The following is a 72,089-nucleotide window of genomic DNA, read 5'->3' as shown; positions in this document are numbered from 1 at the left end:
TTCTCGGAATTTATTATAGAAATTTCGGATTCCGCGTTCAAAAGGGCGGGAAATTCGCGCATGCCGATCCTGATGATAATATATGATCGCGGTGTATAATTCATGATGGCGAATTTTCCGACCGAGTGTGTTGGAGACAGCCCCGGCCAGTGTGGCGTTTCCCGGACGGGAGTGGCAATCTTTAGTAAGCACCCCGTCTTTCCCGCATTATGAATAAAATTTTCGGGGGGGTCTCTTGCACGAAAAACGATAGTGGCCTCGCTTGTACCTCCAACATGTATGCTCGCGATTGTAAGAAACGGGTTGAGGAATAGCGACATTTATACGACACCGTTCCTCCTTATTTTCTGTTTCACGGGTCCTCTGGATTTCCTTATATTCTGCCGCTTGATCGATAAGATCGTGCAATGTTGTTCTTTCTTGATCGATAAGATCATGCAGTGTTGTTCTTTCGTTTATTCAGACGAATATTTTGTACTCGGTTCGAATATTTTCATAGAATTGATCTATTTTTTTCCGGCGTCGAATAATTACCCGCGCAGCGCATTAATGTGAGCATGTGAGTCACGTACTGGGAAAACGGTTCGTCGGGACGTTGTCTCCAATCGCGAATCTCTTGTGCTAATTTTATTTGGTAACGACGTGGTAGAAAATGACAGAGAAAATCGATTAAAAAGTCCTCCCAGCCTGACCATTTGCTCTCGTTGTTGCGATACCACGATAGGGCGTTGCATTTGAGTAATTCGGGCAACCCTTCCAAAATTATTTCGTTGGAATATCAGTATTGTTTTTGTAATTCGGTGGTTCTCTCTAAGAAGGAGAGAATCGCGATCGTTGAAGTGACACCCCCATTTTCTTTTGATCTTGGTATGTGTTGGGATGTGTTTGGAGGAAGGTAAGGCAAATATGCGGGAACAGCAGATTGATCTAATTTGGAGTCCATAGACATTCCGGCTTTCAGGATCGGCATGACGTTCGGGTGATTATTCGCGTATGTTCGTAGTCGGCGTAAGTCGTCAAGGACTACGGTCATATTGATACCGAACGATTGTGCTGCATGAAGGGCGAGAGATTTTGTACCCAAGCTGACATCTGCAATTCTTTTTAAAACGATTCGAGCCATGTAATGGTACGTCCCTGCACGGTCGGAATGAGCAGTGCAGAAGCGAGGACGTGGATCGAGAGCTCGGAAATACTCGTCGGATGCCGGATTTGAAAAAAGAATCTCAGGTTTAATTAGTAAAAATAACTAAATGAATTTATTTAAAAATATTCGAAGCTAACTTATACAAAGATGTTTGCCTTCGAAGCGTAACGTTGTTCATATATGTTTCGTTATAATTTATGAGACTTGCGCGGTCAGATATCGAATGCGTACGCGTATACTCGCGGAATAGAGCGTGAGTCGGATACGCAGCGTGTTGTTAGGTAACTGGGCTCGCGTGTTGCCAAGCACTCAAAGGCACGAGTTGCTAGGCAACCACAGACGCTTTCGTGACACGTGTTTTCGCTTGACACGCGTATGTCAAGGGAAAAGTCCGAGAACACTCCGACTTTTCGTATGTAAGGAAACGAGAATACTGATAATGCTCGGTATTCCGCAGAAGAAAAGTCCACACTCCAACATTTCGGACAGGAAGAAAACGAGAATATTGAGAACGCTCGATATTCCATAGGAGAAAAAGTCCGAGGATACTCCAACTTTTTGGATAGGAAAAGAACGAGGATACTGAGAATACTCGGTATTCAGAACAAGAAAATTCTCGTGTCGTTCTGATCGGTATATCGGAAACGCACGGGTCGGATGATCGGACAGAACTGATTGTTCTTCGCCGAATTCGCCGGGTCCGATATCCGATCTTTGATTCTTGTCAAAACGCGATTTGTTAAACTGTTCTGCAAAATAGCCGATCTGTCACGCCGTCGGCGCGTGACAGATCATCAGCGCGCGATCGTGTTCGGGGATGTTCGGATGGTGTGGGCATAGCGCGCGTTTAGTAACGGAGCGTTACATATGCTCCGTTACTGTAAACTTACGTGTTTCTCCATCTTCTTATTTGTCGGTCATATCGGGAGAATCTCCTTTCCTTCGAAGACGTAGACGATACTGACGTCGATACTGTAGACGTTGATGAAAATATCGTTGAGATATTCAAACTTTTTAATTTGATTCAACGTCAGTGGAAATGTAATATCATGGAGATTCAAGATGTATAATGTGAGTACGAAGATTCGTATTTCTTTCGACCGGATGCAAGGCCGCGACTATCGACCACGCGAAATACGCATTGTTCGTTGATTGCATGTTAATCATCGCTCTCTTCAACATAATTTCCCACGGCACTTTGAAATAATATCCTGCGTGTAGAAGATTATATTTGTTCACGTTTACTATAAAATTGAGAATTCTCGACAGCGCTCATCCACTGTCGCGTTCCTGGAGCTCTTCGAGCGATATCAACATAGATTCGATGACGTACCATTCGTGCATATTTGACATTCGATAGAGTTCACTATTTTTGTGTTTATGCTTTTATTGGCGCGTTTATCACCGGTCACAAACTCGCCGTTGAATGCGGTTTTCACTTTCACACTATCGTGTTTTTCTACAGCGTCTCGCACTTACTCGAGCACTACACCACCAGCGTCTTCCAAAAATTATCGCGACTCGATATAGTCCACGTTAATCATCGCACCGGTCGTGGGGATTTGGAGTCAATATACGGCTTTCAAACGCCGTATTGCCTAACGAGAAATCCATTGTTTCTGCTAGTGCTCGCGTACTTCCCACCAATGTGCATGAAACGTCTTTCAAATTTTAATGAGCGTTTCTCTATTGAAACCCTAGGCGAATACAGCGGTCCGTATTTAAAAACTGATGTCTTGTTATTGGCAGGTTTTCGAAAATTTCCGCGAAAGTTGTAGTCGAAAGTTACAGTCTCGATCCCGCGCTTATTACACATTGCCGGGTATTTCACATGGGAGGCCACACTGAAACATACGTGCATAAAATTGAGTTGCTCACCGACATCAATACGGTTGTATTTATCAGGCGCGATATACGCGGTGACCTCAGTCAATGTTCTAGCAGATATATGCAGGCCAATAACAAGCGTTCGTACAACCCGTCGAAACCGTCGTCATATTTGATGTCCTATGACGTTAGCAATCTCTACGGATAGGTGATGTGTCAATCGCTGCTCTATGCCGAATTTCGGTGGATTAAAGACATTGCGATCTTTGACACGAGCGCGATTGCTCCGGATTCACCTATGAGTTATGTTCTCGAGGTCGATCTCAAATATCCGTATCATCTGCACGACCGACACACTGATCTACCTTTCTGTCCGACGCGCGATAAACCGCTCGATACGTGGCAGGATAAACTTCCCGCGACGCTATATGATAAGAAGCTGTACGTCATTTATCCACTATCACAACTTGCAGCAATGTATGCGTCACGGTTTTCGTATTGCAAAGACACCGCGTATTACAATTTGCTCAATCCGCTTGGCTTCGTGATTACATCGAATTCAATACACAGTTTAGAACGAGCGCGAAAAATAATTTCGAGAAAAATTTGTATAATAATGAACAATGCGATATTCAGTAAAACAATGGAAAATGTTCGGAATCACGTAAATATAAAACTAGTAACGAAATGGGATGGACGGTACGGCGCAGAAGCAATGATCGCGAAACCAAATTTCTAGAGTCGCAGCGTCTTTGCGGGAAACTTAATCGCCGTCTGCATAAATTGGAGGTGAAATTCAACAAGCCGATTTACATGAGTATGTATATATTCGACATATCGAAAATCTGTTTGTACGAATTTCACCACGAGTACATGTCATTGCTATATCGCAATAAATGCAAGATCATACACCGACACGGACAGTCTCATATTCTGTCATTATCGCATCGTTATTTTCATCCTTCATTAGGCCGAATACTTTTTTATTCACAAGAGGCATCCCGTATGCGTGGTCCATTGGATAATCGCTCATGCTCGAATCTAACGACACCGCGTTTCATCGTCTCGCACACATCGAGTGCGATGATGTTACCGGCCTAATAAAGAACGAAAATAACGGTGCGATAATGACAGAATTCGTTGGACTCAGAGCAAAGATGTACGTGGTGAAAGTAGACGGTAAAAAGGACATTAAAAAGGCGAAAAATAACATCATAGTGTGTAATTGTCAAACAATAACGTTCGACAATTACACGCAATGCTTGAATGAAGAGATTGAAATTATTCATCGTTAATCGTGTATAAAATCCAAGCTATACCGAGTATATACAACGACATCGTACCAGATTCGACAGAGACGTGGGGACACCTTTATAATATACATGTATATATAATGTACATATATTTTTATATTTTTTTATATGTAGTTTATATGTATGTATGTATGTATGTACGTATGTATGTATGTATTAGGTGTACAAAAAAGTTCTGAGCTTTTTTTTGTAAAATTCAATCTTTATTCAAAAACAAACAAAAAAAATATTAATCAGCGAAATATTCCCCGTTTGCATCAACGACCTTTTGCCATCTTTCGGGTAGCTTGCAAATTCCTTGACGATAGAAGCTCACCGGCTTCGAAGCGATAAAGTCATCAATGCATTTTCGTATCTCTTCAAATCCCACGAAATATGTATCAGCCAAATGATGCTGCAGGCCGAAATAGGTAGTAATCGGAAGGCGCCATGTTTGGGCTATACGCCGCGTGCAGGAGAAGTTCCCAGCCTAACGCAAAGATATGGTCCTGAGTCGCTTTCGCAACATGTGGTCGAGCATTGTCATGAAGCAAGATCACTTTACGACATCCTTGCCAGTAAATGGCCTCTTTTCTTCTAATGCATCGCTCAAATTGATCAATTGTTGTTGGTAGCGGTCTGCCGTGATTGTTTCACCCGGTTGTAACAACTCGTAATACAACACACCTTGTCAATCCCACCAGATACAGAGCAAAATCTTCTTGGCATGGATATTGGGCTTTGGCGTCGATGTCGAAGGTTGACCAGGATCAACCCATGATTTTCTACGTTTAGGGTTATCATAAAGAATCCACTTTTCATCGCCTGTAATGATTTTGTGCAGAAAATCTTTTTTCCGGAACTTTGAAAGCAAAGTGAGTGCAGTGTCACGCCGACGATTTTTGTTGTCTTCGGACAATTTATGCGGAACCCATCTGCCTTCCTTCTGAACCTTTCCCATCGCATGTAAACGTACCAAAATGGTTTGCTGCGTAACGCCAAGTTGTTCTGCAAGTTCCTTTTCAGTTTGCGCAGAGTTTATATTCAGCAATGCTTGCAATTCGTCCGTTTCCAATCTTTTGAGGGTGTCCAGCACGCGGTTCATCTTCAAGACTGAAATCTCCTTGGCGAAATTTTTGATATCATCTTTTATGTAGTATGACTTACAGCGTTCTCTCCATATGCAGCACAAATCATTGCAATGGCTTCAGCAGCATTTTTCTTTAGATGAAACACGAAGTGGATGGAAAATCGAATATGCTCTTTTGTTATTGCCATCGTGAACATTGCTGATTTTTGAGATTATGTGCATCAAACGCCAAACCATATGTATGGCATTTTAGAAGGCCAAATGTCAACGCTTTAAAACCATAAAAGGGCGGGAAGATATATAAAATTTAAATTGTTATTTCGGTTGTATGAAATCTAAAGCTCAGAACTTTTTTGTACACCTAATAATAATACTGGCTTCACGAAGTTCTTCGATGATCGACAGCATCTCGTTGTTGTGACCAACTCGGTGCGAAGCGTCTAGCAATCGGAGTCAATCCAACTCGTTGAAATTGTCCCAGTGTACGTAATCGATCTTGTTTAACTTTATGGTGGTAGTATATTGCCAACACCTGCACCCTTTTTACCGCTTTTTTATATGTAGATACGAGCGAAGCGATGATGTTAATGTACTTGTATACCTTGTTGCCCATGATGGGATTATAGGCGCTGTGGCTACGTCTATGAGCATTCGTTGTTAAGTATACTTTTATACGTTTGTCATCTTTAATGAATATAGTCTTATCAGGAAGTCTCTTGAAAATCAATTCGTATAATCCTGGTGTACCATTATATCTCACATTGTCTATGATTATGGAGTTATTTCAACGTCAAACTTTTTGTCACTGATCATCGTATCATCATCGTTGTTGCAACAGAAGCCGTACACATTATCGATCGCTTTATCTGTGTCGTCACCGAAAAGAAGACCCACGTACTTTTGTCCTAATGATCCTAGTTGTCCATGGTCCTAGTTGACCATGAAGCATCTCACGGCTTTCTGCGATTGCAGAGTCTGTTTGATACCTGTTTTTGATTCACTGACGTCTTTTGTCTCATAAACGTTTTTGTTTCGCACAACCGACAGTATTTTCGGTGGTCCTTTAGATAATTCTTTCGGCGATGTCGGCTCTTTCGATACTTCTTTCGGTGTAGATTCGAACGCGAATGAATCTGACATGGCGTTCAATTGTTTTGTACGTCGCTTTTTAGGCGTTCATTTCAACCATCCAACATCCGTCCAATACGAATCCCTGTTAGTAGTAGTATTATTATCGTCGTCATCATTGTCTTCACGCTTCTTTTTTTTAATACCGATATCTTTTGTAATATTGGCTACTTTTTTAATCGGCTGCGATTCCTCGATGTTTTCAACAATCTGTTTTAGTGGTTCGACGATGGGCTTGAAGCGTCTCTCCAATGCTATATCTTTAGCTTAGCTATTTTACCAGTTTTCAAAGCGCGATATTTTTTTGCGAATCGAATCGCTCGTTTTCGCAATCTGTTTCGTTTTCGATTTTCTCGCGATCTTTGATGTTATTCATGTTGTCTACTTGACGTATCGACATCGACTAATCGCGTTATAATACCGCGAATGTGTTAAATTGCTTTCTGTATCGTCCATTGATAAGCGGACTGTTCTTATTTATCACTAGGAATCCGTACTCGCGTTGCTAATAATCGCGGCTTAACGCACAGAATTCATCGTACGACGTCAGTATTCACGTGATCGTTGTAAACAAGATTCAACCAAATTGGTACCATGCTATTTGAATAGAATCAACAGGTTCGCATTGTCGCGTATGTCAGATGTTCAGGTATCCTCGCGTATGTCTGACAAAGATAGAAGCAGACGACGTTCGAGTAGCGGCTCAAGAAGTATTTTCTCACAGCATTTTGTTTATCGCATACAACGTCGTCGAAAACAAAGAATTGGGATGTGCCTCGCTCGGTGAAATGACGTCACTGTTGGCAAACGTAAAGTAGCCAATTTTGTCGATCGATGTCAATAAAGTTTCGAGATATCGATATTTTGGTTGCTGTAACGACTTCGAATGTACGTACACATTCTGGAAATGTACACCGTGCGGATCTCGAACAAGCTTATGACAATGTTAGTTTTATCACAATTTGATGGATGGACGCAAATAGATGATAGCGCGTATAGTATTCGGTAGCATTTCATCATGCTTGCACTCCATCGTGATGTCTCCCATCATTCGCGCTTTCTCATCGCAGTTCACGATGCGTCAGTTCATGATCGTCAGAGGCTGACGCACGAATTTCATGTTCGCACTGCGTTATCTAGGTTCGAGTGAACGCCTATTTATAGGCACGCGAAACTGCGAATCGCTCACTTGCAAAAATGTATTTCGCGCCATCGCATTCCTCCGATATTCGAGATTGGGAGCGTTAAGCAGTTGCATTACCGAAGATCGTACTGTTACGTGTGTGTGATGACTATATCGACGTGTGGAGCAAGCTTCCAGAGTATATAACGGATTTGAAGGTTCGAATCTATCGTCGCTACAAGCATTATAACTAATCGTGGCAACGCACGCACATCAACGGTCTCGCATCAAAGATAAAGAATTGTAGCGTAACAGCAGCAATGTCAAACGAAGACTACGTTGGAGGCCTGCTCAATCGAGCGATAAACGCGTTTTCTTTCGAGTTACATATTCCCAGCTATCAGTTTTGCGACCCGAGTACTCGGCTGGAGAAGCGATCAGAGGTGAAACGGGCATAAATCCATTGGGCGCGGCGTGCTGTGAACACAACATTGCGTATTCTCGGAGTAACGATCTCGCCGACAGACACGCGGCGGACAAGATACTCGCCGATAAAGCCCTAGGACGCGTCAACTCGAGAGATTCGACTCTGAGTGAGAAAGCTGCAGCTGCCGTTTGAGCAGCGATGAAAGCTAAAATCAAGATCGGCATGGGTATGAAAGTGAAGAAAAAAGCCAACAAAGAAAAAGAAACGAATACTTCCAACGGCGAAAGGGAGGTGGCGCGTTATCAATTCTGTCAATTTTGAGCGCGCTCGGGTCCTTGACAGTGATGCTAGATTCAAGACGAGAGTCACGAGAGAGTCAGGGAGTGGGGATGCCGCACACAAGGAGAAAGCATGTCCGTGAGAGTTCGGAAGTTCGGCTACCGTCGGGTAGACGAGGCTAACAAATCTAGTCCTGACTCTTTCACTCTTTATTCTCACAACTAGTCTGCTCGTTCGGCGACTCTGATTTCTGACCATCGAAACGATCGCGCTTTACGACATAGGCTACGTTCGCTTTAGCGCTTACAGTTGTAAGCATTATATTAATAACATTGACATACAATGTTCGTTATATTAAAAAAAAAATGGAAATTATATCTGTTTAAAACGGTCTCGCTTTCCCGCGCGGAGAGCGGTCAGTCGGTTGCCAGGAGGGGAAGCGAGGACGTTGGAGACAGAAAATTGTTATTAAATTGTTAGGCGATAATTCGTGGCCGTGAACGGGCGAGACGGCGATCAGCGCGCGGATAGCGCGTGAATATAAAATAAGATATCGCTCGGGCGGTCGGCGCGATACTAATCGCGGCGCGCAGTTCGGTAGCGCGGGGCGCGCGCGGCGGCGGCGGTGTCGCACGTGTTCGTCGCGGGCCTTTAAATCGGCGTGGAACAGCGACAAATGCTACGAGCTACCGAACATAGGGGGAAAATCACCGCGAAAGCCGCACGGCTGCAACCGCATATAACCCTTGCGATCACTGTTGGTGATGCCGACAACGCAGGCATATAAGCTTCGAATGCCGGCGACCACCTGTTCGATTCTGCTCTCAATGTGGAAAAGAGGGGATATTCACCCGCGATTGCCACCCGCCGGGAAATGCAACAGGATCGAGAATATCGCGGCCGCGTCTCGATCCCAATAAGTTACACTCCGCGGCCGCACCTGACCGTACACGTGCACAATCAACCGATCGAGGCGATGATCGACACCGGATCAGAGCTATCGTTTATCGATCAAAAGACCGCGCGTTCTCTAGAACAACTCCGCTTCATGCCGACCGCCGAACACGGTCAGGTGCGACTCGCGGACGGGACGCAGGTCAGCACCACAGGCACTATTCGCGTACCCTTAAACCTATCCCATCGCGTCACATGGCATACCTTCCGCATCCTGCCGCAACTCGACAACCATGATTATCGGAATGGACGTATGGGTTGGATCGGGAATTATCTTGCGACCACCGCCGCCGTACTCACTTACGTACGAAACAACGCCGACCAAGCAGAGCTGTCTGATCTCCGAGGACGAACAACTCCGAGTGTTCCTCGAGGAGGAAGTAGGGAAATTTGACCACGTCCGTGGACCAACCGAATTAACCGAGCACCGCATTAAGCTCATCGATCCCGCGCCGATCAAACAGAGATACCGACCGCGGAATTCGGCAATGCAGGCGATCATTGACGCGGAGGTCGACCAAATGCTGCAGGACGGCATAATTGAGCCATCAACAAGCGCGTGGAGCTCTCCGATCGTTGTGGTCCGAAAAAAAGACGGAAAAAACCGATTCTGTATCGATTTTCGCAAAGTAAATGCCGTTACCGAGCGTGACGCCTATCCGTTGCCACAAATTTCCGCCACGCTGGATAAACTGCGCGGAGCGAGACCTGTCTACCATCGACCTGAAGAACTCTTATTGGCAGGTATCTCTCGCTCCCAGCAGCAGACCGATCACCGCATTTACCGTACCAGGTCGAGGGCTAATGCACTTTCGGGTCATGCCTTTCGGCTTGCATTCAGCACCGGCAACGTTCCAGCGATTGCTCGACCGCGTAATCGAGCCCGAATTAGAGTCCCACGCGTTCGCTTATCTGGACGACATCATCGTTGCCAGCCGGACATTTGCCGAACACCTGCAGCATCTGCGCTGTAGATGTCGTCCAGATAAGCGAAGTCTTCCGCCGACTACGCGCAGCCCGACTCCGCATAAATCGCGATAAGTGCCGATTCTGCGTACCGAAGTTACGTTATCTCGGACATATCGTGAATCGCGACGGAATAAAAACCGACCCCGAGAAAACTACCGCGATCGCCGACTGGCCTACTCCACAGACCATGAAACACATCCGGCAATTTCTTGGGGTGTCGTTCTGGTACCGACGGTTCATCCAGAATTTTGCCACCGTCGCCGCACCACTAACTGCGCTGACACGGAAAAACACGCGATGGAACTGGGGGGAGGAGGAACAAGGCGCCTTTGACGCGCTGAAAAATAATTTAACGACCGCCCCAGTGCTGGCCTGCCCCGATTTCGAGCGGCCGTTTACTCTGCAAACCGATGCAAGTACCATCGGCCTCGGGGTTGTACTCACGCAGTATTTTCCAGAGGGGGAACGCGTCATCGCATACGCGAGTCGGACGCTGAACGGCGCCGAAAAAAATTACAGCGCGACCGAACTAGAGTGCCTCGCCGTCGTCTGGGGAATTCGGAAAATGCGCGGGTATCTTGAAGGCTACCGCTTCACGATAATCACCGACCATCAAGCGTTGAAATGGTTGCAGCAGCTCGAATCACCGCGTTCACGCTCGGTGGTACGGTGCGTGGCGCGGTGCGGAGTGCGTTCGCGCTTGTTGGCGCGACGCTTGGTGCAGTGCGGGGAAATACCACGAAAACATACATGTCTTCGTGGTATTCTCCGACGCTTCGGAGTTCGCGTATTGTTGGATTAAAAAGGAGGCATTACTGCCTCTTTGCGGCCACTGCCGCACTCTGCCTGGTGTTCGGCGGTCCCCGACGGATGGTCGATCGGGGGAAATTCGGAGGAGGAATGGAGCGGAGGGATGCGCTCCGTTACATGTTATTAGAAAGAGTTATATCTGTAATTAGAAAATAATAAAGAATAGATATAGAAGAAGATAGAAGATAGAAAAATTAGAAAAATAAAAAATTTTATACTTTTTTGTATTTTTGTATTTTTTATATTTTTTAATTTTATTTTTTATTATATTTTTTACATATTTATCTTTGTAACAAGTGTAATATGTGCACATTAAAACAAGAAGAAAAGTCTTGTGCAGATGCGATGTTTTTTTATAGATATTATTTATTTAAACTTATATTATTATATACGTATATTATTTATTTAAACTTATTGCTATTATTATTATTTATTATTATTATTAGTATTTATTTAATTTAATGCTTTAATGCATTTGATGAAACACAAGTAATTATCCTTTTTATTGTTGCATATTAGATGAAGATGGACCAGCAATATCGTCTGCAGCATGTAGGTAAAAACTTTTCTTTTGCTTTACCGAAGAGATAACATATAATTTATCTGCCGACATAAAAGATAAATGCTTTTCATCGAGCTTCATGTTTAAAGCAGTTTCGATTCTTGCTTTTAATGCTAACTTCAATACACAAATGGCATTTACAGTAGTCGACGATAATCTGTTTCGTTTTTTTGTTTTAACATCTGTTAAGAGGGAAAATATTCTTTCCGGAGCTGCATTTGAATTTGGGAGTGCTCTAATAGAATTGAAGAGGGCTCTTAAATTGGGATATTTGGTTTCATTATTTAAATATTGTCTTTGTAAAATCTCCTTCCACATATTATCAAAATTTAATTATAACAAATCTTGTTTCTCTGTTACTGAAAAATTTGAACTTAAGGCAAACCATTCTTTTTTTAAATCATTTTTAAAATCACTCATTCTTGCAGCAATAAAAAAAAGATGAAATGATGTTTCCCTATCAGTACTCAATAAAGCTATATGTGATAAAAGAATTTGTAATTTTGATAAAAATGTATCACTTACTGGTAATCTTTTGAAAATTTCTTCGACTGCAGTTATGTAAAATCGCAAACAGTTTTCTCGAACAGTTGCAACCATGTTTGCATATCCATCTTCTATCAATTGATGAAGATATTCTTCGCACTCCGATTCTAAAAAAATATCATTTAATGATTTTCTGTCTTACAAAATGTTATATTTGGCAAATGTTTCAAAATTTCTGGTTTTATAAAATTTGTACAAATTTCTTTTAAAAAATCAATTGATTTTGACTGTAACAGATGTATCCTCGTTTCCTCAGCTTGGAAAAATGCATTAAATACATTTAAAAAAATGTAATGTATATTTTAAGAATAACAAATATGCTTTTGTATCTACATTCTGCATGACACGTAACAAATTTTCTGCAAATGTACCTTTCTCGCTCACGATCATTTCATTCAAAAAATGTTGTATCGTTGTATAAGATTGAAGAAGTCTGTCGATACACGCGTGGTGAGAAAACCCTCGTGTATTACATAACTTTACAATTTTGTGAGTCCTTTCTTCAAACCATTCACTTAATTCGGTGAAAATAGACCATCGCTTGGGGCTACAAGTTATATAGCTTGTAATTCTTTTCAAGAATTCCTTACAAGTTTGAGGTATCTTAGCACATGCGACATGCGAAGCTAATGAAGCAGAATGGCATGGACATAATAATGTCAATACATTATTGCACATCTCTTTCAATTTTTTCTTGAAAGATAAATGTTTTCCGACCATAACGGACGCATTGTCGCATGACAGGGCAACAATGTTTGAAAAAGATATTTGTAGTTTCCACATTTCATATTTAAATGCATTAAACAATTTTTTCGCGCTGCAATCTGTTGCATCAATATCAATTAATTTTACTAGTTGCGAATGAATTTCTAATGTTTTAATATGAACGTATCGAACGTGAAATGTCATCCATTTTTCACTAGAAATATCTGTTGATCTATAAAAATAGAAAATTTTATATTTTGAATATTTTCTATCACATGATCCGTCTCAACTGGATATAAAAAGTTCGTAATTATATTCGTACATTTTTGTCGACTCATAGTCATGCTTTTCGTTACTTTATCATGATTTATTATATTATATTTATTATATTATTAAATATGCTCGCAAACAAAAATATATTTTATGCAACAGGCTTTTCACATATATTTACTTTTATTTATTATATTTGTGACAAGTCAATCTTACATTCAATCAATAGTCACAGTATTCATTAATATGGAGTAATTCACTCTCCTCTTCCCCCCCCATCAGGTAATCACTCCCATAAACCATCTCATGATGGATTATTTAAATATCGAATGAATATAATCGAATGAAGATTGTAACATAGAAATTAGCGAACTGTTTTCATCTTTTGAGGAGTGGAAAAAATTCGCGGAGGTTCAATATGCTGCTTTAATCGTTGAAAAAAATATTTCAAACGAAAATGCAAAAATAATACTCGATTTTTTTAAAGATGTAGGCAAAGATCCTAATGTTTTGAAAAGCATGACTATGCAGCGCGGAAAAATTGTTTAATGCATTTAAATAAGAAATGTGAAAACTACAAATACCTTTTTCAAATATTGTTGCCCTGTCATGCGACAATGCGTCTGTTATGATCGGAAAACATTTATCTTTCAAGAAAAAATTGAAAGAGATGTGCAATAATGTATTGACATTATTATGTCCATGCCATTCTGCTTCATTAGCTTCGCATGCCGCGTGTGCTAAGATACCTCAAACTTGTGAGAAATTCTTGAAAAGAATTACAAGCTATATAACTTGTAGTCCCAAGCGATCGTCTATTTTCACCGAATTAAGTGAATGTTTTGAAGAAAGGACTCACAAAATTGTAAAGTTATGTAATACACGAGGACTTTCTCACCACGCGTGTATCGATAGACTTCTTCAATCTTGGAATACGATACAACATTTTTTGAATGAAATGATCGTGAGCGAGAAAGGTACATTTGCAGAAAATTTGTTACGTGTCATGCAGAATAGATACAAAAGCATATTTGTTATTCTTAAAATATACATTACATTTTTTAAATGTATTTAATGCATTTTTCCAAGCTGAGAAAACGAGGATATATTTGTTACAGTCAAAATCAATTGATTTTTTTAAAAGAAATTTGTACAAATTTTATAAAACCAGAAATTTTGAAACATTTGCCAAATATAACACTTTGTAAGACAGAAAATCATAAATCTTTAAATAATATTTTTTTAGAATCGGAATGCGAAAAATATCTTTATCAATTGATAGAAGATGGATATGCAAACATGGTTGCAACTGTTCGAGAGAACTGTTTGCGATTTTACGTAACTGCAGTCGAAGAAATTTTCAAAAGATTACCAGTAAGTGATACATTTTTATCAAAATTACAAATTCTTTTACCACATATAGCTTTATTGAGTACTGATAGGGAAACATCATTTCTTTTTTTTATTGCTGCAAGAATGGATGATTTTGAAAACGATTTAAAGAAAGAATGGTTTGCCTTAAATTCAGATTTTTCAGTAACAGAAAAACAAGATTTGTTATAATTAAATTTTGATAATATGTGGAAGGAGATTTTACAAAGACAATATTTAAATAATGAAATCAAATATCCCAATTTAAGAGCCCTCTTCAATTCTATTAGAGCACTCCCAAATTCAAATGCAGCTCCGGAAAGAATATTTTCCCTCTTAACAGATGTTAAAACAAAAAAACGAAACAGATTATCATCGACTACTGTAAATGTCATTTGTGTATTGAAGTCAGCATTAAAAGCAAGAAACGAAACTGCTTTAAACATGAAGCTCGATGAAAAGCATTTATCTTTTATGTCGGCAGATAAATTATATCTTACCTCTTCGGTAAAGCAAAAGAAAAGTTTTCACCTACATGCTGCAGACGATATTGCTGGTCCATCTTCATCTAATATGCAACAATAAAAAGGATAATTACTTGTGTTTCATCAAATGCATTAAAGCATTAAGTTAAATAAATAATAATAATAATAGTAAATAATAATAATAGCAATAAATTTAAATAAATAATATACAATATCTACAAAAAACATCGCATCTGCACAAGACTTTATCTTGTTTTAATGTGCACATATTACACTTGTTACAAAGATAAATATGTAAAAAATATAATAAAAAATAAAATTAAAAAATATAAAAAATACAAAAATACAAAAAATATAAAATTTTTTATTTTTCTAATTTTTCTATCTTCTATCTTCTTATATCTATTCTTTATTATTTTCTAATTACAGATATAACTCTTTCTAATAACAGATATAATTTCCATTTTTTTTTAATATAACGAACATTGTATGTCCATGTTATTAATATAATGCTTACAACTGTAAACGCTAAAGCGGACGTAGCCTATATCGTAAAGCGCGATCGTTTCGATGGTCAGAAATCAGAATCGCCGAACGAGCAGGTTAGTTGTGAGAATAAAGAGTGAAAAAGTCAAGATTAAATTTGCTAGCCTCGTCTATTACCCGACGGCGGCCGAACTTCTGAACTCTCACGGACATGCTTTTTCCTTGTGCGCGGCATCCCCACTCCCTGACTCTCTCGTGACTCTCGTCTTGAATCTAGCATCACTGGTCCTTGATCGACGGAGCGGCCAGTGTGGCGAAAGCGGTAAACGACAGGAAAACTGCGCGACATCAATTCGAGGAACTGCAACGTCACGATCGCGCGATGGAAATACGCAGACAGGGACTGTATCTCGCTCCGTACAAATATAGAGGACAAATACGGACAAGAACTATATCTCGTTCCATACAAACGCAGACGAGGTGTAACAGCAAAAATAGGAAGAAAAGAAAAAAACTCCAAAGAGACAAAAGTATCTATGGGCGTAACCACTGTTGCGAGGCAACCTAAATAAAGCAATCCGACATCATGACATCGCCGACTAGTCAGAATTCCAAGGATTCTAACCCGAAAATTATGTAATTAAAATATGAAATAAAAAATAATAAAGAATAATGTGCGAACGCGCCGATTGCAACCGATGTGCAACTCGGCAAGGACGCTGACTCCAACACATGTCGAAACGCTGACGCATCAAACAACGTTTCGACACGAGGACGCGCCGAGGCCGCATAACAGCGGACTGATAAAAGAGGGACGAGAGTATCAGGCGCGGGCTTAGAGTCAAGTCGCGGACGTACAAGTACCGATGCGTAGAACTGTTAAGGAAATATGATAGTTCGCGGGTGATTCGATAATAACAAATACCGAGTGTAAAATAAAAGGTGTTTATTCAAAAACTGGTGACTATTTCCCCTCCTTTCGCCACTTTCCCCTTCGTTGCGCCCGGAGCGGCACAACACTAATATACAATTGGATTAACTGGCGAGGCATATGCGCGTATCGTACTTTAGAGGTTAGGTTTTTTCATGCGTAACGCGTTACCGATTATCGGCGCGCGTCGAAAGGAGAGCAATATCGTAAATCTGAACGACATGATGAGCCCCGATACTCATCGAGTAGCGTGCGCAAAGAGGAAATACACGATCGCGTCGTGTATTTTGACAGTTTCGGTAATCTTCGATCGCCCGACGAACTGATTCGGAGACAGTGTTATGACAATAGAGTACAATCGAACATCCTACCTAACATACGATCAGAGCATCTGCGGAGAGCTGATTTCTTCAACGGTTGACGTGCGATAATTTAAAAAGTTCAACAAAATGCCGCGACGTCTCAGTATTCGTTGAACGCTTTTTCCATCATGTCGCTGACACTTACGCTGAGCGGGAGGAGCAGCGTTCTCGCAGCAAACTATTTTCCAGCTACAGATTGAGCGAATATGAACTTAATCTAACAATTTTGGAGACTTATTACAACATACCGAATATAAAACACTTCAAACAATACATTTTATTTTGCACAAAATGAGAGAAATTACGATTCCCAAAGGGTCTGTAGGCCATAAATAAATTTTGAGACGTGAGATTTTACAGAAATGTCCGTGACGCGACGCGCCCAATGGTAACGTCTGTGACACCGCGCGCAGCGATAACGAGATTGGGGAATACCCGATAGTGTTCCGCGCAAATTACAACACGATGAGGTGTAAGATTATGCGTCTATAGAATAAACATTAACAAGCCCAACAACATTGGATCGCTGCTTGGTTTCTCGAAGCGTATACTGCAACCGCGAAGATAGCACGAATTGGACGTATCGATCAACATAAATATGAACGTAAACATTATCCGTGTAGAGCAATGTGATCACGGGCGCGTACAGCAATGACAAAAGTGTGCACACGATACATGAGTTTTCATCGATCGTGTCGCTAGGATATAAGATATCAGAAAGGCCGATGCAGCTCATTTACTTGCCAGTTATCGTACGGAGCATTACGGAGCTAACGATACGCATTGTTGACCAGATTGGACGATTGCTCGATTTTAGAGGAGAAGAGATCACAGTCAGATTGCACGTACGACGGCGACAGCGATAACGCGAGTCTGACATTTGAGATGCTCGTGTTGAACAAAACGAAGCACGCAGAGAGATAATGCATCTTTTATAAAGAAAATACCGATCGACAATACTCATTCGGCTGCGTCAATAAGAGGAAAAAACTCAACGCGTCGAATGTGAAATTTTTGAAATCACTGAGATTCATCGTATGAGCTATCTGAGATGCACGATATCTTGAACATTGAATGTCAACCGTTCTTTGATGATCGTATTGTCAAGATAGAAACTCACACATACAATCCATATATTAATACGACATTTGGACATAACGATGAAATAAGAATATTTATACAACAACAAGATTTGTACGCGTTGCCCTCCAAAAGTTTTCTCTACGTTGAAGGAAGATTGACGAAGAACAGACAGATTGACTGATCTGATGTAGTATTGGGAAATAATTGCGTCGCGTTCATGTTTAATGAAATTCGATATGAACTCAATGATGTAGAGATTGATCGCAATAGAAACATTGGAGTGACCAATCTTCTAAAGGGCTATCCATCGTTGTCAAGTGACAACTTTATAGCTCTGTGGAATTGTCATAAGTGACTAACGCGAAAACTCTAACGATAACTGATGGATACTTTAATTTTTGTATACCGCTCAACATATTGTTTGGCTTTTGCGAAGATTACAAAAATGTGATAATTAATGCTCGTCACGAATTGATTTTGATACGAGCGCAATGATAACAATTGCCTTGTGGGAGATCCTGCGATGGAACCGACATTGAATTATTCAAAGTACAGGCGAATACCTCACGTTATGTTGAACGAAGTCAATAAACCAATCCATGCTGCGGATCTTAGAAAGTGGACGATATCTGAGTATGAGTTTCCGTTTATGGGATCTATATGAATACCCTTTATTGCCGAACACGACGAAACATTCCTGGGCTATGAAGACTGCCACTCAGCTCGACAAGCCGTGATATGTCATCTTTGTTCTACAGACTGATAGAAAAAATAACATGAATGCACATAAATTTGCCTTCAACAATTGTAAATTGATCAACATAAAACTTTATCTAAACTCAGAATTTTATCCGTAATGATTTGAATCTAGATTTTAACAAATATAGATATGCTGCCTTATATGACATGTATTTGCGCTTCCGTATATCTTATTATCAAATTGATAAAATATCATACCGCAAATTGTTACACAACTGTATCACTTTTGCGAATTTTTGTTGTGCAACCATTGACAGTTCGCAGCAAAATGAATCTATCAAGAGTGCCATAGATGTACGATTAGAATTTGAGTTCAAAGAGAATGTACCAGCGAATACTATCATTTTCTGTCTCATCATATATGACCGCGTGATTGAATATAGTCCACCAATGTAGTGCGCAAGATGACATAAATTGCAGAGCTGGTATATGAGATACATTGAAATCGACCGCAGTCTTCTTCTCGACAACAGTCATGTCTGTGCCAACGTTCGTAGATCTGCAAGGTTTTCTCATTGGAGGACAATTTGTCGTAAAGGAATTTGTTGCTTTCAAAGAATGGACTGTTCTCTCTCGCTATATTTTCGCAAGCTGTATACCGTGGCATTTCCTCGCAAGTGCTGACAAGTCTTGCGCACGCTGGGTGATACGTCATCAGCACTGTGATGGGACGACAGAACGATTCTGTACAGCGAAGCTGAGTTTGATTACGAAAGCTGTGCACGATACGAAAAAAGACGACGACCACGACGACGACGACGACGATGCTATCGTATATGTCAATGGACACGAAAAACGAAAATGGCTGTGGAATTTACTTCTGGACGATGAGCGAGAGCGCGTGTACGTCGAGATGCGGATTACGAAGATGTAGATTCTTTTCTGGATGCGGATTACGAAGATGTAGATTCTTTGAACAATCTAGACGCTGAATAATATAATTATAAAGATAATAAAATGGAGGCTTTGCTTTATGCTTATAAAATATTAATATTGTTTAATGAATAAAATAATTTTGAAAATGTCAAAATTATGTAAGTAATGTTACAAATATTTTAAATATTTTATTATTGCTTTAAAATTTAAAAATTTTTAAATAACTCATAATTATTTTGAAAGTATAAAAAGTGTTTTTGACTAATTAATTAAATTAAATACAAAGCAGAGTAATGAGAAACGCTCTGACACGATGCAAGAGTCTGAAGTGCCGCACACCGTTGTGCCGATCCTGATCGCGCGAATTCCGCATACGCCCATTCGTTAACTTCAATAGCTCACAGTTCACATTCTACTCATCGGATTGCTTTTTGACAAAGAACTTTTCATCTTAGAATTTCACGGAGAATTTGTTGATAACGGGCGATACGCCAGTTCTGGGACACCCTGTATATGTATCGTTGTAGCCCGAATTACTCCTTATATTATTTTTGCAATATTATATTTTATTTTCACGATTATTCTCGAATCTCGGAATAGCCGCTGCTACGCCGGCCGGAAATGCAAGCATGCAAAAGCAAGTCCACAAATTCCAAAGCAGAACGCGAACGAGGAATTTGCGAGAGCGCGCCGTTTTGACCATATATGGTCCGATTTAGAATTATAAGACGATACTACTAGAATACTATAAAAACAGTCGCTAAATCACCGAGAGCGAGCAGTTACAATACGTAACAGGGCAGTTGTACTTTGTCCGGCTAGTTGTTATCAGTAATAGCGAGATTCACACGAAACATTGTCAAGAAGCCGTACCAATAAATCAGCTACTTAACGAAAATGAGTAATAATATTTGGTCAGAAAAACCTTCCACCTACGATCCTGCTCAGAGTTCTAACTTCTAAGACTTGGCGAACCCGATTTTCCTTAATTACAATCTTGTAATCCAATCCGAGCAACAGTATATATCCATGTATATATCCATTATATATGTACACACACACACACACACACACACACACACACACACACACACACACACACACACACACACACACGAATAATACGTGTGTGTGCGCGCGCGCGCGCGTGTGTGTGTGTGTGTGTATATATACATATTTACTTCATATTCTCAAATATCATACTTTAAATATACATAAATAAATAAATAAATAAATATATATATATATATATATATCTTTATATGAGGGTCGTTCGATAAGTCAGGTAAATTTTTGCGAGATAGCGCCATAATGAACTGTGTAGTATATGGCCAGGAAATAACACTATTCAAACTACCTCATACCAAGCCAAAAGCGACGCTTACTTTACATGTGGCAGACGTTGGAAGTGAGCATGGCAGCAGTTGTCGTAAAAATGGAAAAAGACGAATTCCGTGCAGTGATTAAACATTTTTATTTAAAGAAGTGGACGGCTACGCAGATTAAAGCCGAATTTTACGAAATTCATGGGGACTCTGCACCAGCGTTGAAGACTGTTTATTTTTGGATTAATGAATTCAAAAGAGGCCGGACATTAATCAAAGATGAAACGCGTCCCGGACGTCCAGTTGAAGTCACTACGCCAGAAATGATTGAAAAAATCTATCGTATCGTCATGGAAGATCGCCGAATGAAGGTGCGTGACATAGCTGAGATTGTAGGCATCTCAGTAGATAGGGTGCATAATATCCTGCATAAAGAATTAGAAATGAAAAAGCTTTGTGCACGATGGGTGCCGCGATTGCTGACGATCGATCAAAAACGCATGCGAAAAGACATTTCACAGCAGTGTTTGTCGATGCGCAATCCACAAGACTTTTGGCGTCGATTCGTGACGAGACTTGGATCCATCACTATACATCCGAGTCGAAACAGCAATCAAAGCAGTGGACAGCGCCTGGTGAATGTGCGTCGAAGAAGGCGAAGACTGTTTTGTCGGCCGGGAAGATAATGGCCACTGTTTTTTGGGATTCCCAAGGAATCATCTTCATTGATCACTTACAGAAGATCAAACAATCACAGGAGCATATTATTCTATACTTCTGAATCTGAATATACGAGGGTAGTCTGAAAAGTTTTGAGCCTAATATAGAAACAAGTATTTTTTCGGTCAAATATAGTTTTATTTTTCAACATAATCTCCTTTTAAGTCAATACACTTTTCCCATCGATACTCTAACCTCTTTAACCCCTCCAAATAGTAGTTGACGTCTTGCTCCGTAAAATAGGCGTTTTTTTGCAATTTCTGCTTTCAGCTTATCAAGTAATGATGCGTAATACGCTCCCGTTATTGTTTTACCTTTTTCAAGATAGTCGATACACACAATTCCGTGACTATCCCAAAAATCAGTCGCCATTACCTTCCTAGCTGTTGGAACCGTCTTCATCTTTTTCGGAGCAGATTCACCCTTTGCAGTCCACTGTTTTGACTGTTCTTTTGTCTCTGGAGTGTAGTGGTGGATCCAAGTCTCATTTACAATTATGAATCGACGCAAAAAATCTGACTCGTTTCGCTTGAACCGCTCCAGGGCCTTGGAAATGTTCATTCGAATTCGTTTTTAGTCCAAAGTGAGCAAGCGCGGCACCCAATGCGCGGATAGCTTGCGCATATCCAATTCTTCAGTATATGACAAACGCGTTCTTTCGATATGCCCATAACCTCTGCTATCTTTCTAATCTTCGACGGTCGTCCAGTACCATTTGATGAACATTTTCGATGTTATCAATGGTGGTCGCAGTTTTTGGCCGTCCCGAACGCTCATCATCAGCCAAGCTGGTACGACCACGTTTAAATTCAGCTGCCCATCTTTTTATGGCAAATGATGAGGCAGAGTCCCCGTAAACAGTGTCCAACTCGATTTTAATTTGCGCAGGAGTATTGCCTTTCAAATGTAAGAATTTAATCACGGCACGATATTCAATTTTTTCCATTTTTACAAAAACACTGACATCGACTGACACAAACGACTGTCAAACAACAACTGAACGTCCAAAATGGCTGAAATTTTCACAAAAGTCTTTCAAAGCATATACTATTGTAGTACTAGAATGGTTTTGACGAATAATGTCATCTTCGTGTTAAGACTCAACACTTTTCAAACTATCCTCGTATATATTATTCTATACTTCTGAATCATTTGTACTTGTAAAGAGCTGCAAACGAAACGGCCGAGATTGGCGCGCAAAAAAGTCATCTTTCATCATGACAATGCTCCGGTTCACACCTCCACAGTCGCAATGGCAAAATTGCATGAATCAGATTCGAATTGCTGCCCTATCCGCCCTATTTTCCTGATTTGACCTCTTGTGACTTCTTTCTATTCCCAAACCTCAAGATCTGGCTCGGAAGAAAGAAATTTTCGTCCGATGAGGAAGTCATCGTTGTTGTGAATGCATATTTTGGCCTCAAGATTTCCTACTTTTCTGAAGGGATCAAAAAATTGAAACACCACTGGACTAAGTGTGTAGAGTTCTAAGGAGACTACGTCGAAAAGTGAAAAAAATTTTCCAGAAAATAGGTTTTATTGCTTTTTTATCTGACTCGAACGATCCTCATACACGAATATCTTTTTCTTAGTATATGAAGTTGAAATTTTTATGTATGTAGGAATTAACAGTAAAAGTAAAAAATGGATGATAATAATATGGAAAGAGCATATATAAGAAGGAAATATCACAGGAGATATCATAGTCGAATGGATACATAAAATGGATACATAAAATGTATGACCGAAAGTACGAAGAATTTGTATCTCTAAAGACCAGTTTCACCAATGCCAGTCGTTGTGCTCACCAAAAATGCGATTAGTCCATCCCAATGGAATACTAGCAGATTAAGCTAACCGATGTTGGTGAAACTGCCCCTAAGTCTTAAGAATAAATTATAGTAGAAAATAATGTTAAATATTATTATTAAATATTATTTGATCGATAGCATATTTAATAGATTTATATTTATCAATTATTGAGCTATTTCGACAAATATTCATAAATATATGTAAAAATGATTTATTTTACAGGAGGATTAAAATTTAAATTGCCTCACAAAGATATTGACTTTAATTGTGATATACGCTGTACAATTAATAATAGAAACATATTTATACAGTTGCATGATAATATGTGTTATGAAGAATCAATATCAATAAAAACAAAACAAAAAAAAATTATGTAGCAACAGATATCAGATATATCTGATGAGATGAAATTGGAAGGATACAATGTGTTCACACTGCAAGTTGAAAATAAGTATAAATCTTTGAAACGGTCCTACAAAAATATAAAAAATCATAACAAAACTAGGAAAAAGATTATTCCTGTCCTTACGAAACGTATGTGTATTTTTTAAATTTACAAAGAATATATATTTTGTTTATTTGTGTGTGTGTGTGTGTGTGTGTGTGTGTGTGTGTGTGTGTGTGTGTGTGTGTGTGTGTGTGTGTAAAGAATTTACACATCTACACAATACACACACACACAGACACCATGTGTTTAATTATATAAATTTAATTATAGAGAATTAATTGAAATATTAGTGGAAAATATAATATAGAATTATTATTATCTGGAAACAAAGGCATAACTTGTCAAAATATGGAAAAGACAAGCACATCTTTGTAAGTTTTATTTTATGCTATATAAATAAATAGTCTTATTAGAAATATTTGCATATGTAATTGATAGTATTAATAGTATTAACGCGAATAAAGAATAATCTTGACGCGAATAAAAAGCTATATAAATTATTGTTAACGAATATTCATGAAATAACTTATTATACAGCAAAGCTATTGTAATCGTCTATTAAATATGTTACAGATCTATATTGCAGGTCAGTGCAGACAAGGAAAATAATGTCATAAATATCAATGAAAACACAGTAAACAAGCAATATGTAAGAAATGAAACAGGAACATTGTATGGATAGGAAATATCTGATGAAACTGCGATTGATAATAGCACAAGTTGCAAAGAGGTTAGTACAAAATTATATAAATTGGAGATAATAAAGTCTGTTTATAGAGCATAAAGAAGATTATTTCTGCTATTTTTATTAAAATGTTGCATATTTAAAATACAGACATCCTCAAATAAGGGCTACACAAGAAAAGCTACACAAATAAGAACTGCACAACAGCACGTGTATTGGACATATTGAAAAGTAATTTAGGGAAATTATCCAATGAGATGCATGAAGAAAGTGAAAATCGCTGCGCAATGATGAGTGTCAGAAGAACAAAAAAATAAGAATTTATATGAAGAATTAATGGAAAAAAAGTTTGAGCAATTCATTAAAGCCAATAAATTACGAGAGGAGCGCAATAACATTTTGCAAGAATTGATACAAATATCAAAAAGAAATCATTAAAATATAATAAGTAATATAATTGCAGTATTTTGGAAAAGTACAAAATAGTATAATTATTTTTGGTCAATTTGATATTATTGAATATTATGTAGTTCACTAAGTAGTTTGGTCTCAATATTAATAATAAGTAATACGAATATAATTGCGGAATATTCTGGAAAAATACAAGATAGTTACTTTTGGTCAATTCAATATTATTGAATATTATGTAGCTTACAAAGTAGTTTAGTTTCAATGATAAAACTCACAATTTAATTTTATTTAATTCCTAAAATTTTTTAAGTTTTTGTTTCTCGAAAAAATGTGGACTAGAGTAAGAATAAAAATTACTTTTCATTTGTGATAGTCAAATCATTCTTGTACCTGTATACATATAATATGATTTAGTGCAATTTATATATACTTTGAAAGAAATATTGTGAGATGTATATATATATATATATATATATATATATATATATATACATCTCACAATATTTCTGCATATATATATATATATATATATATATATATATATGCAGAAATATTGTGATATATGTTAATAACAATTTTTTTATAATTACTCAATTATTGTCGAATAAATGTAACAATAAATATATTTTAAGTGATACATATTTAACATTTTATGATATACATATTCATAATGCTATATGAAATGCTTGTAAGGTATATAAAAAATAATGTAACACTATACATATGTCATAAACTACATTTCCATATATAAAATAAAAATACATTTAAAAAACGTTTGTGAAAACTTCTCTATTTTATATTTTTTAATAAGTTATTTCATTACATACGTCATTTTGTTTGTTTATGCCTGTTTCGTTATCCCTTAATGTTTCAGTATGACATATATTACATAGATTTTGTGCTTGTCCATCTGATCGCTCGTTTATGGGTGCTTGAAACAAATATTTTATATTAGTTATATTGTGTAAAATGCAACGAGCGGATATAACACGCACCATACATGGATTATCTCTTAATTTAAAATGATATAGTTGGCGAAACCGCTGCTTTAAAATGCCAAATGCCAAATTTTCAATAATAATTCTGCACGAATTTAATTTTTGATTAAAAATTTTTTGTTTTCGTCTCAAGTATTCATCTTGTTGTACCCCGGATGGGCTACAACGTTAATTTTTAGAGATAGTCGGGTCCGTTAAGCCTAAGGAGTTGGGACTCCGAGCAGGATCAAGCGAATGGAAGGGAATCTTGAAATCACTAACACACTTTCTTTATGATACTTGATTTATTTAACAACTGCACAATTTCTTGGTTTTAATTATTGCTTATATTATTTCTTTCACTCACGGTTAAACGTCGGCGGGCGCGTATCGCGTTACTCTGGCGGCCGTCGACCGAGTATGTCACCTGAGACGTTGATAGTACGGCTCGCGTGAACTTCGCTGTGCTCGTGTAATATCTTGCGCGATAATTATAGTAACGATTCCGAACGACACGTAATGTTTGATTGATTCCCGACTCTGACTATTCCGCCTTGTGTAGCCGGTTATATAGTCTGATCGATGCCTGGTCAGCATTCTGATCGTTTGCGTCGATCGGTTGCGTGATATTGATCAATCAATATCACGCTCGATTTGATCATCAAATTTAGGAATTTGCTGATCAGCTTTTTCGCAATGTTCTCGCGATGCATTTCTTCGGTCTTTCGAAAGACTGGTCGCGATTTCGGCGATCACACATTTGTATAATCTTTCGAAAGACTTTTTCGAGGTTCGTGCAACCTAATTTTGTTGCCATGCGGACTACTTTTATTATTGGTTGTAGGCCTGGCTACAACATCCCCCCCCTGTTATTAAAAGAAAACGGAGGTACGAAGTTTTCGCTTTTTACATAATTTTTGTTTTTCCCCGATACATTTTTTGGTATAATCGTTTACTTAGAATCACATGCTTTCGCTTATTCTAACGGCGCGATTTACATTGCGTGAATTATTGTTTCGTTTTGTTTTTTCTTCCTTACAATTATTATTGTTGCGATAACAATGATTATTATTAATGAGCTGCTAATTGATACTGGATATATAAAGTGTTTTTGTTGGAAAAAAGGTGTCTCGTTATTGTTTATTTCGTTTTTCATGTCATTTAATTTCTTTGTTAATTCTGTCAGGTCTGTTGCGTCTTGTATGACTTTTAATTTTAATTTCTCTGTCTTATTTGCCTTGAAAGTTTCGCTTAGTAGTGTAATATTATATTTTGGTAGATATGTTTTTATTTCTTTTTTTAATTTTCCACGAACGGTTTAATTCGGTTCGCGTGCACGTTTATCGTTCGGCGGCCCATTTTTATTTTATAATTTAAATCGCTTAATTTTTCTAGAATTGTGTAGGGTCCGATCCATAACGCGTCTAGCTTTTTTGATCTCCCTCGCCGAACTGTTTCGTCGTGTAGTAGGACTTTATCTCCTATTTCGAACGTGCGTATTTTTGTTTTTCTATCGTATGTTTCCTTCGCTTTTTGTTTTTCTTCTTTTATATTTTCCTTCGCTATTTGATTCGCGGCTCGTATTCTTTCACGGAGTTCTTGCGCATAGTCATCGTATGTATACGATGATTTCGGTGAGCTAGTTAGGGCCGTAGGTAGTGGTGCCTGGTGCCCGTATACCAGTTCGAACGGCGTGAATCCCGTAGCGGTGTGCGGTGTCGTATTATATGCGAACATCGCATACGGTATCCATTCGTCCCAGTCTGTCTGATCATTATTAATATAATGTCGTAAATATTCGGTTAATGTCCGATGTGATCTTTCGAGTGCTCCGTTTGTTTCTGGATGATAGGCCGTCGTTTGTAATTTGTGTATTTTTAGTAATTTGCACGTATTCTTAAATAATTCGCTTGTAAAATTTGTTCCTTGGTCGGTTAATATTTTGTCTGGAATTCCATATTCTAATATAATTTTTGTGACAAATTCTTTCGCTACTGTTGTCGCCTCTTGATTTTGTATTGGTATTCCTTTGCTAAATTTTGTTAAACTGTCCTGGAATGTCAATACATATTTGTTTTCCATCGTTGTTATAGGCAAAGGTCCTACAATATCTAACGCGCATTTCTCAAATGGTTTTGTTGGCGTATCTGTTATCATTAATGGCGCTTTAGCGCGTCGTTGCAATTTATTTTTCTGGCAATATTCGCATTTTGAGATGTATTGTTCAACGTCTCTTTTTAATCCTGGCCAGTTGTGGTGTAATCGTATTCTATTTATTGTTCGTTCAACGCCCTGGTGTCCTCCTATAGGTGCGTTGTGATATTCATATAATATTTGTTTCTTTTCTTCTTCTTTATATTGTTTTTCTGACGCGACGTCGTCAGTTTGCTGCCCTTCTGTTATTGCTGCTACGTTACGGCTCAATGCGTCGGCGTTGGCGTTTGCTTTCCCAGCTTTATGTATTATTTCATAATCGAATTCTTCCAATTTTAATCTCCATCTGACTAAACGTGATCCGGGATCTGTTACGTTAAATAACAATATTAACGGTTTATGATCGGTAATTATTTTAAATTTTGTCCCGTATAAATAAGGTCTGAAATGTTTTACTGCCCATACTATTGCGAGTAATTCCTTTTCAGTCGTATTATAATTCTGTTCTGCTCGCGATAGTACACGGCTGGCGTACGCGACGGGTTGGTCTTGACCTACCTCGCCTTGCGATAAGACGGCTCCTATTGCATAATCCGATGCATCCGTTGTTAGGAGGAATTCTTTCGTAAAGTCTGGATATTTTAATATCGGTGCCGTCGTTAATTTATTTTTTAATGTATCAAATGCGTTTTGCTGTTTTTCGGTCCATTCGAATTTCTCTCCCTTTTTTGTGAGTTTTGTTAGAGGTTTTGCTATTCGTGAGAAATCTTCGATAAGTTTTCGGTAATATCCGGCTAATCCGATAAATGATTGCACATCTTTTACTTTTTTGGGCATAGGAAAATTTTTTACGGCGTGCAGTTTTGATGGATCTGGCGAAATTCCATTTTCCGTAATTATGTGTCCTAAATAAATCACTTCTTTTCTTAAAAATTCGCACTTGTCCGGTTGGAGCTTTAGATTGTTCTCTCTTAGTCTTTGGAGAACTAATTTTAATCTTTTGTTATGCTCTATTAAGCTAGGGCCGTATATTACAATATCGTCCAGATACACTAGACATTTAATTCCTTGCAACCCTGTTAAAATTGAATTCATTAATCGTTGGAAGGTTGCAGGTGCGTTTTTCAGACCAAATGGCATTCTGTTAAATTCATAATGACCGTGTGGTGTAGAGAATGCTGTTTTATTTTTATCTCGCTCCGTCATTGATATCTGATGGTAACCTGATGCGAGATCCAGTGTCGTGAAGTATTTTGCGTTGCCCAGCTGATCAAGTATATCCGTTATATTGGGCAACGGAAATGAATCTCCGATTGTGAGATCGTTTAATTTTCTGAAGTCTATTACAATTCGTAATTTTGTTTTTCCTGACGCATCTGTCTTTTTGGGCACGACTAATAGTGGTGCGTTCCATTGGCTAACGCTCGGTCTGATAATTTCTTGTTTCAACATTTCTTGAATCTGTTTATTTACTTCGTCTTTGTGTTTTTCCGGTAAACGATAAGGTCGTACGTTTACTGGTGACGAATCTGTTCGTACTGCTATTTCATGCTTAATCTTTGTTGTGCATGATAATGTATCCCCTTCTAGGTGGAACACGTCATTGTATTCGTGACATAATTTTAATATAGATTTTCGTTCTTCTTCATTTAAATGTTCTGTGCGCAAGGAATTGTTTATTTGCTCTTCTCGAGCTATTGATTTTGTCTCTTTATTTTTTGTCTGTATTGCGTTCACAGATTCTTGTGTTATTTTTTCTTGTGTATTTATTTCTTCTATTATTACTTGTGGTACTTGCACAATTTTTTCTTCTTCTGTAATGTTTATTATACTTATTGGGCATGTATAATTTCGTGGTTCAACTAGGCAACATCCAATAAAAATTCCAGGTATCATTTCCTCTGGTTTCGTCAATCCAATTATATTTTGGTTAGTCGTGACTTGCACGATTGTTTCGCTGCGCGGCCCTAAGGTTACGCGCCTGTATGGGTACAGTCTGAATTTCGTATTTTGAAATTGTACTAAATTTATTCTTGGATTGAACGCAGTCATGTATTTCCAAATAAAATCTGCTCCTAGGATTGCATTGTATCATATTCCATTGGCGCATTATCTCGCACTATGTATACGGGGTGTCGTATCTTTTCTCGCGACAGTTGCACCGTAATATGTGTTTTGCCCAATGTTATTATTTCATGTCCTGTTATGCCTGTTAGCTTAGTTTTTTCTTCATAGATTAGGACGTGGTCTAAAACATGTTTCAGTTTTATTATTGTTGCTGATGCTCCTGTATCAAACAAGAAATTTATTTTTCTACCTTTGGCTTCTGCAATCGGTAATGTGATTGCATTTAACCCAGTGTTAACGAGCGGTGTCCCCTTAACGTGTGCCACGCGATACTCTGACGCGGGACGCGGGACGGTCGATTTATCTTCGCCAGTTTCGCTCTTTTTATTTTTAAAATTCTTCGCGGAATTTTCTCTTCGCGAATTCGAAAAAATTTTTCCGGAATTTTTGCTGTTTTCCGGTTTTCCATTTAATGTCCAACATTCGTGCCGTAAATGTCCTATCTTTTTGCAATAGCTACACTGTTTCTCAACTGTATTTATTCGTGGTTGCCTTTCTGGCTTAGGCAGAGTATATCTATTTGAAAAACGGCTAGTCCTACAATCGTATCCGTAATGACCGATTTTTCCGCATTTTTCACAACGCGGACTAGGTATATGCGTTTTAAATACTGGCCGGTTTCGATAGGTTAGCGTTCGCATGCTAGGTCCTCGCGTTTTTTCTTCCGCGGTTGCTCCTGCGATTGCTTCCTGTATTGTTTGATATCGCTGCGATCGTACAATTAATTTAATTTCTTCATGTAAACCATTCTGGTAATTGTGGAGCGCCTGCTCTTTTATATTTTCTAAGATCGCGCGTTGCTGTTCCGTATGATTTTTTCCTTCTTCCATGGATTCGTATAATTCCATGGCTATATTTTCGGTTCGTCTGCCGAATTCTTGTGCATTCTCGTTTGCTTCTTGTTTGAGCGAGTTGAATTCGAGTTGCAAATGTGCGGTGCTTCGTTTGCTCAAATATTCTTTTTCTAATTCTCGTTTCAATTGTTCAAAGTTTATTATATCTCGCGTACGGAAATCCATCATGGCCTTGCCTTTGAATTTAGTGCAAAGAATGGCTTCTAATAGAGAATGTTCATCCGCGGGATGTATATTTTTTATCGCGTACGTACTTGCGTTTAGAAATTCGTACACGCGTCCTCGTGACGTGCCGTCGATCTCTGGGATCATGTTACGCGCGTCTTTCAGTGTGAGGAATGCCAGTGCATTTCCCGGCTGGTTTCGTATATCTTGATACGAACGTCCGTAAGTTAGATCTAACGGGTGTGATAGAAAATCCTGAGATATTCTCGTTCGTTCGCCCATAGGCAATTGTGTTTGTTGTCTTAATTCGTTGACTTGCACACGGAGATCGCGTATTTCGTCCATTAATTCTCGAATGAGACTGTTATCGGGCGGTGCGTCGATTGTGACGCGGCGGTTCGTTCGACTTTCTTGCGGTCCATGTCTCTCGACCGAATGTCGTAATTGTAAAATTTCGTTGTCGATTTCATTCTGTTGTTCGACAGGTGAGTGAGCCATTTCGTTTATTAGCGATTGATATATATTAAAAGAATTGAATAAGCTTCCGTCTCGTAGGTTTGTATGTATGTTTTTTCGCGCTTGTACGTGTGTGTTATTGTGAGAGTCGGTGTCGTTCGGTTCGAACAAGCTGTAATTTTTCGCCGTGACGCACACCCTCCCTTCTTATTCGGGGGCTCGAGCCATGCTTGATGCAATCTCTCCTGTCGTGCTCCAGGAGGATTATTTGTATATTTGCCAATGGCGTTGGAGGGTGTCGCCGCTGCAGTCCGACCTGCATCCATCGAGTGAGAGACCAACATCGCTCTGGAGTACCGGTCGTGGGGATTCGAAAGAATACATGTATATATGTATATTGTAATATATATATATATATATATGTGTATCATTGTATTGTTGACGTGTTATTCTAAACACGTTATTTGCGATAAATATCATCACATGCCTCGGTAGTCGAAAGGATAAGATGCCTGCCCGGTAAGCAGGAGATCCAGGTTCGATTCCTGGCTGAGGTGGTATTTTTTCGCAAAAATAATTACGAGTTTTCACGATTGGTTCGTGGTCGGGCCCCGCCGTGACGCACACCCTCCCTTCTTATTTGGGAAATTCGCGTTCTGTTATTACGTGGACGTCTTCGTCACTATCGTATTGTAGTACGCGGCGTACGTTATCGTGTATTTCTTTTAATGCGTTTCTCGCGGTATTTAACGCGGAGATAGTATGCGGAAAGTTTACAGAATTATTTATTGACCGAGATTTTGGCCAAGTCGCATTTGCTACGCTGTCCTTCGCTGCGGACATTCGCCTTTTTAAAATATAATTTCTTGGACTTACATTAGTAGATAAATCGCATACGCTCGCATGTTCGCTGCTTGTGCTGGTGCGTCAATTGGCTGCGTGTAGTAGTGCGTGTCGGTGAAGCGTCCTTGCTGCCTGGTATCGTTGTACACGGTCAGCGCTGGCTGGCTCTCGGTGCTCGTGGACTCTCTGGTCGTTGCTCCGCTGCCACTGGACACTCGTTGTCGTAGGTCGGCACTCTACTAATATTGCACTGTACACTTGACACAATTTCGTGGGCGGCTTATTTTTTGACGAGGCCTTTTCCGTCCGCCTGTTTTCTACAGGTCTTGTATTTTCTGCTTATTGAGAATTTGATTCTTCTGCCTGTCTATTACTGCAGGTCTTGTATTTTTTTTTTTTTTGCTTATTGAGAATTTGATTCTTCTGCCTGTAATGCAATGCGTCGGGGCTTACTCGTTTGATTCTGCTGGCTTGATTAACAATGATCCTCTCAAGTTGTTCTTGGGGATGGTTTTGACTATCCCACCGCTGCCACCAAAATGTTGTACCCCGGATGGGCTACAACGTTAATTTTTAGAGATAGTCGGGTCCGTTAAGCCTAAGGAGTTGGGACTCCGAGCAGGATCAAGCGAATGGAAGGGAATCTTGAAATCACTAACACACTTTCTTTATGATACTTGATTTATTTAACAACTGCACAATTTCTTGGTTTTAATTATTGCTTATATTATTTCTTTCACTCACGGTTAAACGTCGGCGGGCGCGTATCGCGTTACTCTGGCGGCCGTCGACCGAGTATGTCACCTGAGACGTTGATAGTACGGCTCGCGTGAACTTCGCTGTGCTCGTGTAATATCTTGCGCGATAATTATAGTAACGATTCCGAACGACACGTAATGTTTGATTGATTCCCGACTCTGACTATTCCGCCTTGTGTAGCCGGTTATATAGTCTGATCGATGCCTGGTCAGCATTCTGATCGTTTGCGTCGATCGGTTGCGTGATATTGATCAATCAATATCACGCTCGATTTGATCATCAAATTTAGGAATTTGCTGATCAGCTTTTTCGCAATGTTCTCGCGATGCATTTCTTCGGTCTTTCGAAAGACTGGTCGCGATTTCGGCGATCACACATTTGTGTAATCTTTCGAAAGACTTTTCGAGGTTCGTGCAACCTAATTTTGTTGCCATGCGGACTACTTTTATTATTGGTTGTAGGCCTGGCTACAACATCCCCCCCCTGTTATTAAAAGAAAACGGAGGTACGAAGTTTTCGCTTTTTACATAATTTTTGTTTTTTCCTGATACATTTTTTGGTATAATCGTTTACTTAGAATCACATGCTTTCGCTTATTCTAACGGCGCGATTTACATTGCGTGAATTATTGTTTCGTTTTGTTTTTTCTTCCTTAATACAATTATTATTGTTGCGATAACAATGATTATTATTAATGAGCTGCTAATTGATACTGGATATATAAAGTGTTTTTGTTGGAAAAAAGGTGTCTCGTTATTGTTTATTTCGTTTTTCATGTCATTTAATTTCTTTGTTAGTTCTGTCAGGTCTGTTGCGTCTTGTATAACTTTTAATTTTAATTTCTCTGTCTTATTTGCCTTGAACGTTTCGCTTAGTAGTGTGATATTATATTTTGGTAGATATGTTTTTATTTCTTTTCCTTTATTGGTGCTTGTAGATTTTATTGTCGCGTCTGATGTGACTATTTTGCAATTGTCTGATAACGTTATTTTTCCTGTGTTTGTAATGGTTGTACGCGTTTCTTTATTATTTTTGCATGAAATTGTAATAGTTTGTTTTGCTGGTGTGGAATATAGCCAAGAATATGAATTGCTTAAGGCTATCCATATGCTATTTTTTATTGTTATATATTTAATTTTACAAGTATTATAACCGTTGTCGTTTTCTATATATATATATCTATTTCGCATAGCGGGTCGGTTTTTACATTTCTTATTGGGAAGATTTGTTCGCATAAGTAATTTGTATTTATTTGCTTGCATTGTTTTAATTTTTTGTGAGTTAGTTTTGCGTACGTGTGTCTGTTAGTGTCCAAGGCGATTAATGGATTGTTCGTCTCAATTAATGCGGATATATTTTGTTTGTATGGTACCGGTAGTGGTATTACGTTTAATATTTCATATAGCGGAAGTGTAATTAATGGGAAATGTAGGATTGTGTATACGTTTGTTTTGTCGCAGTGCGCGCTCATTGTCGTTACTTTTTCTATTGTCTGCCAATCCTCTTCCCTTATTTTAAATGGGAAATATGATCCTTGTGGTATTTGCGTGATTGCTTCTTTAAGATTTTTTATTATTTCTTCTAACGGTATTAGTCGTGGGTGTAATATTCCACTTTTTATCGCCGTTAGGTATTCTAGCGTGTCTTCCGCGTTTTGTGTCACTGCTGCAAGTATTGCGTTGGTGATTATAAAATGTTCTTTTATGTTTTCGTTACTTATTTCTGTTGTTAGCGTCATTTCTAATTTTTTGATTGCATTAGCTAAAATGTTTTCGTTATTCTGAATTATTTCTTCATGGTTATTTATGTGCGCTATTGTCGTGTTTATAATCTTGATTTGGTTCCTTATTATGTGCTCTGTCGTTTTTTGTTTGTTGTCTAGGATACTTAGTTGCTCATTGATTAATTTTCTATCTTCATTGTCCATTGTTCCAAATAATGTTTTGGCAATAGTTCCTATTCCATCTATTAGTCCTCTTTTCGTTTTTGTCTCTTGTGCTTTATACAGAGCGTTTATTCTTTTTATTAAGTGTTTTAACCGCTGATAATTGTTTTCAATGATGATATTATAGTTTTGACATGACCCCTTGTTTGTGAGGTGTAACATTGTGCATATATTTTGCGTTTTTTGGATGTATTCTTCTATTTGTTCTGCTCGCTTTTCAATTGGCGAAATATCTATTTTTATAATTATCTTCCAGAATGATTCGATTATGTTTAGTTTTCCTATTTCCTCGAAGTATATTCTGGGGTGATGCTCGAAGTTTTCTATTTCGAATGGTAATTTTTTCTCTTCTTCTCCGTTGGTCATCCATATCTTTATTCTGCAAAAATAAAAATTCTTATTTCTCCTGAAAATTTGTCGATGCTCGAATTCGGCGTTTTTTTTCTTTTTTATCCTGTTCCCAGGTGTAATATCACTTTATTCTGAATTTGTTATCTTAGTTAAACGATTCTCCTGTGAGTCTGTTGAGCTTGCTTTTTTACGACGTATATCGTTTCTCTTGGTGTCTTATTTATTATATCGGTGTGATCCTTCTAATATTTCATTTTTGCGATGAGCTCTCTGGCTGCATTTCGTCAGTTGTCGAAGTGCCTTCCTTGTGACACCATGGGTTCTCAAGGGAATTATGGTCGAGACGCGTCGCCGCCGATTTTCGACGATCGGGCCGCGGCGGAAGCGTCTGATGACGATTTCGATATTGAAATCGACGATAATGACGTTGACGAGTTTATGGGCCAGCCTGACGCTCAGGCCCATTTCCGACGCGTGCGCGAGTGGTTGTCAATTGTCAACCGTTTTTACGACAATGGTACTTTTTATGTGTGTGGCGATTGCATCTGGTTCGCCACCGATGAGGCTCCTGGTCGGATTTTCGAGTTGCCGTGGTCCGTGGAGCTTTATGAGCTGCTCATATCCATGCCTGATGCTATACTTTCCAGTGTGGTGGTGGAGGACGAGGAGCTGGAAGATCCAGACGATCCCGTCGAGGTGGCTGCTCAAGACGAGATTGATCTGGGGGATGATTCCGTGCAGGCGAGGGACCGCTGTCCTGGGGCCTGATGTGATGCATGCCTCGTACTACCATAATTTAGTTTGTAATGTAGTTATTTAGTGTAGTGTAGTACTGTAGTGTAGTGTTTTCGTACTTTTGGATTATTTTTCGGACCTGGGATTTCTTCTCTGGTGAGTCCCAAAATTTTTATTTTCATTTTCCTATTATTTTTATTATATTATTCTGTACTGTGTGCTTTTTTCTTTTTATTTCCTTTTTAATTTTCCACGAACGGTTTAATTCGATTCGCGTGCACGTTTATCGTTCGGCGGCCCATTTTTATTTTATAATTTAAATCGCTTAATTTTTCTAGAATTGTGTAGGGTCCGATCCATAACGCGTCTAGCTTTTTTGATCTCCCTCGCCGAACTGTTTCGTCGTGTAGTAGGACTTTATCTCCTATTTCGAACGTGCGTATTTTTGTTTTTCTATCGTATGTTTCCTTCGCTTTTTGTTTTTCTTCTTTTATATTTTCCTTCGCTATTTGATTCGCGGCTCGTATTCTTTCACGGAGTTCTTGCGCATAGTCATCGTATGTATACGATGATTTCGGTGAGCTAGTTAGGGCCGTAGGTAGTGGTGCCTGGTGCCCGTATACCAGTTCGAACGGAGTGAATCCCGTAGCGGTGTGCGGTGTCGTATTATATGCGAACATCGCATACGGTATCCATTCGTCCCAGTCTGTCTGATCATTATTAATATAATGTCGTAAATATTCGGTTAATGTCCGATGTGATCTTTCGAGTGCTCCGTTTGTTTCTGGATGATAGGCCGTCGTTTGTAATTTGTGTATTTTTAGTAATTTGCACGTATTCTTAAATAATTCGCTTGTAAAATTTGTTCCTTGGTCGGTTAATATTTTGTCTGGAATTCCATATTCTAATATAATTTTTGTGACAAATTCTTTCGCTACTGTTGTCGCCTCTTGATTTTGTATTGGTATTCCTTTGCTAAATTTTGTTAAACTGTCCTGGAATGTCAATACATATTTGTTTTCCATCGTTGTTATAGGCAAAGGTCCTACAATATCTAACGCGCATTTCTCAAATGGTTTTGTTGGCGTATCTGTTATCATTAATGGCGCTTTAGCGCGTCGTTGCAATTTATTTTTCTGGCAATATTCGCATTTTGAGATGTATTGTTCAACGTCTCTTTTTAATCCTGGCCAGTTGTGGTGTAATCGTATTCTATTTATTGTTCGTTCAACGCCCTGGTGTCCTCCTATAGGTGCGTTGTGATATTCATATAATATTTGTTTCTTTTCTTCTTCTTTATATTGTTTTTCTGACGCGACGTCGTCAGTTTGCTGCCCTTCTGTTATTGCTGCTACGTTACGGCTCAATGCGTCGGCGTTGGCGTTTGCTTTCCCAGCTTTATGTATTATTTCATAATCGAATTCTTCCAATTTTAATCTCCATCTGACTAAACGTGATCCGGGATCTGTTACGTTAAATAACAATATTAACGGTTTATGATCGGTAATTATTTTAAATTTTGTCCCGTATAAATAAGGTCTGAAATGTTTTACTGCCCATACTATTGCGAATAATTCCTTTTCAGTCGTATTATAATTCTGTTCTGCTCGCGATAGTACACGGCTGGCGTACGCGACGGGTTGGTCTTGACCTACCTCGCCTTGCGATAAGACGGCTCCTATTGCATAATCCGATGCATCCGTTGTTAGGAGGAATTCTTTCGTAAAGTCTGGATATTTTAATATCGGTGCCGTCGTTAATTTATTTTTTAATGTATCAAATGCGTTTTGCTGTTTTTCGGTCCATTCGAATTTCTCTCCCTTTTTTGTGAGTTTTGTTAGAGGTTTTGCTATTCGTGAGAAATCTTCGATAAGTTTTCGGTAATATCCGGCTAATCCGATAAATGATTGCACATCTTTTACTTTTTTGGGCATAGGAAAATTTTTTACGGCGTGCAGTTTTGATGGATCTGGCGAAATTCCATTTTCCGTAATTATGTGTCCTAAATAAATCACTTCTTTTCTTAAAAATTCGCACTTGTCCGGTTGGAGCTTTAGATTGTTCTCTCTTAGTCTTTGGAGAACTAATTTTAATCTTTTGTTATGCTCTATTAAGCTAGGGCCGTATATTACAATATCGTCCAGATACACTAGACATTTAATTCCTTGCAACCCTGTTAAAATTGAATTCATTAATCGTTGGAAGGTTGCAGGTGCGTTTTTCAGACCAAATGGCATTCTGTTAAATTCATAATGACCGTGTGGTGTAGAGAATGCTGTTTTATTTTTATCTCGCTCCGTCATTGATATCTGATGGTAACCTGATGCGAGATCCAGTGTCGTGAAGTATTTTGCGTTGCCCAGCTGATCAAGTATATCCGTTATATTGGGCAACGGAAATGAATCTCCGATTGTGAGATCGTTTAATTTTCTGAAGTCTATTACAATTCGTAATTTTGTTTTTCCTGACGCATCTGTCTTTTTGGGCACGACTAATAGTGGTGCGTTCCATTGGCTAACGCTCGGTCTGATAATTTCTTGTTTCAACATTTCTTGAATCTGTTTATTTACTTCGTCTTTGTATTTTTCCGGTAAACGATAAGGTCGTACGTTTACTGGTGACGAATCTGTTCGTACTGCTATTTCATGCTTAATCTTTGTTGTGCATGATAATGTATCCCCTTCTAGGTGGAACACGTCATTGTATTCGTGACATAATTTTAATATAGATTTTCGTTCTTCTTCATTTAAATGTTCTGTGCGCAAGGAATTGTTTATTTGCTCTTCTCGAGCTATTGATTTTGTCTCTTTATTTTTTGTCTGTATTGCGTTCACAGATTCTTGTGTTATTTTTTCTTGTGTATTTATTTCTTCTATTATTACTTGTGGTACTTGCACAATTTTTTCTTCTTCTGTAATGTTTATTATACTTATTGGGCATGTATAATTTCGTGGTTCAACTAGGCAACATCCAATAAAAATTCCAGGTATCATTTCCTCTGGTTTCGTCAATCCAATTATATTTTGGTTAGTCGTGACTTGCACGATTGTTTCGCTGCGCGGCCCTAAGGTTACGCGCCTGTATGGGTACAGTCTGAATTTCGTATTTTGAAATTGTACTAAATTTATTCTTGGATTGAACGCAGTCATGTATTTCCAAATAAAATCTGCTCCTAGGATTGCATTGTATCATATTCCATTGGCGCATTATCTCGCACTATGTATACGGGGTGTCGTATCTTTTCTCGCGACAGTTGCACCGTAATATGTGTTTTGCCCAATGTTATTATTTCATGTCCTGTTATGCCTGTTAGCTTAGTTTTTTCTTCATAGATTAGGACGTGGTCTAAAACATGTTTCAGTTTTATTATTGTTGCTGATGCTCCTGTATCAAACAAGAAATTTATTTTTCTACCTTTGGCTTCTGCAATCGGTAATGTGATTGCATTTAACCCAGTGTTAACGAGCGGTGTCCCCTTAACGTGTGCCACGCGATACTCTGACGCGGGACGCGGGACGGTCGATTTATCTTCGCCAGTTTCGCTCTTTTTATTTTTAAAATTCTTCGCGGAATTTTCTCTTCGCGAATTCGAAAAAATTTTTCCGGAATTTTTGCTGTTTTCCGGTTTTCCATTTAATGTCCAACATTCGTGCCGTAAATGTCCTATCTTTTTGCAATAGCTACACTGTTTCTCAACTGTATTTATTCGTGGTTGCCTTTCTGGCTTAGGCAGAGTATATCTATTTGAAAAACGGCTAGTCCTACAATCGTATCCGTAATGACCGATTTTTCCGCATTTTTCACAACGCGGACTAGGTATATGCGTTTTAAATACTGGCCGGTTTCGATAGGTTAGCGTTCGCATGCTAGGTCCTCGCGTTTTTTCTTCCGCGGTTGCTCCTGCGATTGCTTCCTGTATTGTTTGATATCGCTGCGATCGTACAATTAATTTAATTTCTTCATGTAAACCATTCTGGTAATTGTGGAGCGCCTGCTCTTTTATATTTTCTAAGATCGCGCGTTGCTGTTCCGTATGATTTTTTCCTTCTTCCATGGATTCGTATAATTCCATGGCTATATTTTCGGTTCGTCTGCCGAATTCTTGTGCATTCTCGTTTGCTTCTTGTTTGAGCGAGTTGAATTCGAGTTGCAAATGTGCGGTGCTTCGTTTGCTCAAATATTCTTTTTCTAATTCTCGTTTCAATTGTTCAAAGTTTATTATATCTCGCGTACGGAAATCCATCATGGCCTTGCCTTTGAATTTAGTGCAAAGAATGGCTTCTAATAGAGAATGTTCATCCGCGGGATGTATATTTTTTATCGCGTACGTACTTGCGTTTAGAAATTCGTACACGCGTCCTCGTGACGTGCCGTCGATCTCTGGGATCATGTTACGCGCGTCTTTCAGTGTGAGGAATGCCAGTGCATTTCCCGGCTGGTTTCGTATATCTTGATACGAACGTCCGTAAGTTAGATCTAACGGGTGTGATAGAAAATCCTGAGATATTCTCGTTCGTTCGCCCATAGGCAATTGTGTTTGTTGTCTTAATTCGTTGACTTGCACACGGAGATCGCGTATTTCGTCCATTAATTCTCGAATGAGACTGTTATCGGGCGGTGCGTCGATTGTGACGCGGCGGTTCGTTCGACTTTCTTGCGGTCCATGTCTCTCGACCGAATGTCGTAATTGTAAAATTTCGTTGTCGATTTCATTCTGTTGTTCGACAGGTGAGTGAGCCATTTCGTTTATTAGCGATTGATATATATTAAAAGAATTGAATAAGCTTCCGTCTCGTAGGTTTGTATGTATGTTTTTTCGCGCTTGTACGTGTGTGTTATTGTGAGAGTCGGTGTCGTTCGGTTCGAACAAGCTGTAATTTTTCGCCGTGACGCACACCCTCCCTTCTTATTCGGGGGCTCGAGCCATGCTTGATGCAATCTCTCCTGTCGTGCTCCAGGAGGATTATTTGTATATTTGCCAATGGCGTTGGAGGGTGTCGCCGCTGCAGTCCGACCTGCATCCATCGAGTGAGAGACCAACATCGCTCTGGAGTACCGGTCGTGGGGATTCGAAAGAATACATGTATATATGTATATTGTAATATATATATATATATATGTGTATCATTGTATTGTTGACGTGTTATTCTAAACACGTTATTTGCGATAAATATCATCACATGCCTCGGTAGTCGAAAGGATAAGATGCCTGCCCGGTAAGCAGGAGATCCAGGTTCGATTCCTGGCTGAGGTGGTATTTTTTCGCAAAAATAATTACGAGTTTTCACGATTGGTTCGTGGTCGGGCCCCGCCGTGACGCACACCCTCCCTTCTTATTTGGGAAATTCGCGTTCTGTTATTACGTGGACGTCTTCGTCACTATCGTATTGTAGTACGCGGCGTACGTTATCGTGTATTTCTTTTAATGCGTTTCTCGCGGTATTTAACGCGGAGATAGTATGCGGAAAGTTTACAGAATTATTTATTGACCGAGATTTTGGCCAAGTCGCATTTGCTACGCTGTCCTTCGCTGCGGACATTCGCCTTTTTAAAATATAATTTCTTGGACTTACATTAGTAGATAAATCGCATACGCTCGCATGTTCGCTGCTTGTGCTGGTGCGTCAATTGGCTGCGTGTAGTAGTGCGTGTCGGTGAAGCGTCCTTGCTGCCTGGTATCGTTGTACACGGTCAGCGCTGGCTGGCTCTCGGTGCTCGTGGACTCTCTGGTCGTTGCTCCGCTGCCACTGGACACTCGTTGTCGTAGGTCGGCACTCTACTAATATTGCACTGTACACTTGACACAATTTCGTGGGCGGCTTATTTTTTGACGAGGCCTTTTCCGTCCGCCTGTTTTCTACAGGTCTTGTATTTTCTGCTTATTGAGAATTTGATTCTTCTGCCTGTCTATTACTGCAGGTCTTGTATTTTTTTTTTTTTGCTTATTGAGAATTTGATTCTTCTGCCTGTAATGCAATGCGTCGGGGCTTACTCGTTTGATTCTGCTGGCTTGATTAACAATGATCCTCTCAAGTTGTTCTTGGGGATGGTTTTGACTATCCCACCGCTGCCACCAAAATGTTGTACCCCGGATGGGCTACAACGTTAATTTTTAGAGATAGTCGGGTCCGTTAAGCCTAAGGAGTTGGGACTCCGAGCAGGATCAAGCGAATGGAAGGGAATCTTGAAATCACTAACACACTTTCTTTATGATACTTGATTTATTTAACAACTGCACAATTTCTTGGTTTTAATTATTGCTTATATTATTTCTTTCACTCACGGTTAAACGTCGGCGGGCGCGTATCGCGTTACTCTGGCGGCCGTCGACCGAGTATGTCACCTGAGACGTTGATAGTACGGCTCGCGTGAACTTCGCTGTGCTCGTGTAATATCTTGCGCGATAATTATAGTAACGATTCCGAACGACACGTAATGTTTGATTGATTCCCGACTCTGACTATTCCGCCTTGTGTAGCCGGTTATATAGTCTGATCGATGCCTGGTCAGCATTCTGATCGTTTGCGTCGATCGGTTGCGTGATATTGATCAATCAATATCACGCTCGATTTGATCATCAAATTTAGGAATTTGCTGATCAGCTTTTTCGCAATGTTCTCGCGATGCATTTCTTCGGTCTTTCGAAAGACTGGTCGCGATTTCGGCGATCACACATTTGTATAATCTTTCGAAAGACTTTTTCGAGGTTCGTGCAACCTAATTTTGTTGCCATGCGGACTACTTTTATTATTGGTTGTAGGCCTGGCTACAACATCCCCCCCCTGTTATTAAAAGAAAACGGAGGTACGAAGTTTTCGCTTTTTACATAATTTTTGTTTTTCCCCGATACATTTTTTGGTATAATCGTTTACTTAGAATCACATGCTTTCGCTTATTCTAACGGCGCGATTTACATTGCGTGAATTATTGTTTCGTTTTGTTTTTTCTTCCTTACAATTATTATTGTTGCGATAACAATGATTATTATTAATGAGCTGCTAATTGATACTGGATATATAAAGTGTTTTTGTTGGAAAAAAGGTGTCTCGTTATTGTTTATTTCGTTTTTCATGTCATTTAATTTCTTTGTTAATTCTGTCAGGTCTGTTGCGTCTTGTATGACTTTTAATTTTAATTTCTCTGTCTTATTTGCCTTGAAAGTTTCGCTTAGTAGTGTAATATTATATTTTGGTAGATATGTTTTTATTTCTTTTCCTTTATTGGTGCTTGTAGATTTTATTGTCGCGTCTGATGTGACTATTTTGCAATTGTCTGATAACGTTATTTTTCCTGTGTTTGTAATGGTTGTACGCGTTTCTTTATTATTTTTGCATGAAATTGTAATAGTTTGTTTTGCTGGTGTGGAATATAGCCAAGAATATGAATTGCTTAAGGCTATCCATATGCTATTTTTTATTGTTATATATTTAATTTTACAATTATTATAACCGTTGTCGTTTTCTATATATATATATATCTATTTCGCATAGCGGGTCGGTTTTTACATTTCTTATTGGGAAGATTTGTTCGCATAAGTAATTTGTATTTATTTGCTTGCATTGTTTTAATTTTTTGTGAGTTAGTTTTGCGTACGTGTGTCTGTTAGTGTCCAAGGCGATTAATGGATTGTTCGTCTCAATTAATGCGGATATATTTTGTTTGTATGGTACCGGTAGTGGTATTACGTTTAATATTTCATATAGCGGAAGTGTAATTAATGGGAAATGTAGGATTGTGTATACGTTTGTTTTGTCGCAGTGCGCGCTCATTGTCGTTACTTTTTCTATTGTCTGCCAATCCTCTTCCCTTATTTTAAATGGGAAATATGATCCTTGTGGTATTTGCGTGATTGCTTCTTTAAGATTTTTTATTATTTCTTCTAACGGTATTAGTCGTGGGTGTAATATTCCACTTTTTATCGCCGTTAGGTATTCTAGCGTGTCTTCCGCGTTTTGTGTCACTGCTGCAAGTATTGCGTTGGTGATTATAAAATGTTCTTTTATGTTTTCGTTACTTATTTCTGTTGTTAGCGTCATTTCTAATTTTTTGATTGCATTAGCTAAAATGTTTTCGTTATTCTGAATTATTTCTTCATGGTTATTTATGTGCGCTATTGTCGTGTTTATAATCTTGATTTGGTTCCTTATTATGTGCTCTGTCGTTTTTTGTTTGTTGTCTAGGATACTTAGTTGCTCATTGATTAATTTTCTATCTTCATTGTCCATTGTTCCAAATAATGTTTTGGCAATAGTTCCTATTCCATCTATTAGTCCTCTTTTCGTTTTTGTCTCTTGTGCTTTATACAGAGCGTTTATTCTTTTTATTAAGTGTTTTAACCGCTGATAATTGTTTTCAATGATGATATTATAGTTTTGACATGACCCCTTGTTTGTGAGGTGTAACATTGTGCATATATTTTGCGTTTTTTGGATGTATTCTTCTATTTGTTCTGCTCGCTTTTCAATTGGCGAAATATCTATTTTTATAATTATCTTCCAGAATGATTCGATTATGTTTAGTTTTCCTATTTCCTCGAAGTATATTCTGGGGTGATGCTCGAAGTTTTCTATTTCGAATGGTAATTTTTTCTCTTCTTCTCCGTTGGTCATCCATATCTTTATTCTGCAAAAATAAAAATTCTTATTTCTCCTGAAAATTTGTCGATGCTCGAATTCGGCGTTTTTTTTCTTTTTTATCCTGTTCCCAGGTGTAATATCACTTTATTCTGAATTTGTTATCTTAGTTAAACGATTCTCCTGTGAGTCTGTTGAGCTTGCTTTTTTACGACGTATATCGTTTCTCTTGGTGTCTTATTTATTATATCGGTGTGATCCTTCTAATATTTCATTTTTGCGATGAGCTCTCTGGCTGCATTTCGTCAGTTGTCGAAGTGCCTTCCTTGTGACACCATGGGTTCTCAAGGGAATTATGGTCGAGACGCGTCGCCGCCGATTTTCGACGATCGGGCCGCGGCGGAAGCGTCTGATGACGATTTCGATATTGAAATCGACGATAATGACGTTGACGAGTTTATGGGCCAGCCTGACGCTCAGGCCCATTTCCGACGCGTGCGCGAGTGGTTGTCAATTGTCAACCGTTTTTACGACAATGGTACTTTTTATGTGTGTGGCGATTGCATCTGGTTCGCCACCGATGAGGCTCCTGGTCGGATTTTCGAGTTGCCGTGGTCCGTGGAGCTTTATGAGCTGCTCATATCCATGCCTGATGCTATACTTTCCAGTGTGGTGGTGGAGGACGAGGAGCTGGAAGATCCAGACGATCCCGTCGAGGTGGCTGCTCAAGACGAGATTGATCTGGGGGATGATTCCGTGCAGGCGAGGGACCGCTGTCCTGGGGCCTGATGTGATGCATGCCTCGTACTACCATAATTTAGTTTGTAATGTAGTTATTTAGTGTAGTGTAGTACTGTAGTGTAGTGTTTTCGTACTTTTGGATTATTTTTCGGACCTGGGATTTCTTCTCTGGTGAGTCCCAAAATTTTTATTTTCATTTTCCTATTATTTTTATTATATTATTCTGTACTGTGTGCTTTTTTCTTTTTATTTCCTTTTTAATTTTCCACGAACGGTTTAATTCGGTTCGCGTGCACGTTTATCGTTCGGCGGCCCATTTTTATTTTATAATTTAAATCGCTTAATTTTTCTAGAATTGTGTAGGGTCCGATCCATAACGCGTCTAGCTTTTTTGATCTCCCTCGCCGAACTGTTTCGTCGTGTAGTAGGACTTTATCTCCTATTTCGAACGTGCGTATTTTTGTTTTTCTATCGTATGTTTCCTTCGCTTTTTGTTTTTCTTCTTTTATATTTTCCTTCGCTATTTGATTCGCGGCTCGTATTCTTTCACGGAGTTCTTGCGCATAGTCATCGTATGTATACGATGATTTCGGTGAGCTAGTTAGGGCCGTAGGTAGTGGTGCCTGGTGCCCGTATACCAGTTCGAACGGAGTGAATCCCGTAGCGGTGTGCGGTGTCGTATTATATGCGAACATCGCATACGGTATCCATTCGTCCCAGTCTGTCTGATCATTATTAATATAATGTCGTAAATATTCGGTTAATGTCCGATGTGATCTTTCGAGTGCTCCGTTTGTTTCTGGATGATAGGCCGTCGTTTGTAATTTGTGTATTTTTAGTAATTTGCACGTATTCTTAAATAATTCGCTTGTAAAATTTGTTCCTTGGTCGGTTAATATTTTGTCTGGAATTCCATATTCTAATATAATTTTTGTGACAAATTCTTTCGCTACTGTTGTCGCCTCTTGATTTTGTATTGGTATTCCTTTGCTAAATTTTGTTAAACTGTCCTGGAATGTCAATACATATTTGTTTTCCATCGTTGTTATAGGCAAAGGTCCTACAATATCTAACGCGCATTTCTCAAATGGTTTTGTTGGCGTATCTGTTATCATTAATGGCGCTTTAGCGCGTCGTTGCAATTTATTTTTCTGGCAATATTCGCATTTCGAGATGTATTGTTCAACGTCTCTTTTTAATCCTGGCCAGTTGTGGTGTAATCGTATTCTATTTATTGTTCGTTCAACGCCCTGGTGTCCTCCTATAGGTGCGTTGTGATATTCATATAATATTTGTTTCTTTTCTTCTTCTTTATATTGTTTTTCTGACGCGACGTCGTCAGTTTGCTGCCCTTCTGTTATTGCTGCTACGTTACGGCTCAATGCGTCGGCGTTGGCGTTTGCTTTCCCAGCTTTATGTATTATTTCATAATCGAATTTTTCCAATTTTAATCTCCATCTGACTAAACGTGATCCGGGATCTGTTACGTTAAATAACAATATTAACGGTTTATGATCGGTAATTATTTTAAATTTTGTCCCGTATAAATAAGGTCTGAAATGTTTTACTGCCCATACTATTGCGAGTAATTCCTTTTCAGTCGTATTATAATTCTGTTCTGCTCGCGATAGTACACGGCTGGCGTACGCGACGGGTTGGTCTTGACCTACCTCGCCTTGCGATAAGACGGCTCCTATTGCATAATCCGATGCATCCGTTGTTAGGAGGAATTCTTTCGTAAAGTCTGGATATTTTAATATCGGTGCCGTCGTTAATTTATTTTTTAATGTATCAAATGCGTTTTGCTGTTTTTCGGTCCATTCGAATTTCTCTCCCTTTTTTGTGAGTTTTGTTAGAGGTTTTGCTATTCGTGAGAAATCTTCGATAAGTTTTCGGTAATATCCGGCTAATCCGATAAATGATTGCACATCTTTTACTTTTTTGGGCATAGGAAAATTTTTTACGGCGTGCAGTTTTGATGGATCTGGCGAAATTCCATTTTCCGTAATTATGTGTCCTAAATAAATCACTTCTTTTCTTAAAAATTCGCACTTGTCCGGTTGGAGCTTTAGATTGTTCTCTCTTAGTCTTTGGAGAACTAATTTTAATCTTTTGTTATGCTCTATTAAGCTAGGACCGTATATTACAATATCGTCCAGATACACTAGACATTTAATTCCTTGCAACCCTGTTAAAATTGAATTCATTAATCGTTGGAAGGTTGCAGGTGCTCCTGTATCAAACAAGAAATTTATTTTTCTACCTTTGGCTTCTGCAATCGGTAATGTGATCGCATTTAATCCAGTGTTAACGAGCGGTGTCCCCTTGACGTGTGCCACGCGATACTCTGACGCGGGACGCGGGACGGTCGATTTATCTTCGCCGGTTTCGCTCTTTTTATTTTTAAAATTCTTCGCGGAATTTTCTCTTCGCGAATTCGAAAAAATTTTTCCGGAATTTTTGCTGTTTTCCGGTTTTCCATTTAATGTCCAACATTCGTGCCGTAAATGTCCTATCTTTTTACAATAGCTACACTGTTTCTCAACTGTATTTATTCGTGGTTGCCTTTCTGGCTTAGGCAGAGTATATCTATTTGAAAAACGGCTAGTCCTACAATCGTATCCGTAATGACCGATTTTTCCGCATTTTTCACAACGCGGACTAGGTGTATGCGTTTTAAATACTGGCCGGTTTCGATAGGTTAGCGTTCGCATGCTAGGTCCTCGCGTTTTTTCTTCCGCGGTTGCTCCTGCGATTGCTTCCTGTATTGTTTGATATCGCTGCGATCGTACAATTAATTTAATTTCTTCATGTAAACCATTCTGGTAATTGTGGAGCGCCTGCTCTTTTATATTTTCTAAGATCGCGCGTTGCTGTTCGACCGTATGATTTTTTCCTTCTTCCATGGATTCGTATAATTCCATGGCTATATTTTCGGTTCGTCTGCCGAATTCTTGTGCATTCTCGTTTGCTTTTTGTTTGAGCGAGTTGAATTCGAGTTGCAAATGTGCGGTGCTTCGTTTGCTCAAATATTCTTTTTCTAATTCTCGTTTCAATTGTTCAAAGTTTATTATATCTCGCGTACGGAAATCCATCATAGCCTTGCCTTTGAATTTAGTGCAAAGAATGGCTTCTAATAGAGAATGTTCATCCGCGGGATGTATATTTTTTATCGCGTACGTACTTGCGTTTAGAAATTCGTACACGCGTCCTCGTGACGTGCCGTCGATCTCTGGGATCATGTTACGCGCGTCTTTCAGTGTGAGGAATGCCAGTGCATTTCCCGGCTGGTTTCGTATATCTTGATATGAACGTCCGTAAGTTAGATCTAACGGGTGCGGTAGAAAATCCTGAGATATTTTCGTTCGTTCGCCCATAGGCAATTGTGTTTGTTGTCTTAATCCGTTGACTTGCACACGGAGATCGCGTATTTCGTCCATTAATTCTCGAATGAGATTGTTATCGGGCGGTGCGTCGATTGTGACGCGGCGATTCGTTCGACTTTCTTGCGGTCCGTGTCTCTCGATCGAATGTCGTAATTGTAAAATTTCGTTGTCGATTTCATTCTGTTGTTCGACAGGTGAGTGAGCCATTTCGTTTATTAATGATTGGTATATATTAAAAGAATTGAATAAGCTTCCGTCTCGTAGGTTTGTATGTATGTTTTTTCGCGCTTGTACGTGTGTGTTATTGTGAGAGTCGGTGTCGTTCGGTTCGAGCAAGCTGTAATCTTTTTCGTTGTATGAAAATTCGCGTTCTGTTATTACGTGGACGTCTTCGTCACTATCGTATTTTAATACGCGGCGCACGTTATCGCGTATTTCTTTTAATGCGTTTCTCGCGGTATTTAACGCGGAGATAGTATGCGGAAAGTTTACAGAATTATTTATTGACCGCGCTTTTGGCCAAGTCGCATTTGCTACGCTGTCCTTCGCTGCGGACATTCGCCTTTTTAAAATATAATTTCTTGGACTTACATTAGTAGATAAATCGCATACGCTCGCATGTTCGCTGCTTGTGCTGGTGCGTCAATTGGCTGCGTGTAGTAGTGCGTGTCGGTGAAGCGTCCTTGCTGCCTGGTATCGTTGTACACGGTCAGCGCTGGCTGGCTCTCGGTGCTCGTGGACTCTCTGGTCGTTGCTCCGCTGCCACTGGACACTCGTTGTCGTAGGTCGGCACTCTACTAATATTGCACTGTACACTTGACACAATTTCGTGGGCGGCTTATTTTTTGACGGGGCCTTTTCCGTCCGCCTGTTTTCTACAGGTCTTGTATTTTCTGCTTATTGAGAGTTTGGTTCTTCTGCCTGTCTATTACTGCAGGTCTTATTTTTTCTGCTTATTGAGAGTTTGATTCTCCTGCCTGTCTATTACTGCAGGTCTTGTATTTTTTGCTTATTGAGAATTTGATTCTTCTGCCTGACTATTACTGCAGGTCTTATTTTGTTTGGGCGGCTTATTTTTTTGACGGGGCTTACTCGTTTGATTCTGCTGGCTTGATTAACGATGATCCTCTCAAGTTGTTCTTGGGGATGGTTTTGACTATCCCACCGCTGCCACCAAAATGTTGTACCCCGGATGGGCTACAACGTTAATTTTTAGAGATAGTCGGGTCCGTTAAGCCTAAGGAGTTGGGACTCCGAGCAGGATCAAACGAATGGAAGGGAATCTTGAAATCACTAACACACTTTCTTTATGATACTTGATTTATTTAACAACTGCACAATTTCTTGGTTTTAATTATTGCTTATATTATTTCTTTCACTCACGGTTAAACGTCGGCGGGCGCGTATCGCGTTACTCTGGCGGCCGTCGACCGAGTATGTCACCTGAGACGTTGATAGTACGGCTCGCGTGAACTTCGCTGTGCTCGTGTAATATCTTGCGCGATAATTATAGTAACGATTCCGAACGACACGTAATGTTTGATTGATTCCTGACTCTGACTATTCCGCCTTGTGTAGCCGGTTATATAGTCTGATCGATGCCTGGTCAGCATTCTGATCGTTTGCGTCGATCGGTTGCGTGATATTGATCAATCAATATCACGCTCGATTTGATCATCAAATTTAGGAATTTGCTGATCAGCTTTTTCGCAATGTTCTCGCGATGCATTTCTTCGGTCTTTCGAAAGACTGGTCGCGATTTCGGCGATCACACATTTGTGTAATCTTTCGAAAGACTTTTCGAGGTTCGTGCAACCTAATTTTGTTGCCATGCGGACTACTTTTATTATTGGTTGTAGGCCTGGCTACAACAATCTTTATACGGAACGATTACTTGTGGTAGACATGGATACACATTATCTTCCAATAAGATGTATCTATCTGGAACAATATTGATAAAGTTGAAATCACATTCTTGAATAATTAGCTGCTATGCTTGCTCTGATATATGTTAGGTAGGTTCATGCGTTGAGCGCGACAAGTTGTCATGCATAATTTTATTGGTTATTATAATGCATTATACCTTCACATAGTTCACGTAAATTGTTATATATAGATAAATTTTTGAATACTCGAGCATTATGGACTGAGCCTGTATCCGATAAAAACGTCCAAAAATTTCAAATTGTGACCAACTGTTTCTTGAATATGCAATGAAAAATACTGCTTGTGATTAATGTAAGAATCGTTTTCTACTGGTTTATCGATTTTGACATGAGACCCATCCATGGCACCTAAATAAATACATATAAGTAAGATATTTTTAATTAAATATGAATAGATATATAGATACAGTACCGATTATATAAGGAAATCCTTTCTCTCGAAGAAAGTAACTTGCAGTTTCTTTTTTTTCTTCTGGTGTTGGGAACTTTATTATGTGACATAAACTCCGTGACTTTTGTAATTGTGAAACAAGGTACTAATGGCAATTCCAAATCGGTCGGTTATATCTCTGTAAGACTTTTATGTCCAACAAATCATAAAAACACAATATATGTTTTTCCGACATTACTTTTAAATGTTCTCTACAATATGAAAAAATAATAGAAAACAAACTATGTAATGAAAACTTATAACAGTAACTTTTTTAAAAAATTGCAATAGCCTTCTTTTAGTTTAATTTTCTAGTGCAAAATAAAAATGGCATATGATATCATTTTACATGGAAATATTAAATTTGTTTGATTAAATTGAAAGTATATAATCAGGGTTGGGAAACTTACTTTGTAAAAGTAATTAGTTACAGTTAATATTAATGATACTAAGCTACATACAAAAATATTTTGTTACGTTCAGCTCAGAATAAATTGTAAAATTAAGAATTAAGGATTTAAATGAATGAGAATTAAATGGGCTCGGGAGGACAAACAGCTGCTCTTTCGAGAGTGGAAACGTGATCTCGAGTCGAACGCACTGTTTATGTCTCGGCACTGGATTTCTTTATCAGTGATAAAGAAACGCTATGACGCCTCGCTGTAGACGTTCGTCGGTTTTTTGGTAAAAAAGTTTAATTCTTATTACCAAGGAAAAACCTCGTGCAATCAATGGGACAGGAAAGAGAAATTGAGGGTTTTGAAGAGAATAAAAATAAAAATAAAAATTTAAACATTAATTTTAATTAGTAAAATAAAGGTATACATAATAAAAAAGAGAAGAAACATTTGTAGGTGTATGTATGTGTTACATAAGTACGGAGGCGGGTTAGGATCTATCGAGTAGGATTCTTACAAGGGAGAGTGTGAATGTGTGAGTGTGTGTGAATCTTTGGTATGATAATCCTATGCGGTAATACAATTAATATTCTTCGATTTACTTAAATTATGATTATATAATAATGATTATATAATAAGCAAAATGAAGAAAAGATTACAAAAATATATAATAAGAAAAGTAATAAGAATTGTATATAATATGTGTATAGTGAAGATTAATACATGAGGATTAAGGAGGGGAGTATTCTCGATGTTCCTCGGGAGGGGTTATTAGGTCGATAGAATGAGTTTCTTCGTCTTCTAAATCTTCAGAGAGATTCGCCGATTTTGAAACAGAGAATAGGACGTAGAAGTCGCGAAGGTATTCTGTATCGGAAGGATGAATGGGAGAATAACTAGGTGCGGTTGGTTGAAATTGGAATTGTATCAAGGGAGAAGGAGGAACAGAGTTAAATGAAGTCGACTGCGATTGTCCTAAAACTTGATCTAATCTTAATTTTGACAGTTCGGTTATTTCTCCCGACGTTCACTAGGATTTTTTAGCTTTGTTCTTAGATCCCCGTCGATTGCGACCGCCCCGTCGCAGTCCGAGTTCGTTTGAATGAGCGGTTAGGCTTCGAGGTTGCGAAGTTGGCACGTCTGATTGATTCACTGTGAAAAAATGGAAGTAATAAATGAAAAGAGGTAAAATCGTATTAATAGGAGAGAAAGGAGGAAAGATAAAGAATTAATCGGGATCTGCTAAATGCTTGCCCTAAGCCAGAGGGGGATCCGTGATGAGTTCCAGCCTATTCTGACAGTGTTTCAGGGTTCCCCTCCATGTGGCTGTGTCACAAAAGAGGAGATTTAGTGGATAAGCGAGACTAAGTGGGGGAGCCTTTCGTTCGACGTGCCTCTCATTCGAATCCCACATCTCTCGAATCCACCCACGGGAGGACTAGGGAAATTCTTTCTCTATAAAAAAAAAGTGAAAAATATCTATTAACACTTCGCAATTTTACCATCAGAATCGAGATGGTTTGGCCTGATCGTACAATTGTCTTATCGAAATTTCCTCCACGAGGACCACAATTGCGACCAATTGCGCGATGCGAAGCAATCATTTTACACCGTTGAAAACTGTAAGGCATATTATCCTTTAGAATAAGTTATTTACAAATATTTTGTCAGTTAATTTAATTCAAGATTCCACACTGATGAAGACCACAGTAAGGGTCGAAACGTTTGTTTTTTGTTTATATTTATCGCGATCTTATTTGTAAATTGATATTAAAAGAATAAATTAGCAATTGTCATCTATCTTAGTTCGTATAGTCCTTTATTATATTGTTAGATATTCATATATTTCAATCGTAAAAAATTTGATAAACCACTGTTTTAAAAAAACTCAATACTGGTTTAATAAAACTCAAATAGTAATATTTTTAATTTAAAAATAATAAAAATCAAATTATATGTATATCTTTCTATCCTATCTCTCTATTTAAGACTTCTTTTTCTAATCCAAGTGATAGTAATTATTTAGCTTTAAAATATTATTATATCACAAAATTGCGTACTCAATCTATGTTTTTATCACAAAGAATTAAAAAGTAACAGTACAAAATAAATGATAAAATTTTATTTAAATAAAAAAAATTTTTATGTAAAAATACTTGGCGCTACTCTTATTTCTAAAAAGAACACGAATAAGTGAATATATATATATATAAAATATATAAATATATATATAAATATATAAATATATATATAAATATATAAATATATAAATATATATATAAAATTGTAATTATCACATTACACAATAAATCTTGTCTTTAAATATATTATATTTACATATATATATATATATATATATATATATATTATATAAATATATATGTGAAGAATCTATTGTTCTAGGAAACTTTTACAAATATCTGAAACATTTTTGTAGAATCCTACCGAGTACGTGTTCCTTTTATGTTACTAGATATAAATTGAAAATAAAAAAAGTGATTTTACATCTAATGTAAAATAATGTCAATAAGAAAATTTTCCCTTTTGAAAAACAGTTAAAAGAATTTATTAAGCGCGCATTCCATATACTTAAAAATAATATTTAAAATTACACAAGATATTGTAACGGTACATCCCTGCACAGTCGGACAATCTACGGTACGGATGCGGGGATGTGAGCTCGAAGATGCTTGTCGGATGCCGGATTCGGGAAAGAATCGCAGTCGCTTGATTTTAATTGCTCGAAATAGTTGGACTGATTATTATCAACATAGATGACATTTCGTCTCTTTCAGTGCAGCCGTTCGTGTGTGTGTTTGCTTGCCGCTTTGTGATATTCGTAGCGCGTTGAATCGCGAATGCGATGGGTGATAGTCGCTAGATCGTGTGTCGGTCATATACACAGTTGCTAGGCAATCGGGCCCGTGTTGTTGCCGAGCGATCGGATGCACGGGTTGCTAGGTAACGGTTGACGCTTGCGGTGACACGTGCTTTGCGTATATCGCCGGAAAGTCCGAGAACGCTCCGACTTTCGAATATGCAGGAATACAGAAATATTGCGAGCGCCCGATATTTCGTGAGAAAGCCCGAGAACGCTCCGACTTTCCGGGTGGGAAAGGTATGAGAATATCGCGAGCGTCCGATATTCCGTAGAAAGTCCGAGAACGCTCGGACTTTCCGACCGGGAAAGAAACGAGAATATCGCGAGCGCCCGATATTTCGTAGGAGACAAGTAGCTCTCCGACTTTTTTGGATGAGAAGGAAATGAGAATACTGAGAACGCTCCGTATTTCGTGGGAGAAAAATCCGAGAACACTCCGATTTTTCGCGAAAGGAAAGAACGGAATACTGAGAACGTTTGGTATTCGTCGCGAGAATCTTCTCGCGCTTGTTCAGGTTAGATCGGTGCTTTTTGGAAGTGGACGGGTTGGATGAGCGGACAGGTCTGGATGTTTTACGACAAATTCGCCGGATATTTATACCCATTTTTGTACTACGTGTCGACGCGTAATTTGTTAAGAGCTGTCAAGCAAAACAGCTGATCGGTCACGCCGTCGACGCGTGACAGATCAGAAGCGCGCGTGTATCATTCGGTTGCAGTCGGGGATGTTCGGGCGACTCCGGATGATGTGAGCCGCATAGCGCTAGTAACAAAGCATCTAAAAAATGCTCCGTTACAACATATTAGTATGAACATCCAGCTTTAATCGTATAAAGCTTATTTTTAATTAATTATGGTTTCACATGTCAATTAATATTTTCTTATTATACGTAATCCTTACGTAATCAACATATAAAAATTCAAGAAAGTTATATGAAATACATCGATAGTAGGAATACTAGGCGGGTTCTAACTCAGAAGCGTTGAGACGGATGCGGGTGTGCGGGGGAGAACGGTAGGCGCGGGAGGACAAAGGAGGGAGAATGGTAGGAGTGAGGGGAGGGGTAGTGAAGAAAGACGAAACGAGATGAGATAAACAAATAGGATAAGATAGCAAGGCGATATAAACAAATAGGATAAGATAGCAAGGCGAAATAAACAAAACGGGCGGCGAAGATGATATAAAAAAATTGCATGTGGACAGGGCGCGTGGACATGACGTCAGAGGGGGGGCCACCGCTGTCGCGCCCCCGCCACCGCCGCCGAGTAAAAAATAAAAAAAGACTCACCAGGTTGAGGTAGAAGAGTCATAAAAAAAGTCACTTAAAAATACAAAAAGAAATGTCACAATCCAAGAAAATGTCACGTAAAAATACACACAAAAAAATGTTTAACAATCCAAGAAAAAAATCACTCAATCACTTTAATAAATACACAAAAAGAAAATGTTAGTAATCCAAGAAATAATTTTACCCCCCCTCCGGATTACTCGCAGGAGGGGGACTTCATCCACATACTGTGGGATTAACCCGCGGAGGGGACTTCTGATAGTTGTCCTCCTTTTCCTCCTCTTCCTCCTCATCCTGTGCCGAAGCCAATGAACTAATATATTCATATAAGTGTATTGACCATGGCAGTTTCGCAACATCAACGAGAGGATTGTTGTCAACATAATAAATAGTTTATTCCTCTACATATACCACGAAATTACCGTTGTACTCTGCCTCGTTGTATCTTGCGCAGATGATGATGCGTGATAATGCCATTGCGAAGACGTTGCACTGAAAGTTCTTCACGCAAAAGCAATTGTTTTTCGCGCACCGGTGATTCTTCGCGCACAAAATTAGTATTGAGGTGATGCCACGAAGATGTTTCAACGATATGCCTCCACAAGACTCATTGCATGAGATTGAATGTTTCAACGATATGCCTCCACAAGACTCATTGCATGAGATTGAACGCGGCGTGTCAAGAGAAGCGCCGATACTCCGGCTGCTATAAACAAATTGGGGAGCCCTATGATGATGTTCCGACAAAGGGACAAAGAAATTGTCGATGATATATAATGGGTCATGGAGTGTGCAGGATCACAGTAGATGGAAGTCTAATGTGAGAAAGAAAGCTGACGTGCATACAAAAAAACGTGATTGCTTACAAAAAAACGCAAAAGTATCGCATAGTATCTAACGCTCAACGAGAAGAAATGGCAAGTGAAAAGGCATTGCAGGAATTTGATTATTTGACTTATATTAGAGATTTATTAAAAATTACTTTATCCTATTACTGAAGCAGTACGTATATTTATTCACATGTATCTTTCTAATGTTTAAAATATTAAACTCAATATTGTAAAAAATATTAAACGTAATATTTTTGTAATTTGACAGACATTATATCTCGATGATATCTCAGTTGTGGAAACCGTGCAAGTACGTGCAATACCGTGCAATCTTATAAAAATTCAGATACGCCACCCGAATGGGATACGTAACTTTTTCTCCTTTTTTTCTTTTTCTCTCTTTTGTCTTTTTTCCTTTATTTGATATGTGATGTATTGTGTGAAATTGAGATTTTTTAAATTATTTTTTGTAGTATTTGTGCATATATGATATCAAAATTAATGGCTTTATGAATATTAATTATCGGCGGTGGATACGGTATCAGCATCGCCAATACAAGGAGTATTTATACTTTTTATGGGAAGAAATTACTCGCGAGGATTTGATTTGCAGATACTCTTTGGTTTACGTCCATATGAAGATGATGATGAAGAAGTGTGGTGAAATTTTTCTACAGGATATTCTCATTACTTTGAATAATTACATAATTAATTGAATAATTACATAATTAATAAAGATTCACAAATGAATATATATGAATATATATATAAATATATAAATAAAAGTGCATTGTATGATTTATTTTTTGCATTAAATAAATATTTAAAAATTTTTCACTTTTTTTTTAAATCGTGATTCAATTTCTTTGTTATGTGCATGACCGACACACTGATCTACTTTCCTGCCCGACGCGCGCGAGTCACCCCGGCAAGATAAACTTCTCGGCGTTATATAATAAGAAACGGTACGTCGATCGTTAGAATTATCAACGCATGGGAAAGAAATAAAAAAACATAATTCGTATATCATATTTATTTTATTCATGGTTATCTGACCACCAATTAAATAATTAGAATACATTTTGTAATGCGCAATTAGTATAGTGATATCCACATCGCATTATCAGCGTCCAGATTGTTTAGAGAATCTACGTTTTCGTAATCAGCATCCAGAGTCTCGATGTACACGCGCTCATCGTCCAGAAGCAAATTCCACAACCATTGTCGTTTTTCATATCCCTTGACATATATAACAGCATCGTCATTGTCATCATCTTTCGTTCCGTGCACAGCCTTTGTAATCAAACTCTTAGCTTTGCTATATGAAATCGTTCCGTCGTCCCATCGCAGTCTATGGTGATGACATATCACTCAGCGTGCGCGAAACTTGTCGGCACTTGCGAGGAAATGCCATGGTATAGGGCTTCTGAAAATGTAGTGAGAAAGAACGGTTCATTTTCTGAGAGCAGCAAATTACTTTACAACAAACTGTCCTCCAATGAGAAAACCTTGCAGGTCTACGAAGGTTGGCACGACCATGACTAGCAATTTTTGGAGACTGCGGTCGATTTCGATGTATCGTAGATTTTATTGTCTCTCTCTCTCTCTCTCTCTCTCTCTCTCTCTCTCTCTCTCTCTCTCTCTCTCTCTCTCATGTGCCAGCGATGCTCTTAGGTAATCTTGCGTACAACATTAGTCAACGGATTGTAGTGAACCACGCGATCGTGTATAATGAGACAGTACGCGGTGGTATTCATCGGTACGTTCTCCTTAGTCTCAAATTCCAATCTCACGTCCACGGTTGCGCTCTTGACTGATTCGTTTTGTCGAGAACAATCGATAATTACGAATGGACCGTTCTGTAGAAAAGACGTGACGGTGAGACTCGCTCGAGATATTCGTATCCATAGTAACCCTTGCAGAAACGCGCGTACGTTTCGTACAACACATCTGTTTTTGTTGAAATCAAGATTCATATCGTCGTACGGATAACATTCCGAGTTCAGATAGAGTTTCACGTTGGTCAAGTTGCAATCGTCGAATCGGCTCGTGTCCTCAGCCATGACGTTTTTTCGACTTGTTTGCAGAGCGAAGATGACATATCGCGACTTCTCGAGCTGAGTAGCAGTCTTGATGGCCTACGAATGCTTGGTTGTACGCTGTAACAGCAGAAATTCGTACAGATCCCACGAGCGAAAAACCATGCTCAAATATCGTCCGCTCTCCAAAGTGCGCAGCATCGATAGTTTTTTTTATCTCACTCAATAACACGTGCGGCATTCGCCATTGTATCTTGAATAAGTCGACCACGAGATCCAACAAATTTCCCATCAGGCAATTGTTGTCGTTATGCGATCGTATCAAGATCAACTCGTGACGAGCGTTGATTATCATGTGTCTGTAATTCTCGCAGAATCCCAACAGTGCGTAGAGAGATACGCAAAAGTTAAAATATCCATCCGCGTTAGTACGCGCATCCTAGCCGGCATTCCTCAGAATCACGTTTCTGTCGGATGATGTCGTTACGTAATGTTTGAGCGTGCTGGTTATGCTCACGTTTTTGTTACGATCCATTTCCACATAATCAAGCTCGTATCGAATCTCATCGAATATGAACGCGACAAAATTATTTCCCAACATCACATCAGATCCTTCGACAACTCTGTTCTTTGTTAGTTTTCCCTCGATATATAGAAAGCTTTCGGCAATGTGTACAGATCCTGTTGCTGTATTCTTATCTCATCACTGTACCCGAACATCGTATTGGCGAACGGGTTGTACGCATGAGTCTCAATCTTGACGATGCGATCGTCGAAGATTGGCTCGTCTTCGATGTTTAGGATATCAGTCATTTCACAAGTTGCGCACCGCGAATCCTAAAGCTTGTGAAAATTAACGTTTGACGCGTTAAGTTTCTTCCTCTTCTTGATGCAGCCGGATGAGCGAATATTGTCGATCGATGTTTTTCTTTGTAAAAGATGCGTTATCTCTCTGTGTATGCTTCGCTTCGTTAAACACGAGCATCTCAAATGTCGTTCGCGTTATCGCTGTCGCCGTCGTACGTGCAATCTGACGTTCGGACATCTTGGCATGACACAAGCCGCCCGATTCTATTATTGGCCGAGCGTGTTCCGAGAGATCGCCCGCTACGTCTGGCAATACTCAAATTGTCTGGAGTACAAGCCACAGCAGTAATCACCAGTCGGGCGCCACACCGCTCCTGCAACTACGACTCTAAATCGTCGTGGACTTAGTAAAGCTATTACTCAGATCTGCACGAGGGCATACCTGATTACTGATTGCCCAAGACAGATTCAGTAAGTGAATGGAAATGGTATTTTTTCGAGCTACCACTACAAATCTAGCAAAAGAAGTCGCCAATTGTATTATCTATCGGCACAAATGTCCCCAAGAATCAATTTCCGACAACGAAATACAATTCACATCCCGCAGTTCCAGCAACATTGGAGGCGGTTGGTATCCGACACCGAATCACGCCAGTGTACGCGCCGTATTGTAACCCGATGGAACAGGCCAATCGGAACCTGAAAATCATAATCAGCATATACGTGAGGAAACGCCATCAGCGATGAGACCAACATATAGCGGTCCTGATATTTGTAATAAATATGACATGACGCCACCGGATATATGTCAGCTTTCTTGAACCACGAACAAGAACTGGCATGATTCTATCCAGATGACCAAAAGACTCCCGTTGCTACAATTCCATCTAAAGTAAACCGCCGACAAGGAAGAACCTTTTGAAGTTATACGCATACATCTGGCCCATGCATTCCAGCATCAGAAGCGATGCTCAGAAGGCGAGTTTGGCGATCCTAGATGACAAATTATGGAAGAGAGAGACCAACTCCTGTCAAAACATAGTGATGCTTTCAATGCTAAAATAGCATCCGATTCATCGACACAATGAAGACATCAGATTTTCTTTCTCATTATTGTGGATCTACACTAGAAGCCAATGGCATCGACGTGCAAGATCCTGAAACTTCGCCAAACCAGGACGACTTACCGGAGGAGCCAGAAAGGGAGAGGGGACTAATATTTAATAAAACGGCTCTGAAACCATTAGGCCGCTCTGGCATCCGACGCCACTACCGTGGCTATAGATCGGTTGTGTCGCTCGCAGCGTTGCGGGAGCGGAAAGTAGGCATTGCCTAGCAACTGTGGCACAACAGAGGCGGAGCAACCGTTCACTTTACTCGCCTACAACGCGCTCATTGCAAAAAAGTATATATTGCGTTGCACTGATCAACAATCCCATAAAAAGCATTCAACGTGAGCGAACATAAGCGCAAAATCATTGAAATCTTCGATGAAATATCGGAGTTCTGGTGAGGAGGAGACATGGCTAGCTACATCAAGGCTGCTGCTAACGCCGACATCACCGATTCCAATAAGTATACTACATCGATTCTAACGCAGGAGCTCCGAGGGGGGTGCGGATGTGCGGGGGGGAACAGGTGGGTAGACAGGAGGGGAAAGTCAGGGACGGCGGTCCTTTGAACCGAGCCGCGGGGGGGAGGGGGGTAAATAAGATAGTAGGATTCGGTGAAGATGATATAAACAAATAGATAAACAAATAGATAAACAAATAGATAAACAAATAGATAAACAAGTAGATAAACAAATAGATAAACAAATAGAAAATCTCGAAGGACGTCACGGGGGACGGGGGAGGGGGGAGGGTTCTTTGAAATAAACCGCGAATGGGATCCGGTAGTTATAAAAACAAATAGATAAACAAATTTGATATAAAATAAATAGAAAATTGCGACTCGAAGGACATGACGTCACGGGAGGGGGATAGATAAGGTAGTAGCTACAAAGGCGAAGGTGATATAAATAAATAAATAAACAAATAGATAAACAAATAAATAAATAGGTGGCGAAGATAATAAAAAAATTGCACGTGGACAGAGCATGTGAACATGACATCAGAGGGGGACCCGGTCCCGCCGCTGCCGTCACCGCGTCCACCATGCCGCCGCCGCCGCCGCCGCGTCCACTATGTTCTCATCTTTTCTCTCCCGTTGCGGTTCTCTCTATTGTATATCTAAATACTATCTCTCTCTCTCTCTCTCGTATACCTATTATCTCTCCCGTTGCGGCTCTCTCTTATTACGAATCTTATTATCTTTTTTCGGATAATTATTTTTATGGGAGGAAAGAATGAAAGAAATACATGTTTTTTTTTACATATTATATATCTTTATTTTTTAAACAAACTAGAACATAACAGCGCTTCGCACGCGCCACCGAATTTTTTATGTTATTATATAATTTTATATTATATACTGAGGATACATATGCAATTTTAAAAATATGATGAAACTTGCAAAGATAGATTTATTAGATAGAGCAGAATATGCTATTAATTTTTAATGACAGAAAAATAACAAATTTTGCATTATCTATAATAGCTGACAATACTGATAAATTGTTACCAGAAATATGTTAAGCCTGCTGATGTAGTAAATTGGTGACAGAAATTGAGTAAGATTTTTGTTATCACTTTATCATCATATTTTCTGCATGCAATTTTTACTACTAATCTGTTGATGTAACATGTCAACAGGCTTTATTGATAGATTCTATGTAAACTGATTTATAGATATGAATATTTATGGATAACAAGCCACAGATTCTATATAAATTAATAAATATGGATATATCTATGGATAACAAGTCAGATCTATAGTTAAAATCTCAACTTTAAAATCTGTTGCCAATGTGCCAGTAAATTGCTACATTATGCATTTTGGGAATCTTTATTTAACTAAATATAAAGCAAAAGAAACAATAAAATGAATAAAAACAATATATTCTAATAGAATTGTTGTGCGGGTTGTTTCGAGGATCGACCAAGGAGTTGACGGGAAAGAGGCGCTTACCACTTTGTTCAACACTTAATAAACTTTATTAAAATTGATACAGATTGTCCTTCTTAATTCGGACCGCGATAGACGTGATGGCAAGGCAGATCTCGACGACTCCTCCCCTAATACCGGTCTCCCGTTTTTATCCTGTTCCAGGCGGCCGATCCTTGCCCTGTCATCAAAATGTTTGTCAGCGTTCGCGGTATATTTCTGGGTCGCGCGGCGGCTTTCCACGTAAGGACCGCGCAACCCGGTTAGCAGTTGCTTCACGTGGAGCGGTTACACAATAAATGCGCAATTAGCACAGTAACGTTGGTAATCGCTTGACAAAATAATAATTCGTCGGGTAAAATATCGCTTGCCGCAATCCGCTTTGTTAGCGGTGGGCGTAATTGCGTTCTCGGCGCTCGTGACATCCCTCCCCCTTTGATAGAAGGGAACTACGGAGGGTTTCGAATCCTATGTGTCCCTTACTTGGCGTTCGCGACATCCCTCCCTCTTCGATGGAAGGTGCTCTTACTTACTAGTTTACATATGTTGTCGCGTTATTGTAATATAATTGTATGCTTATGACTAATATAACATAGCATCGTCACGGCGTCTCTGCGGTTATCTCGCTCTTCTTTTGCTTTTTATTTTTGTTTTTGTTTGTGCGCCATGTTATTAATCCTATTATAGTTATTATCACTACACAGGCGTCTGTTCCTATAAAGTATACAGTGTATTTATTTTTGAGTAAGTCATAATTGCTATCTTCTAGAGTTTCTCTTATTTCTTCTAGACTTACGCTTAACTTGGTTAAATCTACAGAGTTCTTAATTATTTTATTGTCGCAACGTGTCGGTTTTCGCTAGCTTATTCTTATCGGTGTCTCTATTTTTTATTTCTAATGTTATATTGTACTCGAGGAGATAGTTTCGGATATATTTTATTCCCTCGATTTTTCGCGCTTTTAATATTACGTTTGGTGTGATTAGTTTGCAATTATCTTTTAGTTTTATTTTTCCGGTTTCTTCTAATATAATTTTTTCTTCTATTTGCTTTTCGCACTTAATGCTAATTTCCTGTTTATATGCCGTGGAGTAGAGCCACGCTTGCTCCTCAATGCTATCCACAACGGTGTGTTAGATATCATATGATTCTTTTCGCAGTAATTGAGCTGTCCTGGTGTATATGTATATATTTGCACCTCGCATAATGCTGTTGTTTCCGCATAATATGTTGCGAAGTTCTGTTCGCATGTGTATGTATATGTGTTTGTTTCTCGTATGCAGCGTTCTAACTCTACTTCCTCTAGTAATTTGTAGTGGTGATTCTCTTTATCTATAGCTAACAAAGGATGGTTTATCTTTATGTAGGAGAATACATTCGCATGATCGTGTACCGGTAACGGTATTGCTTTAACTAGTTTAAATATAGGGTATGCTACCATCGGAAATCGCAAGATTGTGTATATGGACCATCTGAATACGCGCTAAAAGTAATGTATGTGTGTATTGTCTGCCAGTGCTCAGTCTGGATTTTAAAGGGAAAGTGTAATCCCATGGTTAATTGTGTAGCCGCTTCTCTGAGGGCTGTTATTATGTGTTTGATGGGTAATAGTCGTGTCGGTATCATTCCGTTTTTCTCGTATGTCAGGTAGTCTATTTACATTTTCCGTGTCCTTCGTTAAATCATCATTATTGTTGTCAGGATTAGTAAGTGTTCGTCTACGTCTGCCTGTAGTGTGGACTTAGTCAACCGTTGCTCTAGTGGTTTTGTCGCCCTCATTATCAGATTTTCGTTATAGTTTAGAGTATTTTCTAATTCGTCCAAGTGCGCTATTGTAGCGTTGATTACTCTTACTTGATTTGCTACTGCGTGCTGCAGTACCTTGCCGTTTGTTCGTAACGTTTGCAGTTGCTCGTCTATTAGTTTCTGATCGTCGGCGTCCATCGTTCCGAACAATATTTTGCTGACCGACAAGTATTTAGCAGTCTTCGTCGTTTGTCAGTCGTTTTGTAGCGTTTTTACTTGTGTCAACAGAGTGATCAGTTTGGTATTTTCTTTTTCTATTATCCTCATAATGTTTCAGCAACCTAATTGAGCGTTGCCTATTACTTTTTGGCACTGTATTGCGGTTTCCTCAATATAGTCTTGTAATTGCTGATGTCTGATCTCTAATTTTTTTGCGCTCAGTTTTATCACTAATTTCCATGCCGATTCAGCCTGTCTCAGCTGACCGATTTCCTCGTAATAGATTCCTGGCTGGTGCGAGAACAATTCCCAGTCAAGAGCATGCCGAGAATCAGGTGTCGTTTGTACTGCTCTTCTCCACACAAGCATCCTGTAAGTTTAGGGCTCAGATTACTTTTCCGTGAATCCTAGTCGTGCATTTTTTTGTGTGATACGTTTAATATTATACATTATTTTGTTCAGTCTGCCGTCGACCGTGGTCTGTTGCGCGTCGTGAAAGGCTTTTAGTTTGTTTTTGTGTTTTTGAGTTTTCAATTATGCAGTGCACTAGGTGTGGTCGGGAATCTGTTCCCATCATGTGTGACGAGTACGTGCGGCGGTCATACCGCCTGGCGGCCCAACGTGTGGCGATAAGAGTGTCATCCAGGTGGCCGTTCACGGTCGTCTGGACGGAGAAATATCATTCCCGTGCTCCACGTGCGATCAGCTGTATCGAGAGGTCTTCTGCGCCTCCTCCGTCTGTGCGAGGAGCTCTATCCCCGCGACTCTTTGCGGGTGCAAATTTGTGTTGCCACCGGCCAATGTTTCGTCTTCGTCCTGCGTGACTGGTAAGTTCCCCCCCTCTCTCTCTTTGTTTTTTTTCGCGGGTAATTGTTCATATGTGATTGTTTCCTAATCCTCAATAAATAGTTTAAGTCAGTTCGCGTGTACCGTCGTAATTTTTCGTTTCTGTTTGATTTTGTAATTCATATTGGAGATTTTCTCGGTTATTTGGTATGGTCCTATCTAAGGTGCTTCCAATTTCTTTGATCGTCCTCTGCGCACTGCTTCATCATCATACAGAAGAACCTTATCTCCTTATCTCCTACTTTGAAGATTTTAGTGTTCGTATTTTTATCTGCATAGTTTTTTGCCTTTTGTTTTGCTTCGCGAATATGTTCTTTTGCTACTTTCTGTGTGGCTCTGAGTCGTTCTCTTAGTTCTTGCGAGTAGTTATCATATGTATAGTATGGTTTCGGCGGCACTGTCAGGGCTGTAGGTAGTGTTGCTCGGTGCCCGTACATCAATTCGAACGGTGTATAGCCCGTTGCTGTATGCGGTGTCGTATTGTACGTGAACATCGCGTATGGGATCCATTCATCCCAGTTGGTTTGATTCCTCGTTTACATAGTGCCTTAAGTATTCGATCAGAATCCTGTGCGATCTCCCTAGGGTTCTGTTACTTTCAAGATGATATGCGGTTGTTTGAATTTTTATTATCTTTAGGAGGGTGCATACATCCCTGAGCATTTCACTGACGAAGTTCGTTCCTTGATCTGTCAGTACTGTCTCCGGTATTCCGAATCCGCATATTATTTTTGTGGTGAACTCTTTGGCAATCGTGCTTGCTTCCTGGTCCGATATCGGTATTATTATTAAATTACTAGTATTACTTTACTAAATTTTAAGTCGTCTTAGAATATTAGTAGGTATTTATTTCTTTTTATGGTGACCGTGAGTGGTCCTACGATGTCCAGGGCGCATTTTTGAAACGGTCTTTCTGCCGTGTCGGTCAATACTAGAGACATTTTGGTTTTCTTGCTCAGTTTGTTTTTCTGGCAATATTCACATTTGGCGATGTATTCTTCCACATCTTGTATTAGTCCGTGCCAGTTGTGCATTAGTCGTATTCGATTTACGGTACGTGTTACGTCTTGATGTCCTCCGAAGGGGGCATTATGATATTCGTACATTATTTGCTCCTTGTCTTCTTTGTTATATTCGCGCTCTTCCTTGTCGCGCTCGATGCTGTTTATCTGTGTGTCGGGCGCGATCGGGTTTCTGCTGAGCGCGTCAGCATTTGTATTGCCTTTACCGGCCTTGTGTACCACCTCATAGTCGTACTCTTCTAATTTGAGCCTCCATCTGATTAATCGTGAACCAGGGTCTGTTATACTAAATAGCCAGATCAATGGCTTGTGGTCTGTAATTATTTGAAATTTTGTTCCATAGAGGTACGGTCGAAAGTGTTTGACGGCCCATACTATGGCTAGCAATTCTTTCTCTGTTGTATTATAGTTTTGTTCCGCTTTATTCAGAATTCTGCTTGCGTATGCAATTGGTCGGTCTTGGCCTACTGGCCCTTGCGACAATACCGCTCCGATGGCGTATCCGAATGCGTCTGTCATTACTATAAATTGTTTAGTGAAGTCCGGGTAAGCTAGAACTGGTGTGATCGTTAACTTTTCTTTTAATGTTTCGAAAGCGTTCTGTTGTTCTGCTGTCCAAGCGAACTTTTCATCCTTTTTTGTCAGTGATTTCGCTATCCTCGAAAAATTCTCGATGAATCTTCTATAATAGCCGGCTAATCCTATGAAGGATTCCACATCTTTTACCCGTTTTGGTATTGGAAAGTTTGCTACGGCCGTTATTTTCGCAGGATCCGGGATTATACCGTTTTCGGAGATAATGTGTCCTAAGTATGTCATCTCCTTTCTTAAAAACATTTATTCGGTTGTAGTTTCAGATTGTAGTCTCTTAGTTTTTTGAATACTTCAATTAGTCTTTTGTTATGCTCTCTCAAATTTGGTCCATATATTACGATGTCATCTAGATAGACTAGGCATTTGAGGCCTTGTAATCCGGTTAGTACGGAATTCATGAGTCTCTGGAATGTTGCGGGCGCATTTTTTAATCCAAAAGGCATTCTATTAAATTCGTAGTGTCCGTAAGGTGTGGAAAATGCTGTTTTTTGTTTGTGTTCCTCATGCATGGGGATTTGATGGTATCCCGATGCTAAATCCAACGTTGTAAAGTATTTCGCGTTTCCTAGTTGGTCTAGTATGTTAGTGATATTTGAGAGCGGGAAAGAATCGCCAATTGTTAAGTCATTCCGAAAATCCACAACTAGTTTTTTCGTAGTTTTCGCTCTCCAGATGCGTCTAATTTCTTCGATATTACTAGTAAGGGTGCGTTCCACTGACTCATGCTGGGGCGGATTATCTCGTCGTCCAGCATTTTCGCTATCTGTTTATTTACTTCTGCCTTGTACTTCTCCGGTAATCTATACGGTCGGACATTCACCGGCGCGCTATCTGCTCGCGTATTTATTTCATGTGCTACTGCGTTAGTGTACGATAGGCGGTCGTTTTCTAGGTGGAAGATATCACGGAAATCTTCGCAAATCTGCAAGGTTTTCTTTTCCTCTTTATTTAAATGCTCGGTTCGCATTTGTCTGTGCAATTTTTCTTTACGAGTTTGACTGGGCTCGTCGCTCGTTTCATTATTTGACACCTCCATGGTATACATGTGTGCAGCGTCTCTTGTCTTTATCTCGTCCACCGTGACTAACGGTTGTTATCTCCACGGATTCTCCCGTGGTATTTATCACACTTATTGGACATACGTTTTCTTCTGATATGACCAAACAATTTCCTATGAAAACTCCGGGTTTGGTTTCGACTGCATTTACTATTCCAATGCTATTTCGATCAGTTACCGTTATCTGAATTATGGTTTCACTGCGAGGCATTAGCATGGTTTTCTTGTACGGGTAAAGTTTGAAAGTTGTGTTGCCAATACGGACTTGTTTTTTCCCGTGATCGCATTTCGCTTGCTGTTTATTCAAAAAATCTGGTCCCAGTATCCCCTCATAATTTATTGGGAAGTCATCTCTTACCACATACATAGTGTGCCGTATCTCTCGGTCTCCTAGCGTTATCATTGCTCTTATCTTTCCGAGTGTGTGTATCTTGTGGCCCGTAACTCCGGTTAGGGCTAAACGCTCTTCGCGCATTAGTGTATTTGCCTTTAGATTCCCTACTTTTATTAATGTCAGAGTGGCGCCTGTATTGAGGAGGAAACTTGTTTTTCCTTTTTTGTCTCTCGCATCGGCAGTGTAATCAAGTCTAACGTGGCGTTTGTGTGAGGCGTATTCACCTGTGTCACTTGATGCTCGCGTACGGTTCGCGTTATCTTTGTTCTCGGTTTCTCTTCTTCTTCGTCGCCACTGTTTGTGAACGATAGGTCATCGCTCCCCCTTTGCTGCTTATTCTTTCTCATTATTACAGCGGTATTTATTTATCGTCCTTTTTCATTATCCTGTCTCGTGCGTCTCGGCTGCCTCTTTCTTGGGTGGCCGTTCAGTGACCAGCATTCATCGCGCTTATGGCCTGCCTTTTTGCAATACGAGCAGTATTTCTCGATATTATTTACGTTCGCCGGTCGTTCAGCTCGTGGTAGCGGATATTTGTTTGTGTATCGGCTTGTACAACAGTCGCGCGCCAAATGTCCTAGCCTAACTACATTTGTGGCACTCCAATTTTTGATTGCGGTTTCTATACTGTTCTTGGTTGCTTCTTGCTTTCTCGTTATTATACATTTTTGTAGGTTGGCTACCTTTTAATTTTTCCTCGGCTGTCGCGCCTAACATCGCGGCTGTTAAATTCGTATAATTCCTGGCTCGTACTATTGTTTGTATCTCGTCACGTAATCCTAGTTGGAAATTTTCTAGGGCTAATTCCTGTATCGTATCTAGAGTTGCCTTTCGTTGCTCCGCGGTGTGCTCGCACCCTTCTACCATAGATTGATAGAGTTCCATTGCTAGTTTGTCAACGCGGAGGCCGTATTCTCGCACGTTTTCTCCGGGTTTTTGGCGGGTTATATTAAACTCTCGCTGAATGTGCGTGGTGCTACGCTTTGCCAAATAATACATCTCGATCTCGCGCTTCAGTTGCATGAACGTGCCTATATCCCTCATTTGGAAATCGTGCATGGCTTTTCCTGTTAGTTTCGTGCACAAGATTTTAATAATGATTTTTTGTCGGCAGGATTTATTTCGCTCATCGCGTACGTGCTTGCGTTTAAAAATTTTTGAACTTGATTCCGCGATGATCCGTCCATCTCCGGAATCATATCGCGTGCTTCTTTTAGTTTCATAAACGTATGTGCGGGGTCTCACGAATTTCGGACATCGTCCCGTGTACGCCCGTATGTCATTTCTATCGATTCGTCATTTTCTGCACTCCGATTGTAATTAACGATTTCTAGTTGGCTTATGCGGCCCTGTAGTGCTCGCATGCCTTCTACCAACTCGACCAATATTGCATCTCGCGCGTCGTGTGAAGCTTCTGCTCAGATTTCCAGTGTGCCTGGCTTAAAGTGGCTCTCCTTCTTACTTCGTCGTCCAATTCTCTGTTTATTGCTTGTTGTTCTTCCGCGATCGGTTTTAACGGTGTGCCCGAGGGTTGATTTGCTATTTCCGCTGGATTTATGTTTCGTGAGGCGGTGTAACATTCGATTGGATCGAACATGCTACTATCGTAAGACGTCAATGAAAATTCTCCGCGGCTAGGGTTACTTGCGTTCGTGCCGTCACTATGGTCAGATCTCGCGTCTGTTGGTTGTAATAGAGCGTTGTCGCGTCTCTCACTACTCGTAGTAGGCTATTGTCTATGTCACTAAGCGAAAACACGCGTTCAATTACAATGTTTGGATGTAATTCCGGTTGACTCGTCAGACTATCATCGGAATAATAATTACTTAAATTGCGGCGTATGTTATCGCGCTGATCGCGTGAATTTTCTGTCTGCTCGAGACTCGGAGGGCTCGGGTTGAGCGCTCGGCTGGCTAACGCGCTATGTAGCCACAACGTGTTTCTTTGGGCGGGAGTTTGGCTAACTCCCTCGTTCAACATCTACCTACACGCTTCTCTCGCTATCTGCTAATGCGCTCGCCTTAATTTTTTATAACTTACATTACGCTCGCAATTCGCATGTTTGTGGCGTAGCGCTGGCTGTTGCGGTAGGTCACTGCTTCTCCGGTGTCACTGATATGCTCGGCGTTATGGCTCTACCGGCTCTTTCTCGCCGCAAGAATGTCGACTTCTTTTCCGGCCTTTTCCTTGAATTTCGATCGTTTGTTCCTTCCAGATGACTGAGTGTTGCTGCGAAACGATCTCACTGTTGCCACCAGAAATGTTGTGCGGGGATCGTTTCAGGAATCGACCAAGGAGTCGGCGGGAAAGAGGCGCTCACCACTTTGTTCAACACTTAATAAACTTTATTAAAATTGATACAGGTGTCCTTCTTAATTTGGATCGTGACAGACGTGACGGCAAGGCAGATCTCGACGAGTCCTCCCCTAGTACCGGTCTCCCGTTTTTATCCTGCGGCCGGTCCTTGCCGTGTCATCAAAATGTTCGTCAGCGTTCGCGGTATATTTCTGGGTCGCGCGGCGTAGGCCGTGCAACCTGGTTAGCAGTTGCTTCGTGGATTACACAATAAATGCGCGATTAGCACGGTAGCGTTGGTAATCGCTATCGCTTGACAAAATAATAATTCGTCGGGTAAAGTATCGCTTGCCGCAATCCGCTTTGTCAACGATGGGCGTGATTGCGTTCTCGGCGCTCGCGACAGAATTATTTAAAATAGAATATTTTCTTAGTTTAATTGTATAACACACTCTATATATATATATATATATATATATATTCCTATTATACAACACATACATAAAGTTTTTATTATAATACTAACAAGCCATTGAAATTCTTTCAAAGTACAATTCTTTCGAAGTAACTTTTTTTTTCGGTAACAATTTTTTCGTAATAACGTCTTTTTGAAAACAATTTTAATAAATCTGCTATTTGCGTGATGTGATGTGTCAAAATACTTGACGTCTTGATCTGTCAAAATGTCAAACAAAAACAATATCTCATAAAGTAAACGCAATAAGAGAATTAATCATATGTAATTTTTATTAGGCTGGTATTACATTTAGATTAGCTACAGAATAGGAGATTTTTAGACGCTCGAGAATTATATCCCGCAATCAATCAACATGCTTGAAAAATTTGTCATACGACAATTGTAATCTTTAACACTCTTAAGGATTAATGAAACATTTAACTTTAAATATATTTCGTTGCTATATGAATTTAATATGTGAAAATAAATAAACAAATATCACTTGTTATTTAACTAAAAGTCAAACATTTAAGTGCTCATATGTTATTACAACAGATAAAACGATAAATTTTAAAAAATAAAGAAAAGTAAAAGAAAGAAAAAAAGAAAGAAAAAATTAAGAAAAAGGAAAAGTAAGAAAAAAAGGGAAGCAAGCAAGGAAAAAAGGAAAGAAAGAAAAAAGGAAAAAAAGAAGAAGTAGAAAAAAAAGTAATATCTCTACATTTCTTTACATTATTCCCTTTCACTCTTCCTTTCTCTCTCTCATTCTAACTCTGGCTTTTTCACACGCAGTCCTTTTACTGGAGAGAGGATGGTCCCGCTTCCATACCCACTCTCCTACTTTC

General features: G+C 39.3%; 1 long non-coding RNA gene and 1 pseudogene across 1 annotated transcript; both read left to right on the top strand.

The window, feature by feature from the left end:
• The first annotated feature begins 21,233 nt into the window (after positions 1-21,233).
• Positions 21,234-25,690, top strand: LOC148934835 (uncharacterized; annotated as a pseudogene).
• A 29,898-nt stretch (positions 25,691-55,588) lies between these two features.
• On the top strand, positions 55,589-55,888 carry LOC148934834 (uncharacterized). Its single transcript, XR_016140927.1, has 2 exons — positions 55,589-55,722; positions 55,754-55,888. It is a non-coding gene; the product is annotated as an uncharacterized LOC148934834 (long non-coding RNA).
• Positions 55,889-72,089: the final 16,201 nt, after the last annotated feature.

Source organism: Pogonomyrmex barbatus, unplaced genomic scaffold, assembly GCF_055798465.1.
Source record: "Pogonomyrmex barbatus isolate J1 unplaced genomic scaffold, ASM5579846v1 scaffold7, whole genome shotgun sequence".
Classification (NCBI taxonomy): Eukaryota; Metazoa; Arthropoda; class Insecta; order Hymenoptera; family Formicidae; genus Pogonomyrmex; species Pogonomyrmex barbatus.
Note: the sequence above shows the minus strand (reverse complement) of the source record. Positions and strands in the feature narration are given on the sequence as shown.